The sequence below is a fragment of the Macaca fascicularis genome, chromosome 11 (assembly GCF_037993035.2).
Source record: "Macaca fascicularis isolate 582-1 chromosome 11, T2T-MFA8v1.1".
Lineage (NCBI taxonomy): Eukaryota > Metazoa > Chordata > Mammalia > Primates > Cercopithecidae > Macaca > Macaca fascicularis.
The window spans coordinates 133,590,534-133,662,622 of record NC_088385.1 but is presented as its reverse complement, the minus strand read 5'-3'; the positions used below and the strand labels follow the sequence as shown (position 1 = coordinate 133,662,622).

At 41.1% G+C, this 72,089-nt stretch overlaps 1 protein-coding gene and 1 long non-coding RNA gene across 2 annotated transcripts in view; both read right to left on the bottom strand.

Moving 5' to 3' along the window:
* LOC102125856 (uncharacterized) overlaps nucleotides 1-16,646 on the bottom strand; it is a 24,140-nt gene extending 7,494 nt beyond the window's left edge. The window contains 4 exon segments of the mRNA XM_065525225.1: nucleotides 7,875-7,957; nucleotides 11,242-11,304; nucleotides 13,296-13,419; nucleotides 16,527-16,646. Of these exon segments, the coding sequence (XP_065381297.1) occupies nucleotides 7,875-7,957; nucleotides 11,242-11,304; nucleotides 13,296-13,419; nucleotides 16,527-16,646 (390 nt within the window).
* Nucleotides 16,647-22,508: 5,862 nt separating this feature from the next.
* LOC123567626 (uncharacterized) lies at nucleotides 22,509-43,499 on the bottom strand. Its single transcript, XR_006690727.3, has 2 exons — nucleotides 43,399-43,499; nucleotides 22,509-37,264 (listed from the first exon to the last, which is right to left on the bottom strand). It is a non-coding gene; the product is annotated as an uncharacterized lncRNA (long non-coding RNA).
* Nucleotides 43,500-72,089: the final 28,590 nt, after the last annotated feature.

The window sequence follows — 72,089 nt, the reverse complement described above, 5'->3', positions numbered from 1 at the left end:
TCGCCATCTGAGTGCCCGACAGGGTACCTTCCAGGAGCCCGGAGAATGAATCAGACTGAAACTTCCAGCAGACCAGAGACCTCAAGCCAGCTGAGACAGTATGTCACAGTCCCTCGTATCTCGTTTGTGTCCTTTCTTCCCTTTCCTTCCCCTTCCCCTCCCCTGGAAAGATTAGAAACCCTGGAAAGAAGAGAGGGGAGAGAGAAGAGCAACTTTTCCCACCATTTCCCACCTAAGTCTTCCAGCTTGAGCTGGGAAAGGAAATAATTTAATGTAGAATTGTATTTGAAATTTTCCGTGATATTTTGAATCGATTATTCTAATTTAGACTATTTGCAACTTTTAGGGGAACACGGGACTACTACTGACCCTAAGAGAGGGGGTGGAAAGTCCTGGGCTAGCTGAAATTTTCATCCATTTACAGGAAGGATTAACTCATTGGAGAAAATTTAAGGGCTCAGGGAGACAGAATAATTGCATTTTAATGATATCCCATAAAGTGCATCTTCAGTGTACCTATTACTAGTGATTTTCTTGTGTTTCCATTCCTCCTATTAACCAATACTTACAAAATACTGTGTGAATCACTTTCTTTAAGAAATACAACTATGATACGACTTCAGCTTACTGAACACATGTTGTTTAAAGTTCAAAGCATTCGTGTAAATGCTTTCATTCATCTAATTCTTCTTTACAATAAAAACATAATCCCTTGGGCTTATTACACAGAAAATCCCCCTTAAAACATTTTGAAGATATTAAGAAGTCTGATGTATATTAATGTCTCCCTCAGCTTCCTACAAGTCAGTTTCAAATACTTTTTACATTTTACTTTCAGGCTTCAGATTGTGACAAGGGGGTCAACTTGGTGAACAGAAAATTACCCTGCATTGAAAAGACTGCTGCTGGATCCACATCACAGGTTCAGCTTTTATGTGCAGTGGGGCTCAGGGGAGGAGAGATTTAGTAAATACATGATCTGGAGGAAGTATAAAGAAAATAGTAATAAAGAACAATGCCTTGAAGATTGTTAACACTGAAAGTTGTTGGCTGAGTTTTATCCTATCATTTAGGATTTTTCTTTTTCATCTTAAGGACAGAATTGCAGCAGGAACCAACCAAGAGCAGAAGTTGTCTGGGGCTGTTTCTGGGAGGCTGGGTGTTGGGGGTGGAGGTGGGGAAGGCAGGGACCTGAGTCCCAAGGACTAGAACGAAGCCAGTGCCTTCCTCTTCCTTCCTGCTGATCTCAGCTTGTCTGGTCTTGGTTTAGACTCCTCTGTTCCCACAGCAAAGTCTTCTCCACAAGGTTAAACAGCACCCATCTCTCTCTCCAGCCTTTGTCTCTGGTGGCAAGGCTTTCACTCCAATTTTAAACTTTAAAAATCTAGAGAGAGTCTCAGGCCTGGACCGGTTTCCATGCCTATCCCGAATCTATCCTGGGGGAATAGGCAGCTAAGACTGTCCAGGTTGGGCCAGGTTCCTCCATGGGGTCAGAGGAAGGATGGGGTGCACGCTGCTGTAAAAACTAAAGTAGAGGTTCCTCTTCAAAGAGACTTTCCTCCCCATCTAACTAGGAATAAATAGTAACTTCTCTTAGAAGCAAACTTTATTCAAAGATCTGTGCTAACATTCTTAAATATCTGCCAGCCGTAATAAAGAAATCAGTGTACTTTACGTTCTTAGCTCCCACAATTTAGCCTAAATATTTCCCCTGGCATACTTACACTGGACCAAGCAAGCATTAGGTCGTAGCCTGTTCCTCTGCCTTATTTGGAGGTGTTTTTACCTTTCTCAGCATTCCACAAGTTACTTCCGCCCTCCTTTGTTCTCCTCTGCCTTTGCCTCTTTTAAAAAGTTCTAAGTTACTAGCCAATCGGGACAAACACAGAATGTGAGGTCCCGTTCCAGCCAATGGAAAATGGACACAGCAGCAGGGTGGACACGTCAGGTTATAAATGACCCTGTCTCCTGGTTCAGTGTCCTCTCGTGGCAAAATTGCTGGCGAGTGTACTCTTTCTGCAGAAAGTGAAAAAACAGTCTTGCTAAGAAAATTCTATTTATGTTCAAATGCTACTTCTTTGCAACATCAGGAAACAAGCATTTCTAACACTGCCAAGAAAAAAGAGGAAAAAGCCTTGGAGTAGGATCAAACAGAAAGTTGGAGAATATTAGATGTCAATGTAAGTCCACTCAATAAGCCTCTGAGTTTCTACCAGAGGCAGGCAGATACTGCTGATTGCTAAGGATCCAAGGACAAGAAGGGAATGTGCATACCCCTTGCAGATGGCACCCATTCACTATGAGGAACAGAGCTGTCACCCAACCATCAGAGCACACTGTGAGGAGCTAGCGTAGACATGTTAGAAAGCAGCATTGTGGCAGCTCTCAGAAGGGGTTAGTGGTCTCTGCCCTGGGCAGGTAGGCACCAACGACATCCTAAGATTCTTGATTGAGGCCTTGTAAGATGAGTAACAGTATCCCAAAGACAACAGTAGGAGTGGCTTCCAGACAAGGCATGGAATGGCATGGCCACAGGCAGTACCTGAATGGTACCAAATTTTGGGATTCAAAGGAGTAACTAGGAAAATAGAAGAGTCACACCTACTCATGGATAAACGGGCAGGTGTTAGCACGGAGGGTACTGCCGCCACGCTAAAGAGCTGGCAACTTGTTTCTGAGCATGGTTAAAAGATAAGCTGGTGAGACGACTATCATGAAGAATAGTAACAGGGCCTCATAACTGTGGGCTCTGGATAGGCACCGTGCTTTGTGTGTTTCACCCTGCGAATAGGTGCTGTTCTAGTTCTTTATTTTATTTATTTATTTTTGAGACGGAGTCTCACTCTGTCACCCAGGCTGGAGTGCAATGGTGCAATCTCAGCTCATGGCAACCTACACCTCCCTGGTTCAAGCAATTCTCCTGCCTCAGCCTCCGGAGTAGCTGGGACTACAGGCACAAGCCACCACGCCCGGCTAATTTTTGTATTTTTAGTAGAGACAGGGTTTCATCATGTTAGGCAGGATGGTCTCAATCTATCAACCTTGTGATCCGCCCATCTCAGCCTCTCAAAGTGCTGGGATTACAGGCGTGAGCCACCGAGCCTGGCCGGTGCTGCTCTAGTTCTTAAAACCAGGCTTAGAAGATCTGGATGCTTTATCCAGGATCCCTCAGACAGTAAATGGCAGATCTGGAAAGTCACTGCACTACACTACACAGCCTCTTGAGAAAGGCAGTGCATGTGGCAAACGGAATATAGAGAAATACTGAAAATGAGGCATTATTACTTTCAAGCCAATGTCAGAAACAAATAACTAACATACTGGACATTTTAGAATATGTGAGCTCACAATTTGCCCTGTGAAACTCATCAGCATTATTCTCAACTCCTCAAATGTCCATTTGAGTGGGGTGAATTGCAGTTGTATTTGTTTTACTATGATTTCTGTGAACCATGTTTTGAATTTCAACATTTCTTCATCAGAGAATAACCAACAATGATTTCAGGGAAAGAACAAGTTCCACTTTCTTACTAAAACTGGCTATTTCTTTTTTACTTATTTATTCATTTATTTTTATTTATTTATTTATTTTTCTGTTACCCAGTCTGTGATCTCAGCTCACTGCAACCTCCACCTCCCGGGTTCAAGTGATTCTCCTGCTCCAGCCTCCTAAGTAGCTGGGACTACAGGCATGCACCACCACACCTGGCTATTTTTTTCTTTTTCTTTTTCTTTTTTTTTTGTATTTTTAGTAGAGACTGGATTTCAACATGTTGGCTAGGCTGGTCTCAAACTCCCAACCTCAGGCGATCCCCACAGCCTGAGGCCTCCCAAAGTGCTGGGATTACAGGCGTGAGGCACCATGCAGGTCAAGAGCTGGCTATTTCTTAAAGCATGCATATGTATGTAATAACAGTTCATATTCATGGAGCACCTGTTCCATGCTGAGCTCGTTAGAGGTGGTCTGCATCTGAATTGCTAATTAGCTGCCAAGGACTTAAGTGCGGTTGCACAGAAAAGGATTAACGCACACACAGAGAAAACAGTTCCCGATTATGACTGAGCATTGTGGCCGGCCTTGAAGAGAGCAGGAAAAGAAAAAAGAAGAAAAAAAAATGGGAGAAAGGGTACACCAGGATGAAATAAGCCAGCTAAATAATCAGAAGCTGACTTCTGGAATCCATTTTTAATGTTAATTACTGATATTTTGAGTGCTGGGATTACAGGCGTGAGCCATCGCACTCCGCCGGTGTAGCTATTTTGAGATTTTTTTTTTTTTTTCACGATGGTAACCAAAGAGGAAAAATGTCTAAGTGCTAGCTTGACAGCATGGAGATTTTTTAAGGGTCGTCTTAGTTGTCTGACTTCTGAATTTTAAATATTTATGGAAGCATTAATAAGAAATCCGTCTTTGCTGCTGACGTTAATGGCAATGCCTGATCCTAAGGCATGGAGTTCACCTCGGCCTTAGAACCCCAAAGAAAAATTCCATTTGTCTCTGGAATAAGAGGCACAATTATAGGGAGGAAAAAAAAATGCCTGCCTGACTCCAGAAATTCTTTCCATGGAGAACTTTCCTGATTAACTTTCTAAACAAGCTTCACTGCAGATGTTCTGGGTATCTCTGTATCCATTTCTTACACGTGTTTTCTGAGATGTGCTAATTTTTGAGAAAACACTCTCCTCCCTACCTTCTCTTTTCTCTTAACTATATGGTATATATAACCCATGCCTTTGGAAGAATCGATTTTATGCTTTGTGAAGCCTTCAAGACAGGATATTGGTGAAAAATCAGCCAGCAGAGGAGGTGGAGAGGATGTATTAGTCTCTTCTCATGCTGCTAATAAAGACATACCCAAGACTGGGTAATTTTTAAAGAAAAAGAGGATAATGGACTCACAGTTCCACGTGGCTGGGGAGGCCTCACAATCATGGCAGAAGGCGAAAGGCATGTCTTACATGGCAGCAGGCAAGAGAAAGCATGTGCAGGGGAACCCCCCTTTATAAAACTCTCTCTATAGATCTCATGAGACTTATTCACTGTCACAAGAACGAGAGTTTCTGGGCCAGAGTGAATGCTTTCATCTACCTCAACCTTTTGCTTTAGTAATACACACAGGAGGCTGGAGAAATGGAGTACTGTCACTCAACTTACTGTTTTCAGCTTCTTAAATTTTTTCCCAGGTTCTTCTCCTTAATTCCTACAGTTCCAAAATAGATGTGGGCCAAAGATGATATTTACAGCTAAGCTGCTCAGGTGCCTCAGTGAAAAGAATGAAAACTCTCTTACCTCTCCCCACAGGGCCAGCCTATTTGTAGGTATAGAGTCTGGGCTGTCTAAGCAATGCTAAAGGAAAATATCTTGGGCCTTTTCAAGCTGGGAACTGCTTAAGGCAAACCTGCCTCCCATTCTATTCAAAGTCACCCCTCTGCTCACAGAAATAGATGCATATCTGATTGCCTCCTTTGGAAAAACTTCTCAGAAACCCAAAAGAATGCAACCATTTGTCTCTCACCTACCTGTGACCTGAAAGCTCTCAGTGGGGGAGGGGGAAGCTTGCTTTGAGTTGTCTCTGTCTTTCTGGATGGATCTAATGTACTTCTTACATATGTTGATTGACAGCTCATGTCTCCCTAAAATGTGTAAAACCAAGCTGTGCCCGGACCACCTTGGGTACAGGTCATCAGGGCCTCCTGAGGCTGTCACCAGCGTGTCTTCAACCTTGGCAAAATAAACTGTGTAAATTAACTGAGACCTGTCTCAGATTTTCTGGGTTCACAGAAATTTTACACAAAAGGAAAAAAGAAGTTTCCTTTAGTAAAAATCCTTGTTAAATCATCTCCCATTGCATCTTAAGGCTGCATATTTTCCTTCCTATCATGTTGGTGAAAGTTTCTGACGGTCCACATCCATCTGAGAGACAACTAGCTGGATTTCCTAGGCCGACTAAGAATCCCTAAGCCTAGCTGGGAAGGTGACCTTTCCACCTTTAAACACGGGGCTTACAACTTAGCTCACACCCGACCAATCAGATAGTAAAGAGACTTCCCTAAAATGCGAATTAGGCAAAAACAGGAGGTAAAGAAATAGCCAATTGTCTACTGCCTGAGAGCACAGCAGGAGGGACAATGATCCGGACATAAACCCAGGCATTCCAGCTGGCAACCGCGACCCCCTTGGGGTCCCCTCCCTTTGTATGGGAGCTCTGTTTTCACTCTATTAAATCTTGCAACTGCACTTTTCTGGTCTGTGTTTGTTATGGCTCGAACGGAGCTTTTGCTCGCTGTCCACCACTGCTGCTGGCCGCCATTGCATAGCCGCGGCTGACTTCCATCCCTCTGGATCCAGCAGGGTGTCCGCTGTGTTCCTGATCCAGCGAGGTGCCCATTGCCGCTCCCAGTCGGGGTAAAGGCTCGCCATTGTTCCTGCACGGCCAAGTGCCCGGGTTCGTCCTAATCAAACTAAACACTAGTTAGTGGGTTTCATGGTTCTCTTCCATGACCCACGGCTTCTCATAGAGCTGTAACACTCACTGCACGGCCCAAGATTCCATTCCTTGGAATCTGTGAGGCCAAGAACCCCAGGTCAGAGAACACAAGGCTTGCCGCCATCTTGGAAGTGGCCGCCACCATGTTGGGAGCTCTGGGAACAAGGACCCCCCAGTAACACGTTCATCCTTGAATGAGAAAATGTCTGGTCCAGCTTGGTATTGTAATGTAAACATGGTGGGTGCATTTCTTTTCCTTGAATTCCTTCACCATTTACCCAAATTTTCATTCTAACTTTCTCAAATGGAGCATAGTCAAAGCCAATGTCCAGTAACCAAGCAACCTGAGGGATGGAGAAGGATGGGGCTGCCGGTGGTCTGGGTAAGGAAGTTGCTCTGTTGCTTTGTCTTCTCTGTGTTTGGGGTTTCCACTGCTATAGGGAGCAGCCGTCGGAATCTGGATTTTGGTCTGGTCTGGCGTCCATGCTGACAGCTCACACGGCCAAGTTCAGCCCCTTTCGTTATTTCTTTCTGACCCAGTAGAGAGACGGCTGGCCATTCTTGGCTGGCCCCTGCTGTAGGTCCTGGGGGACCTGCCTGGGACCTCCCATCACTGGTGTTTTATAAGCTGATCATCTTTGAATGAAAAGGGCTCCTCAGTGATGTGAGACACACCTGCCTGGTGGGCTGCCCTCTCCGTGTGCCTCCTCTCATTCACAGTCAAACACAGCGGTGGGTTGGGCCAGGTTCTCTGTACCAGCTGATGCTCCTTAGGGTGCAGGTTTCTGGAAGCCCTGCTCAATCTGCTTTCAACAAAGCAGAAGAATTCACTGATGAACAGAACTACGAAGCCCAAGAGTAGAACTGACAGACTAGACTCAGGGGCCGGAATAATGAATCCAGTCTCTTTCTCCTTCTCTGTGTCTTTGGTAAATGTTAGATTTCATTTTCAGATTCCACTCACCATCTCAGGCTTCTATGATCCATATATTACTGATACCTGAGGAAAAAATGTAGTATCTTTATCTGATAATTTCTTAGGAGACCCAGAACTCACACATAATCAGCTCCACCTCTTGAAAATTCATAATAATCAGCTCAACCTATTCAAAATCCCAACACTTAACTGTGGCCACCATGTTCAGAGGGATGGAGTGAAGAGGACTGGAGAAGCCCCAGTCATGTGCCTCCTGGTTCCTAATGACAGCAGCAGGGAAGACGGTGGGTTTTTGATGCTCTAATTGGTCAGAAGGAAAAACCTCATTAAAATTCCCAGGTAATAAAAATAACTAAATATAAAGAAAATTTGGTTCTGTGAGCCCAACAAATGAGTTGGGACATGAACAACATCAATAACAATTGTCTGCCCTGATAGCCACTAATTACCTCTGGGTGAGGCAGGACCGTTTTGCCAGAAGAGGTTCTGCGTCTTGTGGCTGTGGATGGCTCTCTATTCTTGTTACCAGCCCGTGAAAATGATACAGCTCCGATTCGTGGAGGAACACCAGGTTCTTCATCTCAAGTCAAATTAGAAAAAAACGACACAGACTCACGTGGAGTAGTTTTAAGGAGCAGAGAGATTCATAGGCAAGAAGGAAGGGAGAAGACAAAAGAAGGAAGCTCCTCTGTACAGAGACAGACAGGGGGGTCTCCAAAGCCAAGAGGAAACCCCAAGTGGGATGGATACCCGCCAGGTATATGTAGAGGCTGGAGGAGGTGGTATCTGATTTGCTTAGGAGATTGATTTGACCACGTATGTCATTTACGTGGCGCTGGAAAACACTGATGCTCCCACCCTAGTCTTTTAATATGCAAATGCAGGCCGCCATGATGTTCCACACACTCGGGGATGGGTGGGGTGGCCACGTTGCCAGGAACACGTGGGGCAAGGGCTAGAAGGCAGAGGGATTCCCCATGTTTGGGTGGACCTAGTTTCTAATGGATGGTATTTGCATATCAAAGGTTGCCTGTTTGGCTGTAAGAGCTGCGGCTTTCCAGCTAGACAAGAAACGTCTTTAAAAATGAAAATTTCCCAAGGACCCCTTTTTCTCTCTTTAAAAATGAAAATTTCCCAAGGACCCCTTTTTCTCTCTATTTGCCTAAAGTAATTTCTTTCTTTCTTTTTTTTTTTTTTTTTGAGACGGAGTCTTGCTCTGTCACCCAGGCTGGAGTGCAGTGGCCGGATCTCAGCTCACAGCAAGCCCCGCCTCCCGGGTTTAGGCCATTCTCCTGCCTCAGCCTCCGGAGTAGCTGGGACTACAGGCGCCCGCCACCTCGCCCGGCTAGTTTTTTGTATTTTTTTAGTAGAGACGGGGTTTCACCGTGTTAGCCAGGATGGTCTCGGTCTCCTGACCTCGTGATCCGCCCGTCTCGGCCTCCCAAAGTGCTGGGATTACAGGCGTGAGCCACCGCGCCTGGCCTGCCTAAAGTAATTTCTTGAAAACTCCTACCACAAAAGCATCCTCCTTCTTTAAATATTCCTTTGTTTATTTTACTAAGGGGAAAGAGCTAGTGTTGACACTATCGTTCAATTTAAAGACCTAACTGAAATTACTCGATTTTACATAAATTCTCAGAATAGGTATCAAATTCCCTGGGTCCATAATCCACATAAAAAGAGAGATTAGGGTGTTCAGTGCCTTTCTTAATATGCAAAACTAAAATTCTGGATGCTACTAATAAGATAGTCCCTTCTTTTTCAGACTGTCAGAAACATTACAGCCAAACAAAGATTCTGGTTTACTTTTCTCAAGGAAGGTGGAACTGATGTTAGAATTGCGAGGAGATTTAGACATCATCAGAAAACAATTCACGTCATGATGTTGGAAATCTCCTTTCTTCTTTAGTTCTGTCGATGTGATATAAAAGAGTATATATTTTATTTAAATTTCCATCTTTATCCAGTTACAACTGATAAATAAAATTGTAGACAATTAAGGTGTACAATATGATGTTTGGATATACATATACATTGTGGAGTAATTACAACAATCGAACTGTTTAACATATCCCATCTCACATAATTACCATTGTGTGTGTGTGTGTGTGTGTGTGTATGTGTTTAGTGAGAGCATTTAATATTTCAATCCTTAGCAAATTTCTAGTCTATAATACAGCATTATTACCTATGGTCACAATGCAGTACATAGATCTCCAGAACTTACTTATCCTGCATAAGTGAGATTTTGCACCCTTTGACTAATATCTCCCTATTTTCCTCTCCCTGCAGCCCCTGGCAACCATCCTTATACTCTCTGCTTTTATGAAGGTAATTAGTTTTAATTCACCTCCTAGGGGTAGCAGTTTCAGTAATCAAACACTCACATTCCTGCATTGATTAGCAAATGCCTAATCAGAAAGTGCACACTCCAGAAGTTCTCACTAAAGCCTGTCAGCTGTCATTTTCTATGTCTGCTCAACACTGGAGGTCTCACTAGCTAGTGTAATTTGTCTAGAAGTGCTTTTTCCTTGGAAAGTTTAGTGGTGTGTTCTCTAGCAACATGGATGTAGAAAATGGGCTTTCATTGACGAGAAAGGCAGATGGAATAAACTGAATCAGTCACTCCCCACACCTGCAAAACAAGGTCTCACGGTCTCATAAGCCACATACTCTGTACTTGTAGGGAGTACACATGAAGTCAAATGCCTAAACCACACTCCATCCAGTCACTGAGATGGCAAATTCTGGTTGCCAGATGCCAACTGTGACAGATTTCTTCTTTTAGAACGTTGTCATAGCTGTCTCATGGGGCTCTTTTAGGGCATGTGTTAGGGACTGAATTGTGTTCCCCAGGACTCATGTGTTGAAGTCTTTGTTTTGTTGTTGTTGTTTGAGATGGAGTTTTGCTCTGTTGCCCAGGCTGGAGTGCAGCAAGGCGGTCTCCCTTCATTGGAACCTCCACCTCCCAGGTTCAAGCGAGTCTCTGGCCTTAGCCTCCCAAGTAGCTAGGATTGCAGGCATGTGTCGCCACACCCAGCTAATTTTTGTATTTTTAGTAGAAACGGGGTTTCACTATGTTGGCCAGGCTGGTCTCGAACTCCTGACCTCAGGTGATCCACCTGCCTTGGCCTCCCAAAATGCTGGGATTAGAGACGTGAGCCACCAGGCCAAGCCTCATGTTTTGAAGTCTGAACCTCCAATGTGGCTGTACTTGGATATAGGGCCTTTAAAGGACTAATGAAGATTAACTGAGGTCGTAAAAATTGAGCCTAATCCAGTTTGATTTGTGTTCCTAGGAGAAGAGGAAGAGACATGAGAGATGTGCACACTGAAAAAAGACCAAGCAGGGACACTGCGAAGGCAGCATCTGCACGCCAAGGAGAGGGACCTCAGAAGAAACTGAGCCAGCCAGCACCACACCTTCGTCTTTGACCTCCAGCCTCCACAACTGTGAGAAATACCTTTCTGTTGTTTAATCCATCCAGGCTGTGTCATTTTGTTATTGCAACCTGAGAGACCATCACAGAATGTGTGGTTGGATCACTTACAAGGATACAGGATCTGGGTATCGTACAGTTTACAGAATGTATGGACCGCTATGTTCCTGATCGATAATACGTGTTAATTATCAAATACGTGTATGGCAGAATTTGTCCTAACGCTTTGTTTCCTCTTAATCTGATTGTGAAGTTGGAGAGAAGGCTGATCCCTTGCCCAGCTCAAACTCTGACAACTATGTAATATTATTTCAAAAATGGTTGCTCATGACCCGAAGGGCTGAGGCTACTTCATGGCATTTGCTCTTTGACTCACCTGGACAATCTCTAGAAATACACCTGAAGTCGCCTGATGAAGTGCCCAATATTTCCCGTTGCTCTAGGTATTTTTAGAATGGAAATGAGATGATAATGAAGCCTGAGGTCTTCTGGAAGTCATTTGGTTGGCTTTCTTGGCTCTAACCAGTTTCAGCTGGTCTGGTTATCAAGGGAACATTTTATTGCAGGCATCCTTAAAGAGTAACAGAGTTAGGATTGGGTAGAAATTCAGTTTTGTCATGTAGGCATTACACTAGGTAACACTAACACCAGGGAAGAGATAGTACCCTTCTCACGAGTGGGTCTCTGTCACCAAGGAGGTGGTGGGGTGGAGCTCTGCCTGCCAACCAAACCTTACATCAAGACTTTATTCTCTTCTTATGCTCTAGAATTTCACAGTAGTATTGGAGATAGGACATTTCCTGAAAGAAAGATGGAAAACTGTAACAGGTTGCTATTGATCCACTGCATACAAACAGCTCGCGTGTCTGCAAATTATTCTGGTTGACTTGTGTCCAGTCCTGGTCATATAAGGCCTTCAAAGTCTCACCGGTTCATTGTGGAAACACAGACATTTAAAAACAGCCCATGCCGGCTGGGCACAGTGGCTCTGTAATCCCAGCACTTTGGGAGGCCAAGGCAGGTGGATCACTTGAGGTCAGGGGTTTGAGACCAGCCTAGCTAACATGGTGAAACCCCATTTTTATAAAAAATAAAAATTAGCCGGGCGTGGTGGTGGGCGCCTGTAATCCCAGCTACTCAGGAGGCTGAGGCGTGAGAATCACTGAAACCTAGGAGGTAGAGATTGCAATGAGCCGAGATCATGCCATTGCACTCCAGCCTGGGTGTCAGAGCGAGACCCTGTCTCAGAACAGAAACAAAAATGACAACGAAAAAACCTCCCATGTTCTTAGGCTCTGGCTCTGTCCAGGACATCGGCTGTCCATAGAACAACCTGAGGGCTAGTTCCCAGCCACTAATTCCAGAGGTTTCCAGAGGGTTTTATTCCCTCCCTCTCTGAACACTGCAGTCCTTCAGGGTTTCAAGTAGTCATGGTTTCCCAAAGTCTCGGTTGAAACATGAAACACAACATTTGACCAAAAATAAAAAAAAAGGAAAAAAGCCCCTATCCTAATGCAACAGTGACCCCAAAACAATTCAGCAAGTGCATCAGGCCTCATAGAACCATTTGTTAAATCAACTCTTTCAGCTTCTGCCAACAGCCAGTCTCTCCATAAGTCTCAGGCACAATTCCCAGTGGGAGGCAAATGAAGCCGTGTCTGTATGTCTGCTGTCCTCCCTCCCACACACCCTCTCCACTCCCTTCCTCGGTAGGTCACAATCAAAGCACCCATGTAAACTTAGTGATTCTTTATAATTTCTTATCCACTGAGTCTCTCATGCTCTGCTTTATCAGTTTTCCATGACCATGAGACACTCGCAGAATAAGCTGGCGCTTGGGACAACTGCAGATGAAAAACAGATCATTGGAGGTTGTGATCTAGCAAGGAAGATTAGGTTTATACATAGAAATGTTAGAAAAGCAGGAGCCTAGGAGAGCCAGGTGTCACCATTTTAAAATTAACTCCATCTTTAAACTTGCAACACACATTCCTTGCCGATCATGACTTGCCATGAATCCCTTTCTGTGTGAGGCCAAGGAACCCGCTCTTGAGGTCTGGATCATAGGGACCCCTTTTTCCAGCAACAAAAACATTGACAATATAAAAATAAAGAACATGTTTATCTGTGATATTGATATCTATATCCATAAGTATATCTACCTCAAATCTCTCTTTATCTAGTTATCTAACTATATGTCTATCTGTATCTAATTTCTAACATGTTGTTGTAGGAGGTCATAACAGAACCTATTATAAAGTGACAGTCTCTTGCTTCTATTTTCTATTATTTCCCATTCCGTTGAGGTAAAAGTCTTTTTGGAGGACCCTCCCCAACACGCGCCGGAACAGTTACTCCAGCACAGCCGCTCCAGCCTGGATCTCATTTTTGCTTCTCCTGGACTTCTCGCTGTGCAGATGTTACACTCACGCTCTCCGCTGGCCTCCTGCTCCTGCTCTGAAAGTGAGCAGTTGTCTCTCTGGGTGGCATGTGAAGTCAAAGTTGGGTATCTTGACAGTGCCCTGGTATTCCCACTGCAGGACGGTGGCCTCTTCTGTTAGCGGTGACAGTTCTTACAGAACAATGCCTGGAGAGATGACAACTTAGAGCAATTTCATTGGCTTTCCCCTTGACAACTCAGCTCCCACACTAGAGTGGGTGAGGCAGTGTTTAGGAATAACAAAGCAAAATCGTGAAGCCAGGACTTCCTTGAGTTTCCTTTCTCACTAGATTTTAATTATTATTATTATTATTATTTTGAGATGGTGTTTCACTGTAGTCACCCAGGCTGGAGTGCAATGGCGGGATCTCAGCTCACCGCGACCTCTGCCTCCCGGGTCCATACTATTCTCCTGCCTCAGCCTCCCGAGTAGCTGGGATTACAGGCACGCACCACTATGCCCAGCTCATTTTTGTATTTTTAGTAGAGACAGGGTTTCACCATGTTGGCCAGGCTGGTCTCGAACTCCTGACCTCAGGTGCCTTGACCTCCTGAAGTGCTGAGATTACAGTTGTGACCCACGGTGCCCAGCCTTTCACTAGATTTTGGAAAATGTCATAGAATGATTCAGGGTTCCAGATTCAATTTACTGTAAGGTGAAATAAGTGGGCTGGTTAGCAAGTGGCTGGCTTTTCTTTGGTATGAGGATAAAAAGAAGGTGGCTACTTTCTATGGCTTTCCAAACAGTCTCCGTTTCACTTAGTTCAAAAACACATAATGTTCATATAACAAAGAAATGATACATATTTGAGGTGATGATATGCTAAGTTGCCAATTGGATCCTTCTGCCATGTATACAGGTATCAAAACATCACATTGTATGCCATAAATATATACAATGACTATTTGTGAATTTAAAATCAAACTATAAAAATTACATTACACTAATGTTCTAAGATGACTTCTGAGACATTTAGCATGTGTTGAGTACTTATACTAAGTCTCTCACTGCTTCTAGTCATTGAAGAGGTTTACACTATAAGCAAACATAATTATTATCATATTCATTTTACAGATCAGGAAACTAAAGTGCAGAAATAAATATTTGTCCAAATCTGCACAAGAGTGAGTTTCGACATAGGGCTAGCACCCAGGGATATCTAGTTTTCAAGGCCCACCCTCTTACGTAGTACACTGCCCTGCCCTCCACTCACTGCAGTTAGGATTCAGGAGCAATAACTGGACACATTCAAGCCAGTTTACATCTTTACAGAAAATTCCGCCCATTTTGATTAGTGAAGATTCACACCTTTAGCTATGATGTGGCTCCCAGAATTCCTCCAAGTTAGAGTATAAACAGAGCTAGACATAGTTCAGATAGTTGTGTCGCACCAAAAACAATTTTTAAAGAATACAGAATCGATCAATCCAGTAGAAAATGACACGGTTTTCATTAGGCTAAAAGTAATTAAGTCAATGCAACTCTTAAGCCCCATGGGTGGGAACTTTTGGTTCATAAAAAGTGTTTAGTTCGGATCTGAGCTGAAACAACTTTCAATCTCATCTGCAAGTAGAAAGATGGCAACGGCTCCTTTACACACCCATAAAATTAGAACAAATACGTATAGGCAACTAGGACAATCCTGGAATATTCTGGGCACCAAAGAAATATCATGGATGCATCTTATGCAGCCAGACAGGATGGCCCAATAATCAGACATCCGAAGGCTCCTAGATGTGGATCCTCGGAATTCACTCTGCAATGTGAAATCCTGTTATTCTTGGCAACAGATTGTGCTTTCTGAAAAAGTGTGTCCTAACTGAGATAACAATGAAATTTTCTGTTTAAAGACACCTCAGATGACCGTGTTCTGGAGTCGGTGTTCCCATCAATGGATCTGAAGGTATTCTGAAGCTCCTAGAAATAATAAACGGCGTCTGAAATTGTTTCAAGATGAATCATCCTGGGAAGACTTTGAAGGTTCGTCTGAAATTGTGCATAGCAACCCGGAAAAGCTGTGCTTTGCCCAGCTAAAGTGTGGTCCCTGCAAGTCATCACCTGGGCCAGGTAAGCTGCTAGGCCACCCAGAGAAGAAAAATACAGAGCAGCCTATGGGCAGATTTTCTTACCCAAGGCCAGTTTAGACGGAGGAGTCACTTGAATAATTGTCTGCTTCGTTCTTTCTTCAAGCCCAGAGGATACTTACTTTTGTAATATTCACTTACTCCTCACATAGCCATATTTTTCTCACTTAACTCCATCTCTTCTTCTCTTTAAGGCCTGGTAGAAAATGGGCAAATTTTATAAAATGAGGCAGAAGTGCCTCTAACATTGCCCATATGTGGGAAGATGAAATCTAGGAAAGAGAGCTTAGAAGGAGAGAGTCATGGTACCCATTGGGGTTCCTCAATGAGAACATTGCAGAAGGTGTAAACTGGTGGGCTCAAGGCTGAATACAGCCTATAGGTATGTTTTCTTGGCCTACGCATCATTGCTTTTAAAATTGGTTTTCAACAGTCAAAGTTCAGGGGGTTTTATAGCAGGGTCCTGGATTTCAGGCTACTCTTAAAAGTTTAGAAGATGGGCAATGCTGGGCCTGTGTTTCTGCATAGCAGCAAAGGCCAGGAGCAGAGTAGCAGCTGCTTGCATTAGAGGCAGCATTAGATCTTCAGGACACCACAGTCCCCACCACTCCCAGTTGCCTTAGCCTGGTTTCTGACACTCATTTATGTCACTTGTGAGGCTGCTATGGGCACTGGAGTTTGTGCCCCCCGTTTTAATACCTTTGGAAAACATTAATAAAAAACACATTTCCACAAATAGACTGGGCACTATGGCAGATATGCAAAAATTAATCAGACCTATATCCTGCCCCCATATAAAAGTAAAGTGTGGAAGAGCATGTACAGTATGTTTCTATTTGGGCAAAAAAAAAAAACCCCAAAAAACCCACATCTTCTCTCTCTATAAGCAATCAAATGCACAGTGCATAAATCCCAAAGATCTCTTAGCATTGGATGCAGTAGATATATCTACAGGATTTGAATTTTTTAATCAAATGCTTATATTAATTTTTAAATAAGAGATCTAGTTGTTATGATAGTTTCCAGAGACGGTTATCATAAATATTGTTCCTCTTTCTACGCACATTACACTCAAACCATCAAGAAAGGGAGTCAATTTCTCTTCCCCTTGTATCTGGGCTAGCGCTGTAACTTACCTTGAACAAGAGACGGTGGTAACGGGTCACTATGAGATTCCAGTCACAGTCTATAAGAGGTCCAACAGCTTTTGCTTTCTCTCTGGGGAAAGCCAGGCACCGTGTAGAAACTCGAGCCATTCTGTGGCTGCCATGCCATGAGGAAGCTCACACAAGTCATGTGGATAGGGATGACCCAAGTAACCCGGCTGCCAGTGACCACGGAGGCCTGAGGTGTGTGATCCCAGTCGAGCCACCACGATTTGTGACATCCCAGCCAAGGATCCAAACACCGTGGAGCAGAGAAAGCCCCTCTTGTCCTAGCTTGTCTGCACTCCTGCTGCAAAAGTGGTGAGCAAATAAATGATTGCTTTAAGCTCCTAATTTGGAGTTGTTTATTATGTTGTGATAGATCCTTGAAACAATAATGAAGCAAACATTTTGCATTCGAGAACTCAAACAGTAGAAAAGGGGTGTGCACAAGACAAGCTGGACACGTAGAATCGTATCGTCTTTCTGACTGAGAAATATTGCAGATGCAATATAATGCATCTGTCATCAAAGGGCAGCTCAGGTAGGTCCAAGTTGAGCTTATCAGCCTGTATTCAGTTGTGAGCCATTGAAGGTTATAGCAGGAGTGTCTCTCATGCTTCATTGTGAACTCTCTAAGACAAAACAACCCCTCTGCACTTTAGTTTCCACACAAATGGGTAATATTGCTATCTCACCCTTCAAAAGGCTTATTGAGAAAATGAAATAGTGTAACTGTGGCTGAAAATGTTTTGTAACTTGGGAAGGGCATACAGATCTGGTGAGTTACTAGAGCAGAGTTAAAGAAAAACAACATTCAGGTACTGACTTCAAGGGAAGCCAGTTCATGAAAGGCAATGTAAAGTAGGAGGTAAGACTGTGGACACAGTGGCCTGGTTAAGACCTTGGTTCTGTGACTTATGCACTGTTTGCCTTGCAGCAGGGTGCTTGGAAACTCTGTGTCTTTTATTGCTCATGGTGAATGAGAATTGTAAGACGCACATTACGGGGGCATTTTGTAGTATTAATGAGTTAACATGTAAATATGCTTAAAACAGTGCTTAGCTTAGCACACACTGAGAGCTCAATAAATATGAGCCATTTATTTTATTATCATTGCTACTATAATTAGGACTTAGAACATCTTCATAGTTCTAATATAGTTCTGTTTCTACACTATACAGTTAATTCATAACATTTCGGGTGTGATGCTGCATTTCATCCTACCATTATCTTTATGAGAAAGTGTCACCGAAATTCTCACTAGTCAGCCACCTATTTCTGCTTGAACTTTTTCTGAGATAGAAATTTCTATCTCAGCGAAGCCTCCAATTTTTTAGTTTATTTGCTCGAGATAAATACATAGGAGAGAAAGTATTGAGGTAACTGGTATGTTCACTTCTAAGGCAATTGTCAAATCACCCTCCATAAAGCCTACAGTAATTTTTTGACCTCCTAGTAATCCTGCTAGGTGCATACTTCAACATTTTCTGCCAACAATGAAAACACAACCTTTAAAAATATTTTTCAGTTTGATCAGTGAAAAAAAGTAATTTGTAATTTTATTTTGATTCTTTTTGTTACTAATGCTGTTGATTTATTTCTCAAATGTTTAATTTTCACATTTTCTTTTATTACTGCTGACTTGCTTTTTCAGGCTTTTCATGTATGATCTGTCTATCGAGTTGCTTTATTATAACTAGATGCTTTTGCTGTTATTCTGTCTTACGATTGCATGCGTATATGTGTGTTTGTGTGTGACTGTTGTGCAAGGCAGTGTTTCAACTTTGTTTTTCATTATTGACCTCTCTTACGCTGAGGAGACTTTTAAGACTATTTCCTAATCATTTCCCTCCCTCCATGAAATGTTTATGCTACAGACATATTGCATATCTGTTTATATACTGCATCCAGGCTTGTATTATTTTGTGCTCCCTACCAACCCCACCAGCAAATTTTGCCCCTGTAAGGATGCTGCCTCTGCTATTGAGACTGCATGGCGTTGAAGACAGAAAGGGCATTTTGAGCAGAGAACTTCATTTCTGCCTGATCCCTGCGTGTCTGGGGGAGACAGTGCATCAGAGCCCCACTGTCCACGGGTTGTTTATTGTCTGTCTGTCTTCCTTTGTGGTTTTTTTTCTGTTTGTTTGTTGTCAGTGAATCCTCTCCTGATCACATTGAATCCTGTTGGTTCCTCAATAAGCTAAACATAGAGTTACCACATGGCCCAGCAATTCCACTCCTAGGTATGTACCCCCAAAAATGAAAAACAGGGTTTCAAACAAAACTCTTATGGCCCATCAGTCTTGCAGCTTTCTTCCTCTCTTTTGAGTAAGGGATTGTTTCTGGGACCCTGGGCTCTGTAGACTCCTTGAAAAAATACTGGTAGTCCCAACTGCATTTGCATAGTTTTTTTCCCTAGTTTTCTATGTTAATGATGCTCTCACAAATATCACAAATATTATTGTGCCTGTATGTTTTATTACTTTTGATTTTGTTTGTTTTTGGTGTTTTCTGTTTGTTGTTTTTTTGTTTGTTTGTTTTTGCCAGGCTCTCAGTGATGGGGCTGGGGAAGCCCAGGAGAAGGGGGCTGAGCTGTGTGCGTGACAGAACGAGATATCCTGCAATGAGAAGCTGCAGGATCTGGATACACAGGTGAGCAGGGCTAGAGTGTGACCATCTATCACGATCCAGGGACTGGCAGAGAAAACGCATTCAGTGCTTTAGAGGATGGGTAGTTGCTGTAGCCTTTTCTGCTGGGTGGGCAGGAAAATATAAACTCAAGAAACAATGGTCAGAGAAAAGCCCCAGAGGGTGAATGAATGTATTCTTCTTCACTGAGTACAGTAAATCCGGATTTAAGATGCAAGCCAGGCCATTGTGGGAACCCAAGATCAAATGCATTGTTTCATTAGACAAGATATGAGTATCAAAAGACTTTCCTGTACATTTGAGAGATTTCATTCAACACCCATTAAATAAAGACAAAGTTGGCTGAGAGGGTAGATGACAATAATGACCACCTCTATCAATGGAAATTAAATGGTCTTTGATTTACTAATCTTTTTCTCATGTATCTAAAATCTAATTTCATTGGGAAAACTAAGTTAAAACTACTTTAATTCTACCTAAATAAACTAAACTAAGATACAAATGAATTTATAGATAAAATATAAGTCCTGGGGGGACAAAGAATAACACAGTTACTTATTTTAGAAAGTTCCCTGCTTATTTCTGAGTGTTGAGTGGGAAAACATACCAAAGCTTAGGCACACAAAACCTGCTTTAGGATTAAAAGTTTCCTTGAAAATGTTCAGAATTTTATTCTTAACCATTAATTATATAACAAAAGCAAATCAATTTAACCTCTTTAAGAAGCACAGAATAAGATCATTGCCAATGCCATGAGGAACCTTCCAGAGCAGTTCTGCCCCGTTGGAGGAAGCCAAGAAGGACTCCATTAATCATCACAGAGACACTTGGACCGAGGGAGCATAAAAGAGATTGGGCAAGGTTAGAACTTGCAAGGCCTTGTGGTCTATGGTGGGGGACTCGAAGTTGACCCTGTATTGTGTGAGATGTCATTGGAGAGTTCCCAGCATGGAGGCAATATGACTGGTTACTCCTGGCCTCAGTTTCCCCATCTGTAAAATAAAAGACTATGGTGAACTGTATTCATCACTTTCCATCTCTAATATCTGTAATTTCAGGGAGGAGGATGAACTGAATAAGAGCAACATAAAGAGAAAGTAACAGGCTTTATGAATCCAGAACTAAGTTTGCAGAATTGCAAAGAAGGGTGTGTGTGTGTGTGTGCATGTGTGTGTGAGTACACACACATATGCACATATACATATATACACATATGCACATACATGCATACATACATATTTGTCTCAATAAGAACCTGCTTATTAAAATGTTTGTGTCTTTCAGAGGGTGAAGGGTTGGGAGAGGGAGTGGATCAGGAAAAATAACTAATGGCTACTAGGCTTAATACCTGGGCAATAAAATAATCTGTGCAACAAACCCCCATGACACAAGTTTATCTATGTAACAAACTTGCACTTGTACTGCTGAGCTTAAAATAAAAATAAAAAATAAAATGCTTGTGTAATAAATAAGAAATTCTTAGCACATGTGCAAATTGCAAACAGCTTGGAATGTTCAGATAATCTTAAGTTCAGAGAAAGGCATTGAAAGAAAGTAGTTACCATTCTCATATGGCCGTAAATCAGTAATTGTCAATTATTTGAGCCCCAGGACCCCTTTATACTGTTAAATATTATTAATACCTCTAAAGGACTTTTATTTATTGATGGTCCTATCCATCAATATTTATTATATTAGAAATTAAAACAGAAATGCCTTTGATGCCTGTTTTTAAAAATACTAAATCCATTACATGGTAATATAAAGAGCATATTTTTATAGAAATAACTATATTATTCCAAAAAATGAGGGAGGAGAATGGAAGTATTTTGCATGTTTGCTAATCTTGTCTTTGTCCAGCTTAATAGGAAGCAGCTGTGTGTGTGTTCATTCTGTTGCAGTGTCTTGTAGCCTCTGAGAAACTCCACTGCACACTCATGGGAGAAAGAGTAAAAGAGCCAATAGCATCGTGGTATGATTACTAAGAAGGTAGTTTCTGGTAATCATCAGGGATAGAGTATTGGCTTGGTGTCTTTAGTTCCAGAGTTATTGTGCTCTGCAAATTTCTTAACTTTCTATTCTAATTAAATTAACAAAACATGTTCAAAGATTTATCAAAAATGTAGACATTCAAATGTCTACAGAGTCCAGGGAGGAGGACTGCTCGAGTCCAGGAGCTCAATATCAGCCTGAGTAACATAGGGAGACCCTGTCTCTACTAAAATCATTAAAATATTATCCAGGAGGGGTGGCATGAACCTGTGGTCCCAGCTACTCAGGAGGCTGAGGGGGATCAGCTTGAGCCTGGGAGGTCGAGGCTGCAGTGAGTTGTGATCGCACCACTGCACTCCAGCTTGAGTGACAGCGGGAGGTTGAGGCTGCAGTGAGCTGTGATCGCACCATTGCGCTCCAGCTTGAGTGACAGCGGGATATCCTTTCTAAAAAAAAAAAAAAAAATCAACACAACAACTGTCTACAATTGCTCAGTAGATAACACAAGTGCAAGTACACGGTGCAGCAACATGGACCTCTAAGCGGGGGATGCTGGTGAACTTGAACATTCATGCCGCCGAAAGGATGCTTGTTACTCAGCTCCCGCAGATGTGCCCACGGGAAATGTGAACTTAGTATTGCCATATTCCAGTATTTCAAAAGAAGCCATGTATTTGTGAGTGTCTGTCTGTGTGTGTGGGCTTAGTATCTCTTATTTTCCATAAGTGAGAACAATGAGATAAAAATCATCAAACGACGATTTTTTGCCTCCTAGGCTAAAGAGCTTACATGTATTAATCTTTTGCCTCTTTTGTCTTTTTCTAATTGCAAAAGTAACCCATCTTCATTGAGCCCGGGAATGGAGTCCCAAGGGCTGGGTGCAACATGTGCTGTCTACAGAGCTCTTCTCTCGGCTGACGTTTCAAAAGCCCACGGTAAGATGCTACTATCTTCTCTTTGTGAAGTCCTGGAGTTATTTCTGAAATGTCTTTGTTGACAGCTGACGAAGTACAAAACCAACCCAGGCCTATTTGGAAGTAAGCAGGAATTAGCATATCAGCAGCTGTGACATCTCTTCAGACACATAGCAACAGGGATGTCTGCTGAAAAAGCCAAGGTAGAGAAAAGACCTTTGCAGAATCGTGAGTTCACTTCCAGCAGGCTAGAGTGGAAAAGAGGCCATTGCTTCTTGTAGAAGTACTTTTGAGGGAGGCGAAATGGTAGTGGTTTTAATTAAAATAGAATATTTGCTTATGGTTAAAAAAACATGACACTGAGGTATTTTTAAAAGTTTTCCCTGCAAAGGAGGAAAATTTCTTCATTTTAATCTTTTCTTTTTTTTCCCTCACTGCTCTAAGATAACTGTGCATTTTCACAGTCATATGTAAATTAGGATTAGTAAAAGCATCCTCTATTTTTTAAGGTCATCAGAATATAAGCCCAAACCAGAAGGGGAAATGTGAGAATTAATTTTTTTTTCAGGGCTTTCATCCCAGCATTGGGAGCCCACTGAGGTGGTGTTTTGGAAACCCAGGGAGGACTGACCTCAGTGCCCATAATTAGAAATGAAATGCCACATTACTGACTCTCTAGAGAAGCAAAGGATGCAATTATTTACACACCTAGGACACATGTGCTTTATCCTCTCAGCAGGCCAGGGGGAAATTCCCTGCAGAAAGATTTTTATCAATCAAAATTGTATGCCAGTCATGGATACAATGAAGATGGTAAGAGCAATATATTTTTTTCTCTCTCTGAGTCTCACTTTCTGTCTCCTCCATATCCTATTACAATTATTTCCCAACAGATAATCTTGTTACACATTTCAGATCTCTGAGTCTTGCAGCCTATTATTAAGGTTTCACAATACTCAAGCTAAAATTAAGTAATGGAGACTCAGAGAGTTGAGCTCCAAGGTGGAGGAGCAGAACTGGACACTGCCAACAAGCCTTTGCTCTTAACTATCGGCTTCCATGGGGTCAGACGTAGGATGTCACTGGAGCCAAGACAGGTGAAGACAGAGACCTGTAGCAGAGCACTCCAGAGAGCAGCCAAGGACCTGGGGTGAGTGCATAGAGGCAGGAGATGAGGAGCAAAAGGAGATGAAGGCAAAGGTGCACGTTGTGGAACATTTGGAAATCACAGATAAGGAGAAGGAAGAAAAGACAAACTGCCAGCTGTTCTAACAGTTGGAGACAGCCTCTGTTATGATTTGGATGCAAATCTTCTAGTCTTTTGGAGTCGAGAAAATAATTCTGTTGTAAACAATAGTTGATAACACATTTGTTCTTTAATATCATGCATATCTTTTTCTATTAGTTTTTTTCAGCAGTACCTTCTTTTTGTGCCTGGGTAACATTACATTATATAAATGAGCTATATTTTATATACATCAGGAACCATGAACTTAAATACTTCCATATTCAGACATGTGATGGAAATGATTGAAGTAATGATTAAGTATAGATCAATAGAGTGATGGGTACTGGGATAAACAGGAAAATGCTTACACAGTCTAAGGAAAGCAGTTCCTATTTTACCGTGGCCAGTTTCTATCGTGTTAAGATGCAGTGTTTATGGATGTTCTGGTGTTTCGAGGGAAACCAACATTCCAGGTTTTATTTTAAAAGCATATTTGTAAATATTGGCAAGTGAATGAACTTTAAAAAGAAATAATTGAGTTGGCCACAGAAAAAATGCCTCTAGGCTGCATTGTCCTCTTAACTTCCGGTTTGCAACCCTCGTATGAATTTAACTCAAATTTAATTATTTCATGAATTTTAGACATTTTGTTTGTTCCCAATTTTTATTATTTTAAGCAATGTATAAATGAAAATATTTGAGCTGAAATATATGAATAAAATCTTAGGGTTAATATCAAAAATATAAGACAGCTAGATTAAAGGTTATATATTGTTCAAGTTTTTGAAATATATTGCAAAAGTACCTTAGGAAAAGTTTGACTATTATACGATCTCCCCATGTTATGATTTGGCTATGTCCCCACCCAAATCTCATCTTGAATTGTAGCTCCTGTAATCCCCAGGTGTCATGGGAGGGACCTAGTGTGAGGTAATTGATTCACAAGGGCAGGTTTTTCCCATGCCGTTCCTGTGACAGTGAATAAGTGTCACAAGATCTGATGGTTTCATAAATGGCAGTTTCCCTGCACAGACTCTCTTGCCTGCTGCCATGTAAGGCATGCCTTTGCTCCTCCTTTGCCTTCCACCATGATTGTGAAGCCTCCCCAGCTATGTGGAACTGTGGTTCAATTAAACCTCTTTCCTTTATAAATTACCCAGTCTTGTGTATGTCTTTGTTAGTGACATGAGAAAAGACTAATGCACCCCAGCAGTTTGTACTACTAATCAATGTATTTTTCAAGCTTGCATTATTATTATTCTGTACATAAAATTATATATCTAATTTTAAAATATTATGAGTATAAGTGTATCTTTAATGTGTTTTGTTATTGGAAAGGTTGAGGTTTATTTTTCAGTTCCATTTCTTCTTTGATAAAGAAGAAATACCTACTCACATTTTAAACTTTGTTTTGTTTGTTTCTTTTTCATTTCTAAGAGTTCTTTATATATTTAGGATATTATTGAAGGATTGCTATTCTATACCATATTTGAAAATACCTAAAATCCCACCTTAACACAGATTTAATATTTAACCATATGCACAAACTATTTCTCAAAATGATTTTCTTTTTATTGAAAATGTTACAAGATTTGAAATGCATGACATTTTATTCAAAAATTAAAGCCTGCAATTCGAGAATCAGGCCATCTGTAGATGATCAGAGATGCTCTTACATACAACATTGCTACTTGTGCAAAGTGAATATATCTCATTTCAGTGATAAGAAAAAACAAGGTCAGAGGGATAAAACAGAAGCATGAGGAAAATACAAAATCAGATTAAAATCTTACTTTCCCCAGGGCACAACTGAGCCTTCCTCACCTTGAAATTACTTTGTGGAGCCCAATGATATCACACACATACCTAGTCTGGGATGACCGTCACTGAAGAGCTGTTGCTAAGTCATCTAAGAGTTTTGGGTAAGTTTTTCCATCAGGACTCTGTCTGTGAGAGTTCACGGTTCAGCCTCGTAGACTTCCCTGTACTTGTTTGACACCTCTGGATCCCCCTGTGATTTCCAAAGGCCAGGTCCAAACGCTCCCAGGCTCACAGGCTTGGTGCATCTCATGCTTTGACTACCCAGGCTCTTTCGCGTAGAAATTCACTCTCTATCTTTTGCAAAAACCCTTCCCAAACTTTAGCTCAGATCCTCTTCCAAAGTGGAACCTGCAACACCAGGTATCATGGCACCACTCACTTTTATTTATTTCCTGTGCATTGGTGTTGATGTATAATATCATTATCACGAAGAGGGGATCTTTTAAGTAAAGCTGATGTAGACGTAACTACTCATCCTGAGGTATCTTCACCCACAGGTTAGACTCAACTAACATACTTGTATCCAGTAAATTTTGTCCTTAGAAGGATGTAGTCTCCCCAATATTGCTTCTTTATTTTCTTGCCTGTATTTTCATATCATTTCTTACTAAGATGTCTTCCCCTAAACCTACTAATTTAATACACCCTATTTAAAATTATACTAGGTTTCTTATATTACCACATACTAATGCTTCTAAAGCCCTTTAAACAAATAAAACATTCACTAATAGCCTACCTTCACTAAGTAGATTTCCCTTCTGGTCTATATTATTCAACTTTGTACACCACTATTTCTCCATTTTACACTTGAGCAATATCCAACTAAATATGATGCAGAAAGAATTGAGATCAACCTGTGAAACACAGAAAGGGCCATGCATGCATTTGATGTTTCTATGCCATGCTGTTTCATAGCTTTATTCCTTCACTCACAGATTTCTTCTTTTTGGAAAATCTCTATATTTTCTGCCTGACATTCTTCATAATCTAACTTGGTTCTCATTCTTTCTGGAAGTTTTATCTGAACTCCAAGCTGAGCTAGGTACCCCTCTTCTAAATCTGCATAGTACCCTTTATATAAACCTAATGTATGCGTCTGCCAATGTTTCTGAATTTGCTTTATGTAAACTATAAGCTTGCAGAAAGTTGTTGGGTGTCATGTATCCTTTATCTCCGTGTCCATCAAAGCACATGGAACATAATAAATCTTTGGACTAAACCAAGGGGATTCATTAGGATCATTTTTGAAAGCTCCTTCAGCTCTGATATTTTATTCTACCTATCGGGTAAATGACCAGAAAAGGAACTATTATTCTTAGTTTAAGTTGTGTAGAATGTCAGGCTTCTGGCTCAAGCTCTATTCACAGTATAGTCAATAGAATCTTCTTGTGATTTATTGAATCTGCTTAGCTCGTGTGAACATAATTCATCACTACCAGCCCAGAGAGCTCCGACCTTCCATCAGATTTGGGAATTGTGCCACCATGGATGTATCGTTACTCTTTTAGAATCTGGTAACAAACATTTCTGCCACCTATACAGTACCCCCTGGCCGAAACAGAGAAACTGTATTTCTGGATTGTGTTACCTGGAAAAACAGCCATTTCTATATTACTGGTTTGGGCTTTTGAGAAGGATCTGGAAAGATATATTTTGGATTAGTCAGGGTGTTTATCACCAACTACCAACACACACTAAATTCATAGTAGTACCTGTAGCTTGGTGCTGGCAACTGTGTTCTGCCTTGTAACTGCAGACATGGAGCAAGTGGCTTCTGGGTCTTTGTAGCAAGGGAGAAGAAAGAGAGACAAAAAAGTACACCAGCTTTTAAGTACCTCATTCCAGAAGTGGTAGGTGTCACTTGCTCTCCCAGAGTGAGTCACATGACCCCCAGTTTAGCTGTAGGTGAGTCTGAGAAATACAGATTTCATTGATATATGTATGTTTCTATCTCTGCCACACATTTCCAGATATTGAGACGCTATCAAACGCATTCTAATGTTTTCTTGTTTGTTTGTTTGTTTTGAGACAGGATCTTGCCCTGTTGCCCAGGCTGAGTGCAATAGTGTGATTTCGGCTCACTGCAACCATTACCTCTTGGGCTCAAATGATCCTCCCGTCTCAACCTCCTAAGTAGATGGAACCACAGGCATGCACCACTCTGCCAGGCTACTTTTTAATATGTTTTTTTAGAGACAGGGTCTTGCTATGTTGCTCAGGCTGGTCTTGAACTCCTAGGCTCAAGCAATCCTCCTGCCTCGGCCTCCCAAAGTGCTGGGATTACAGGTGCGAGCCTCCACACTCAGCAATCATATGAATTCTAACATCTCACCTGGAATAAATCTTGTGCCTGGAGAAGAAATCCCTTTCAGTCTTCTAGGTTCTAGAATCTAGAGTTTGAGAACTTGATTTTCCCTCATTTATACAGTAGCCTCTGGCTTCAGACACAGGAATTTTTGCACTTCAAGTTATTAATTATTTCCAGCACAGTAAAACAGAAAAGATGTTTGTATGAGGAAGTAGATTGAGACAGAGCTTATGGTGGAACAATTTTATCCTCTCTCTTTGCTTATTTTGGGTCTTTTGACTGGATCTGTTCCTCTAATAGGCTTTAAATGACTGCTCCACCTGATATCTGGGTGTGAGTCCCTGTGCTCACTGCCTTAATTTCCTGGAAGACAAATCAATTAAGCCCCAGGCCTTGCTGACCTTGCCTTGTTGCCTGTCTTATCCTGACAACTAGTATTTCATTAACGCACTTGGAGAGGGCTCACCCCAATTTGTTTCTCCAGATGTTTTGGTCATCCTACGTCAGAATAAGATAAATTCTGCCTTCAAGCAGCCCCGTAGTTTAATGCCAGATGATGTGAAGCCTTGTTACAGACATCGAGGACTCCTCCCAGTGCGGGGGACCTCTGTTACTGAGCTTCCCAGGTTTGTTTAGAATTGTGATCCTTAATGACTACAGGAAGCCTCGTTTGCTGTTTAATACTCCGGGTTCATGATGAAGGTGCATAAATTAACAGGTACCGAGGGTGATTGTGACCCAGGTAGAGGCTTTGCAATGTCCTGCAATGTCAGGGCATGGAATTGGCCCATGCTGAACGAGTGCTGTGGTGAACTGTGCTCCTGCTGGAAAATAGAAACCTCCTCTCAGTGCACGTGGTCTGAGGGGATAAACCATGCCTGCTTTATTAACATGTTTACTGAGCGCCTGGCAAAGTGCATGACACATAAGTGGGATTCAATAATGAATGTGTCCATGCATAAATGAAAGCCCCTGTGATGAGAAGAAAAAATATATGTTGTTGGTTTTGCTTTTTTCTACCTTCTTAGATATTAACAATTCAAAATACTCAATAAATTTTAACGGGGATGTCAATGCGTTGCCCCCAAACCAATAGGGAAACGCTTTTAGTCTAAGCTCCACAATTTTCTAAGCACCCGCCCCCCCACAACCACCATTTCACAGACCGTAGTCAAAGTGAAACATTCCACAGGGGTTCGGGCTATAACAGCTGCCCAACTGCCTGACTTTGTCACATTCTGGGGGGAAAAAGTCCAAGGAACATCACATTCTGTCAGAACAGGGGCCAAACCGCCTCATGATGGGCACTCGTTATCAACGTTTTTCCAGGCAGCAGACCATCCCCTTCCTCTCCGAGAGCCCTCTCATCCAGGCCTATAATTGCCCCAGCCTGTACGCAGCAGTGGGCATTAAGCTGGTCCCCCACCCCTGCCAGTCTGATGCTGGACATAGCACCTGCACTTTCTGTAGAGCCGCCAACTCTCTCTGTGTGCCTTTCTTTAACCCCCACCTTCCCTTCAAAACCTAACAGACATCTTCCTGTGGCTGCCATGGGTCATTTAAAGGGGTCTTGTGTGTGTGTCTCCACTCACCATTTCTTGTTTTCCCAGAGACTGCACAATTCTGTCAAGGGAGTTATTAAGAGGGTTTTTTTCAGAGCCTGATTGCCTGGGTTTCTATGTTCATTCTGTAACTTCCTGGCTCAGTGTGAGACCTTAGATAATTTATTCAATATCTCTGCATCTTGATTACTCACACATAGAATGGGATTCATAATAACGTTTATATTTCATTGGGGGATTAGTCACCCAAGCTGACTATACCTCCTGACTGAATCCTGGCCAGCTCCCACCAGGTGGCCCTGTCTACACAGCACTGTCTTTATGGTCCTCTTCTCCTGGTTCCAGAAACTTCCCTGAGCCCTTGTCCCTTTAGAACTAGGGATGACAACAATGTTCCTTACTGCTCCTGTCCTCAGGAGACTGCATTTTTGCTTTCCCTATAATTGGCCTACCCACTGATCCTCATTATTTATGGATTCTGCATTTGCAAATTTGCCTACATGCTAAAATTTATTTGTAACCCCGAGATCACTGTCTTTGAATGAGGCGAAACTCAGTCTTCTTGTTTAAGCTTTCACGGTGTACGTAAATGTCTTTTTGTGATCTATCTAATGTGACTTTTTTGTTTTCATTTTTATGCTTTCTGTTGATGGTTTTACTGTTATAAATGACCCCCAAGCACACTGCTCAAGTGCTATTTAGTGTGAGGGTGTTGCCAAAGGAGATTAACATTTGAGTCAGTGGACTAGGAGAGGCAGACCCACCCTCATGGACACCATTCAATCAGCTGCCAGTGCAGCTAGAATACAGCAGGCGGAAGAAGCTGGAAGGACTTGACTTGCTGAGTCTTCCGGCCTTCATCTTTCTCCTGGATGCTCCCTGCCCTCGAACATCAGACTCCAAGTTCTTTGGCTTTTGGGCTTTTGAACTTATATTAGTGGTTTGCCAGGGCTCTGGGGTCTTCAGCCACAGACTGAAGGCTATACTGTCAGCTTCCTTACTTTTGAGGTTTTGGGACTCAGACAGATCCACTACTGGCTTCCTGGCTCCTCAACTTACAGAGGGCCTATGGTGGGATTTCACCTTGTGATTGCGTGAGTCAATTTTCCTTAATAAACATTTTTTCATATGTACATCTATCTTCTTAGTTCTTTCCCTCTAGAGAACCCTGACTGATACAACTTTGGTTATGAGATAGCTTTAATCTTTCTGGGTGATTTTAGCTTGCAGGAAGTCTTGGGAACTGCTGTGAATAGATTCGTCAGTTGCAGGTGTGACTCATTAGGCCACCTTACTTTAAGCTCCCTATTCTACCCACTTCCATTCCCCTCTCCTGCCTCCCACTCTGTAGTCTATCCTGGAGGGCCCTACATTCAACTGGCTGCTAACCTAACATCACTGCAGTTTTATCTGTGGCAAGCCCAGGCCCCTGATCAAGCAGGATGAAAGCGTATTTCTAGTGAAGGAGACAAGATGAGAAATGGGCACAGTCCTGGCCCTGTTCAGAAGCACCTGATTTCGTGGACCTGTGTCTAAAGCCGTTTACTTCATCCTTCTTTTAAATGCATCAGTACTCCTCTCAGAAGAATTCTTGTTGCCATTTTGACAGAGGTAATAAGATGATATCTCATTTTTTGTTTTCATTTGCATTTCCCTGATGGTTATTATTAAAAAGACAAAAAACAACAGATATTGATGAAGACGCAGACAAAAGGAAATCCTTGTACACTGTTGGTCAGAATGTAAATTAGTACAAACTCCACAAAAAACAGTATGAAGATTTTTCAAAGAACTAAAAATAGAGCTACCATTCCATCCAGCAATCCTACTACTAGATATCTATCCAAAGGAAAATAAATTATGATATCAAATTATACATCATTACATCAAAAAGATACCTGCACACATATGTTTGCTGCAAAACTATTCACAATAACAAAGATACGGAATCAAGAATCAACCTAAGTGTCCATCCAGGGGAAAATGGATAAAGAAAATGCAGTATATGCACACAATGGAATGCTATTAAATTATGTCTTTTACAGCAAGATGGATGGAACTGGAGGTCATTATCTTAACTGAAACAAGCCAGAAACAGAATGTCAAATATTGCAGGTTCTCACTCATAAATGGGTGCTAAAAAATGTGCACAGTTGGACGTAAAGAATGATGGACTAGATGAAACTAGGAAGGATGAGGGGGTGGGAGGAGGGCAGATAATGAGAAATTGCTCAGTGGGTACAATGTGTGTTATTTGAGTGATAGATGCCTTAATACCCTTACTTGAGCACTATGAAATCTATGCATGTAACAACATTGCACGTGTACCCCATAAATTTACAAAAATAAAAAATTGCATAGACCCTAATTGTGCCTTGAAATTGTTATAGTACCTATCTTTATACCCATACAATTGGGAGTAGATATCTCATGTTTATTGCCCTTACAGAAGTATACAACTAGGATGTATTTAAAAATTAAATGCAAAACCAAACTGCACAGCAATTTCAGTTCAATTTAAATGTGATAATGGTATCGCTTTTTCTGAAACTTGTCTACTGCTTGCAATATGATTGTGGTCGTGGCCATTATGCTGCTTGTTTGGTATTTTTAGTTCTGCTAGTCTAGAGCCCTGTGCATGTTTTAGTGACTCAACTCTCTTACACCCTTCTCTAATTGAACACAATGAAATATTAGCCATATTATGTGCCAAGAGGCCACTGGAATATTACCCAGCACAAATATGTCATTTAATGTCTCATATCAAACTTTATCATCTTTTAATTAGTGTGAAGCATATAAAAATACTTCTTGATAACAGTTATAAAAACACACTCAATGCCCCATGCTAAAATGGGCTGGACTCAGTCAGGTGGTGTTGAACCAGATGGTAGGGGATACACTGAGATTTTTGCTGTGTCATCAAAATGGAAACTCCCAAATAAAGCAATTTTTGCTTGCAGTCTTTAAAATGCAATTTGAGCTGGGGGTGGTGGCTCGCGCCTATAATCCCAGCACGTTGGGAGGCCGATTCGGGCAGATCACCTGAGGTTGGGAGTTTGAGACCAGCCTGGCCAACATGGAGAAACCCCATGTCTACTAGAAATACAAAATTATCTGGGTGTGGTGGCTCATGCCTGTAATCCCAGCTACCTGGGAGGCTGAGGCAAAAGAATCGCTTGAACCCGGGAGGTGGAGACTGTGGTGAGCCGAGATCGCACCACTGCACTCTAGCCTGGGCAACAAAAGCAAAACTCTGTCTCAAAAAAACAACAAAAAAAATGCAATTTGAAATATACTGCCTTATAAACATTTTCCAAAAATAACAGCATCTTCCTATTTGTGCCCCAAGAAAAGCCCAAGACCCCTGTGAATTCTTGCCTCACTTTGCCTGTATGCCCCACATAATGCTTGTCATGTTTGGCCTCCTGGACTTCAAATTCCAATAAAGACAAAGACGGGTCCATATTGCCCAGAGATTGAGAACGTGTGCCCCGGACCAGGCACTCTTGAATCCACATTCCTGCTCAGCTTCCTGCTAGTTATATGACGTTCCTCATGTGACCCAACCTATCTGTGCCTCACTTACCTCACATGGTATTAGTAAGAGAACCCACCCTACGCCATTGTGGAGAGATTAAAGAAAACAATTCAAGCAAAACACTTATCACAGTGTCTGGTAGATGTACGTGTTCAATATGTGTTCACAGTGATAAACTGTCATTTCAATCCCTCCTAAAGTAGCGTGTAGCATCATTACTATATGATTTTTCTAAATGATACCTAGCAAATTCCCACAAATTCAGCAGTTTAAACAATACTTATTTATGATGACGCAGTGCTGTAGGTTACAAGTCTGAAGGGGGCGCCACTGAGTCCGTCTCAGGGAATCATAAGGTCAAAATCAAAATGCTGGTCAGTTACTTGGGCTCCGTTCTGGAGGCACTGGGGTTGAATATGCTTGCAGTGACATTCAGGTTCTTGGTTAAAATCTTGTCCTTGAAAATGTAGGACCGAGGTCCCTATCTCTTACTTGGCCATCAGCCAGGGACCACTCTTGATTTCTAAAGGCTGCTCACATTCCTTGGCCCCTCTTGGCCTTCAGAACAACAATGGCACGTCAAATCCCCCATGGGCTTGGAGTCACTGACTTCCTCTTCTGCTCTCAGCTAGAGAAAACTCTCTGCTTTTAAAGGGCTCCTGCAATTAGATTAGACCACCCGGATAATCTCCCTTTTGTTAAATATGGCAACAAATTTCATCCACATAGACAAGGGAGGGGAGTATACAATCATCATCATCATCATCATCATGACAATAATAGTTAATAATTGTGTTAATGTTCTGTTGCTGCATGACAACCCACCATGCATGAAGTTCCAGTGCCAGGAACTGTTATAAGCAGTTAACTTGTATTAAGGTGGGTATTACTGTTATCATTTCATATGTAAGAAAAATGAGGTACAGAGAGATTCAGAGCTTATCCAAAAACACCAAGTTTACAGCCTTGTATTTAGTAACCATTCCACAAAGGCTTGTTGAATTAATATGGGAATTCACTGGTACTTTAATTTGCATGCCTACAGTGACAATTCTCACAGTACCACAGGGCAATTAGAAAATCCTACCTTGAAATGTCTGCATATGGAAAGTTTGTTGCCCTTGACAACTTTCTTCTCCTAGGAAATACTTCCATTAAGGAGCTGACTGAGAGCCTGATATATGAATGTGGCTTGTGATGTGCAATTTGGAAAAGCACTTGTTCATGGAATGATAAAGAACTGGTTTCTGTTCTAATTCTGAAATTCATTCCAGGCCACATTTCCTCCTCAAATTGGGCTCCAGGGGAAATAAGCTTCCCTTGGTTACACCAGTGCAGCTCCCCTGACCCAGAAAAGCACCAATAGCAGTGGAAATTCCTCATTAATAAAAGCAAAACAACTTCCCCATGATTCTCTGTGTTAATGAAACAACAGAGAAAAATGTTGATGCAGTTTTCTTAATAGTAGACATTTGAATTAAGTGAAAAATAACTAAAATAAGAAAATTACAAGAAAGCTACATCAACCATCTGATTTAACCGGTTGGAATTTTTTTGGATAAAGATTCAGTCTGCAGTAAATGATAATATTTATATGACAATATTCTTACCAAAAGCTAATACTCCAGTAGTCAATGATTTAAACATTCATCACTAAACTCCGTGTAAAACCTCTCCCTGCCACATGTCCTGAAAATTAGCCAAAATGTGTTTGCTTTCTTTCTAGTAGAGAGTTAAGAGATTTTGAAAAGTGGGTGTTCAAAGGTATTTCCTTTATTAGTAATAAAAGTTTTGCACTATTTATTATACATATCAATTCCTATCAATAAATCTCCTTTATAGAGTGTTCACACTTACTGTTCAATTATTTATAGGTTTTGGACTTGGTAATATACTTCTATTTGCTTTTAATTTCCTCATTTTATCTTGCAAATGGTGCCACACTTTGTTATGCATGATTTGGTGTTAAATTATGTAGAGGTGCCATATTGCCATGGAACGCCTGCATTTGATGAGGTTATTAAAATAGTAACAATATAAATCACCATAGCAACAAAAACATAAATTCATACCCCATTTCATATTCTGTGTTAAAAAATCGTATAGCTCTTGCAAATTCAGGTAAAATGTAACTCAAACCCAGCCACTGAATTATTCGAGACCCAGAGATACACCAACTTTAAGGAGCATTGAATCTTTGGAAGAGCTCATACCAAATAGCATAAATCACTTTTTAAATAAGTTCAGACTCCCAGAAAAGCTTAAAAATTAGTACAGAGAGTTCCAAAATATTCTTCATCCAATTTCTCCTGATGTTACTTACATAATCATATTTGATGCTTAGAATCAGGAAATTTACATTGATGCAATACTATTAACTAATCAGTAAACTTTATCAAAATTTCACAAATTTACTTTCCCTCCCACACCAGCTTTTTTTTTTTCCGGTTCAGGATCTATTTTGGACTAAGTTTATGATATTTCCCTAGTCTCATCCAATCTGTGGTAGTTCCACACACTGCTTTATCTTTCATGACCTTCCACTATTGAAGAGTACTGGTCAATTGTTTTGAAGAATGGCCCTCAATTTGCATTTTTCCCATGTCTTGTTTATCTTGATATAAATTCATGTAACAGAGGCTGTGCCATTCTCAGTGCATCATATCCGGTGGTGCAGGGCATTGTTTTTTTTTTTTTTTAGACGCGACCTCCACCTCCCAGGTTCAGGCAATGCTGCTGCCTCAGCCTCCCAAGTAGCTGGGATTACAGGCACCCACCACCATGCCCAGCTCATTTTTGTATTTTTAGTAGAGATGAGGTTTCGCCATATTGGCCAGGCTGGTCTTGAACTTCTGACCTCAAGTGATCCACTCCCCCTTGGCCTTCCAAAGTACTGGGATTACAGGCATTAGCCATCATGCCCAGCCAATATTTTGTTTTATTAGTGATGCTAAGTTGTATTGCTTAAAGTGGTATCTGCAAGTGTCTTCATTTGAAATTACTGGCCTCTCTTTGTAACGAATAAGTGTCTTGTAGACAGATACTTTGAGCCTTGGCAAATACTACGTTTCTCTTCAAACTTTCGACTTTAAAAGTCAAAAGTATACTGACATTAGCCAATAATTTTGTTACTGTAGAATTGGTCTCAAGATGATTTCCCATTTCACATATTTTTTCTGCATTTTCATGGTGAATTCTACTCCTTAAAAAGCTATATTTTCTCCACTATTGATTTATTGATTAACATTAGTATCATATTTTCTTCTTGAGTTATTCAATACTACCACATTTTGTTGTTCAAATTGTTCCAGCTTCGAATATCTTGACCTCCTCCAATTTGGTTTCTATGACCTTTCAATAGGCCTTCATCACAGTTGAGTTTTTTCTTATTTTTGGGCACCATAAGATGCTCCAGGCTCATCCAGTAATTTCTCTATCTCAGCCCAATAATCACCTTTTGTTTTTTTCCAGGAAACTCTAATTTCTGTTATTGGAATATGGAATTAGAGACCAAGATTTGGGAAATAGGAGGTCTCATTGTTACTGGGGTGCCATTTCTTAGGTCCTCTTAAAAGACAGGGCTAGGGAACATATGCGTGTATATTAAGTCATGTGTACATGCATCTTTATTTATGTATCTATTCATCTGCACATGGGTGTGTGTTTGTGTGTATGTGTGTGAGTTAATACAGTTGCCTTTAGATATAGGCGAGGAATTGGATCCAGGACTCCTGCATATACTACATTTTCACATACTCAAGTCCTGCGATTGGCACCATGAAACCTACATATAGGAAAAGTCAGCCCTCCACATACCTGAATTTCACATCCCATGGATATTGTTTTTACCTTTGGTTGAAAAAATTCTGCATATGAGTGAACCCACACAGGTCAAACCCATGTTGTTTAAGGGCAATTGCTCTAATACCTCACATTCTGATCTAACATGCCTGGGTTCACTCTAGCCTTCTCCATTTCCATATGTGTAGTTTTCCTCCATTGTTGAGACACCTGGCTCTACCGTATATTTACATGTGTGTGCAATCCTAGTATACATATCAAGTTGCTTCAGAATTCATAGATAGTTTTCAGAATTGCTAACTTACACCTTTGTGAGAAACAAATGTACTACTATATGAAAACGTCTGTGTACAGTTCTTTTAGTCTTCAGCCTTTTAGTGCACTGTGAAAATGCTGTTTTCCAGGTTGCTTAGCTTAGCTCTTTGCATTCTCACTCTCAGTAGGTTGATGTTTTTCATTTGTAATGTGGATGTCTCTATGCACTGCTTGCATTCCTTTCTTTCTGCCCTTCCCCACCAACCACACACATTTTGGTTGATTTTATTTGTTTATTTAGGAAGTACGTAAAACATTACCATTGTTCCACAGGGCAGCAATTAAAAAACAGTGTACTCAGAGGAACGCCACTTCTCCTGATACCTGCAATCTCATCCTCATCCTCCATTCATCACGTTCTGCTTCTACCCTCACCCTGCAGGCAACCTTATTTATTTCGAGTTGTTCCTTCCTGTAGTTCTTTTGTACAAATGACATATTCATGCATATTTTCTTATGTCCACTTCTTACATGATGGTAGTATACTACAGATGACCTTTTATGTTTTGCTCTTTTATTTAATCTGTAGCTCCGAATCATGCTCATTTCCAAAAGTAGGCGACATTTATTTCACTGTATGAGTTTTTGTTGCAAGCTACAAATAGAACAAAAATATTTCAGGTGGATCAATTCATTTTTTCTAGACTCCCCCATGGCTTTCTTTTTTTTTTTTTAATTTATTTATTATTATTATACTTTAAGTTGTAGGGTACATGTGCATAACGTGCAGGTTTGTTACATATGTATACTTGTGCCATGTTGCTGTGCTGCACCCATCAACTCGTCATTTACATCAGGTATAACTCCCAATGAAATCCCTCCACCCTCCCCCCTACCCATGATAGGCCCCGGTGTGTGATGTTCCCCTTCCTGAGTCCAAGTGATCTCATTGTTCAGTTCCCACCTATGAGTGAGAACATGCGGTGTTTGGTTTTCTGTTCTTGTGATAGTTTGCTAAGAATGATGGTTTCCAGCTGCATCCATGTCCCTACAAAGGACACAAACTCATCCTTTTTGATGGCTGCATAGTATTCCATGGTGTATATGTGCCACATTTTCTTAATCCAATCTGTCACTGATAGACATTTGGGTTGATTCCAAGTCTTTGCTATTGTGAATAGTGCTGCAATAAACATACGTGTGCATGTGTCTTTATAGCAGCATGATTTATAATCCTTTGGGTATATACCCAGTAATGGGATGGCTGGGTCATATGGTGCATCTAGTTCTAGATCCTTGAGGAATCGCCATACTGTTTTCCATAATGGTTGAACTAGTTTACAATCCCACCAACAGTGTAAAAGTGTTCCTATTTCTCCACATCCTCTCCAACACCTGTTGTTTCCTGACTTTTTAATGATCGCCATTCTAACTGGTGTGAGATGGTATCTCATTGTGGTTTTGATTTGCATTTCTCTGATGGCCAGTGATGATGAGCATTTTTTCATGTGTCTGTTGGCTGTATGAATGTCTTCTTTTGAGAAATGTCTGTTCATATCCTTTGCCCACTTTTTGATGGGGTTGTTTGTTTTTTTCTTGTAAATTTGTTTGAGTTCTTTGTAGGTTCTGGATATTAGCCCTTTGTCAGATGAGTAGATTGCAAAAATTTTCTCCCATTCTGTAGGTTGCCTGTTCACTCTGATGGTAGTTTCTTTTGCTGTGCAGAAGCTCTTTAGTTTAATTAGATCCCATTTGTCAATTTTGGCTTTTGCTGCTGTTGCTTTTGGTGTTTTAGACATGAAGTCTTTGCCCATGCCTATGTCCTGAATGGTACTACCTAGGTTTTCCTCTAGGATTTTTATGGTATTAGGTCTAACATTTAAGTCTCTAATCCATCTTGAATTAATTTTCGTATAAGGAGTAAGGAAAGGATCCAGTTTCAGGTTTCTACTTATGGCTAGCCAATTTTCCCAGCACCATTTATTAAATAGGGAATCCTTTCCCCATTTCTTGTTTCTCTCAGGTTTGTCAAAGATCAGATGGCTGTAGATGTGTGGTATTATTTCTGAGGACTCTGTTCTGTTCCATTGGTCTATATCTCTGTTTTGGTACCAGTACCATGCTGTTTTGGTTACTGTAGCCTTGTAGTATAGTTTGAAGTCAGGTAGCGTGATGCCTCCAGCTTTGTTCTTTTGACTTAGGATTGTCTTGGAGATGCGGGCTCTTTTTTGGTTCCATATGAACTTTAAGGCAGTTTTTTCCAATTCTGTGAAGAAACACATTGGTAGCTTGATGGGGATGGCATTGAATCTATAAATTACCTTGGGCAGTATGGCCATTTTCACAATATTGATTCTTCTTATCCATGAGCATGGTATGTTCTTCCATTTGTTTGTGTCCTCTTTTATTTCACTGAGCAGTGGTTTGTAGTTCTCCTTGAAGAGGTCCTTTACATCCCTTGTAAGTTGGATTCCTAGGTATTTGATTCTCTTTGAAGCAATTGTGAATGGAAGTTCATTCCTGATTTGGCTCTCTGTTTGTCTGTTACTGGTGTATAAGAATGCTTGTGATTTTTGCACATTAATTTTGTATCCTGAGACTTTGCTGAAGTTGCTTATCAGCTTAAGGAGATTTTGGGCTGAGACAATGGGGTTTTCTAAATATACAATCATGTCATCTGCAAACAGGGACAATTTGACTTCTTCTTTTCCTAACTGAATACCCTTGATTTCTTTCTCTTGCCTGATTGCCCTAGCCAGAACTTCCAACACTATGTTGAATAGGAGTGGTGAGAGAGGGCATCCCTGTCTTGTGCCAGTTTTCAAAGGGAATTTTTCCAGTTTTTGCCCATTCAGTATGATATTGGCTGTGGGTTTGTCATAAATAGCTCTTATTATTTTGAGGTACATTCCATCAATACCGAATTTATTGAGCGTTTTTAGCATGAAGGGCTGTTGAATTTTGTCAAAAGCCTTTTCTGCATCTATTGAGATAATCATGTGGTTCTTGTCTTTGGTTCTGTTTATATGCTGGATTATGTTTATTGATTTGCGAATGTTGAACCAGCCTTGCATCCCAGGGATGAAGCCCACTTGATCATGGTGGATAAGCTTTTTGATGTGTTGCTGAATCCGGTTTGCCAGTATTTTATTGAGGATTTTTGCATCGATGTTCATCAGGGATATTGGTCTAAAATTCTCTTTTTTTTGTTGTGTCTCTGCCAGGCTTTGGTATCAGGATGATGTTGGCCTCATAAAATGAGTTAGGGAGGATTCCCTCTTTTTCTATTGATTGGAATAGTTTCAGAAGGAATGGTACCAACTCCTCCTTGTACCTCTGGTAGAATTCAGCTGTGAATCCATCTGGTCCTGGACTTTTTTTGGTTGGTAGGCTATTAATTATTGCCTCAATTTCAGAGCCTGCTATTGGTCTATTCAGGGATTCAACTTCTTCCTGGTTTAGTCTTGGAAGAGTGTAAGTGTCCAGGAAATTATCCATTTTTTCTAGATTTTCCAGTTTATTTGCGTAGAGGTGTTTATAGTATTCTCTGATGGTAGTTTGTATTTCTGTGGGGTCGGTGGTGATATCACCTTTATCATTTTTAATTGCGTCAATTTGATTCTTCTCTCTTTTCTTCTTTATTAGTCTTGCTAGTGGTCTGTCAATTTTGTTGATCTTTTCAAAAAACCAACTCCTGGATTCATTGATTTTTTGGAGGGTTTTTTGTGTCTCTATCTCCTTCAGTTCTGCTCTGATCTTAGTTATTTCTTGCCTTCTGCTAGCTTTCGAATGTGTTTGCTCTAGCTTCTCTAGTTCTTTTAATTGCGATGTTAGAGTGTCAATTTTAGATCTTTCCTGCTTTCTCTTGTGGGCATTTAGTGCTATAAATTTCCCTCTACACACTGCTTTAAATGTGTCCCAGAGATTCTGGTATGTTGTATCTTTGTTCTCATTGGTTTCAAAGAACATCTTTATTTCTGCCTTCATTTCGTTATGTACCCAGTAGTCATTCAGGAGCAGGTTGTTCAGTTTCCATGTAGTTGAGCGGTTTTGATTGAGTTTCATAGTCCTGAGTTCTAGTTTGATTGCACTGTGGTCTGAGAGACAGTTTGTTATAATTTCTGTTCTTGTACATTTGCTGAGGAGTGCTTTACTTCCAATTACGTGGTCAATTTTGGAGTAAGTACGATGTGCTGAGAAGAATGTATATTCTGTTGATTTGGGGTGGAGAGTTCTATAGATGTCTATTAGGTCTGCTTGCTGCAGAGATGAGTTCAATTCCTGGATATCCTTGTTAACTTTCTGTCTCGTTGATCTGTCTAATGTTGACAGTGGAGTGTTGAAGTCTCCCATTATTATTGTATGGGAGTCTAAGTCTCTTTGTAAGTCTCTAAGGACTTGCTTTATGAATCTGGGTGCTCCTGTATTGGGTGCATATATATTTAGGATAGTTAGCTCTTCCTGTTGAATTGATCCTTTTACCATTATGTAATGGCCTTCTTTGTCTCTTTTGATCTTTGATGGTTTAAAGTCTGTTTTATCAGAGACTAGTATTGCAACCCCCGCTTTTTTTTGTTTTCCATTTGCTTGGTAAATCTTCCTCCATCCCTTTATTTTGAGCCTATGTATGTCTCTGCGTGTGAGATGGGTCTCCTGAATACAGCAGACTGATGGGTCTTGACTCTTTATCCAGTTTGCCAGTCTGTGTCTTTTAATTGGAGCATTTAGTCCATTTACATTTAAGGTTAAGATTGTTATGTGTGAACTTGATCCTGCCATTATGATATTAACTGGTTATTTTGCTCGTTAGTTGATGCAGTTTCTTCCTAGCCTCGATGGTCTTTACATGTTGGCATGTTTTTGCAATGGCTGGTACCGGTTGTTCCTTTCCATGTTTAGGGCTTCCTTCAGGGTCTCTTGTAAGGCAGGCCTAGTGGTGACAAAATCTCTAAGCATTTGCTTATCTGTAAAGGATTTTATTTCTCCTTCACTTATGAAACTTAGTTTGGCTGGATATGAAATTCTGGGTTTAAAATTCTTTTCTTTAAGAATGTTGAATATTGGCCCCCACTCTCTTCTGGCTTGTAGAGTTTCTGCCGAGAGATCTGCTGTTAGTCTGATGGGCTTCCCTTTGTGGGTAACTCGACCTTTCTCTCTGGCTGCCCTTAAGATTTTTTCCTTCATTTCAACTTTGGTGAATCTGGCAATTATGTGTCTTGGAGTTGCTCTTCTCGAGGAGTATCTTTGTGGCGTTCTCTGTATTTCCTGGATTTGAATGTTGGCCTGCCCTACTAGGTTGGGGAAGTTCTCCTGGATGATATCCTGAAGAGTGTTTTCCAACTTGGTTCCATTTTCCCCCTCACTTTCAGGCACCCCAATCAGATGTAGATTTGGTCTTTTTACATAATCCCATACTTCTTGCAGGCTTTGTTCATTTCTTTTTCTTCTTTTTTCTTTTGGTTTCTCTTCTCACTTCATTTCATTCATTTGATCCTCAATCGCTGATACTCTTTCTTCCAGTTGATCGAGTCGGTTACTGAAGCTTGTGCATTTGTCACGTATTTCTCGTGTCATGGTTTTCATCTCTTTCATTTCGTTTATGACCTTCTCTGCATTAATTACTCTAGCCATCAATTCTTCCACTTTGTTTTCAAGATTTTTAGTTTCTTTGCGCTGGGTACGTGATTCCTCCTTTAGCTCTGAGAAATTTGATGGACTGAAGCCTTCTTCTCTCATCTCGTCAAAGTCATTCTCCGTCCAGCTTTGATCCATTGCTGGTGATGAGCTGCGCTCCTTTGCCGGGGGAGATGCGCTCTTATTTTTTGAATTTCCAGCTTTTCTGCCCTGCTTTTTCCCCATCTTTGTGGTTTTATCTGCCTCTGGTCTTTGATGATGGTGATGTACTGATGGGGTTTTGGTGTAGGTGTCCTTCCTGTTTGATAGTTTTCCTTCTAACAGTCAGGACCCTCAGCTGTAGGTCTGTTGGAGATTGCTTGAGGTCCACTCCAGACCCTGTTTGCGTGGGTATCAGCAGCAGAGGCTGCAGAAGATAGAATATTTCTGAACAGCGAATGTACCTGTCTGATTCTTGCTTTGGAAGCTTCCTCTCAGGGGTGTACTCCACCCTGTGAGGTGTAGGGTGTCAGACTGCCCCTGGTGGGGGATGTCTCCCAGTTAGGCTACCCAGGGGTCAGGGACCCACTTGAGCAGGGAGTCTGTCCCTTCTCAGATCTCAACCTCCGTGTTGGGAGATCCACTGCTCTCTTCAAAGCTGTCAGACAGAGTCGTTTGCATCTGCAGAGGTTTCGGCTGAGTTTGTTATTGTTTACTGTGCCCTGTCCCCAGAGGTGGAGTCTACAGAGACAGGCAGGTTTCCTTGAGCTGCTGTGAGCTCCACCCAGTTCGAGCTTCCCAGCGGCTTTGTTTACCTACTTAAGCCTCAGCAATGGTGGGCGCCCCTCCCCCAGCCTCACTGCTGCCTTGCCGGTAGATCACAGACTGCTGTGCTAGCAATGAGGGAGGCTCCATGGGTGTGGGACCCTCCCGGCCAGGTGTGGGATATGATCTCCTGGTGTGCCTGTTTGCTTAAAGTGCAGTATTGGGGTGGGAGTTACCCGATTTTCCAGGTGTTGTGTGTCTCAGTTCCCCTGGCTAGGAAAAGGGATTCCCTTCCCCCTTGCGCTTCCCAGGTGAGGCAATGCCTCGCCCTGCTTCAGCTCTCGCTGGTCGGGCTGCAGCAGCTGACCAGCACCGATCGTCCGGCACTCCCCAGTGAGATGAACCCAGTACCTCAGTTGAAAATGCAGAAATCACCGGTCTTCTGTGTCGCTCGCGCTGGGAGTTGGAGACTGGAGCTGTTCCTATTCGGCCATCTTGCTCCGCCCATCTCCCCCCATGGCTTTCTTAAATCGCATCAAACAGCTTTAGAGAAACAATATATAGATTGTTTAAATATGATAGTCCTCTCTGTTCTCATCCCTATGTATTTCCACATTAGAGGAAAACATACTTTTTCTCCTACATTTTGAAAATATTATTTCATGGCAAGCCAAAATTTTCACATCTTTTCTAGAAAAAACCTAATAGCCATCTTGTAGGTAAATCTCTAAGAAGGCTATGTCCTTCCATTTCTATAAAGTAAAATAAGCTCCTTAAGTGCTTCAGCACATTTTAAAGAAACAGAAAAATAGACTGACACTTTCATTTTGGAAACCTCATATTGTAGGTAGGCAAAGCACCTCCCTGTGTATCAGTGTGCATGGAATATACTGGATATTTACCATAAGATCTTTATAGATAGAATGGGATTCGCCAAGATTTACATTTGCACTCTTGTGCAAATATGTAGTTAGGAAATTCTAGTTTGCATCTGAACATGATGTATGTGTGTACGTATGGATGTAATACATATATTTAATATCTTCCACAGTTTTTAAAAAATCTTTGTGGAATCAAAAAGACATCTGAGCTTCCGTTTTTCAAAGCAATGGACCTAAGAGCTAAGGGGAACACTTTTTCGTCTTTGCGATTGGCCACATCTCTTGACGTAGCTTAGAAAGCAGGACCTTTGATGAGAGCTGACAGAATCGACTGTATAGGCAAGGGCCTATACGTTGGTCATCAGACTCCCCTGTTCGTTTGCCTGTAAGCCATTTTAGTCTCAACCATTGGATTGAGATATGGAACATTAGCCAGTTTCTTAGACAGGACAAGGGAACCATAAAACCAGGTATGTTCATTTGTGGCATCTGCCAGGCTCATTCAGTAGCCACTATTTTCAATTGACATTAGTGTCTTTTGAGGAGATGAGAAAATGTGATTGATTTACAAGTGCTTACCTGTCCCATCCAAGACTTGTGAGATTCAGTCTCCATACATGGGATCACATCCTCTTTTCTACAATGCCCATGTCCAATCCTTTTCTGCATAATGTACAGGGTACTTTGTTTTGGTGACTTACCTCCCTATCTATTTTTATGTGTCTGCCATTGAAATAGCACCTTTTAAAAACATTATGCCTGCGCCATGATGGTGTTAGTATCATACTCATTCTCATTTTTATGATCTGTACTTTTACAAAACATGGTCACGATAGTCACAATGTTAAATAAAAAATGAGCACTATTTCTATAAAAAGCACAGTAGTTAATCCACAGGCAAAGTTAAAGAGACCCATTAGTGCTGACGACTTCGATGCACTTAAGTTGCATCACAGGGAGAGAGGGAAATGGAATAATGAATGATCCCTTAGTGTGAATCTCAGATGATGGTTGCCAGCATCCAAGGTGGTCTGGTGAAAGAAAGGAGACAGCCACAGCATAGGTAGATAAGCCATGCTGAGACCCTTTGATACTCAAATCAGTACTAATTCAGGATACTCAAATCCTGAATTAGTAAAATTCAGGATTGTTCACAGCCTGAGGAGGATTTCCAAGGATGCAGAACTTTCAATGCCACACCTGGATGGCTGGCCATCCTAGAACGGGATTTTTAAAGCACCTTGGAAGAGATTTGGAAACACGGGGGCAGAGTTGACACGCTCCTTCCACTTTCCTTTTCGTCTTTTTTCCTCTATATAATATCCTTCTTAGTATTCCCTCTGCTTCAGTCTCTTTGCTTCTCAGACTCTGCTGTGAAGTGCTGGTTCAAGTGTTGACATTGCTACTTCATCTGCTGTGGATGAGTCTTGGACAAATTCTTTACTAGCCTTCATGAGCCATGTCTCCTCATTATACAATAGGGATTAAAATTCAGTACATTATAAGTTTATTGTTTGGAGAAAATGAGCAAATAAATATAAAATGCCTGACATCATAAAGGTTCAATTAATTCCTAGCTATGGTCTATTTTTATTGTTGCTTATTTTTCTAATTCAAAAGAAAATTCACTATTTAACAAAGTTATTAATGTATAAAAGTATAATATATGTATGGTGGAATCTCAAGTGTATTTCTAAATATATGTGTATATATTATGTATATATTTATATATACTTATGTATAAACATAGACATGTACATATACATAATACATGTATGCATATATACACATATACATACACACATATGCACACAAATACAAAACACATGCACATATAAGCACATATATGCACACATACATACACATATATACATATACACATATATACATGCATATATACACACATGCATACACATATGCACAAGCATATATGCACACACATACATATGTACACATGCACATATATATATACACATATACACATGCATATATACAAATATATACATATACATACATATACACACACACATACATATATATATACACACCCACACACACAGACACCCCAGAAGGCTCCTTATTGCCCTTTTAAATACTCAGCACTCTTATCTTCTCAGCACTCACTTCTATCGCCATGTTTTCTATTGTTACCTGTTCTTAAATCTCTTATTAATGAAACAATACAAATCCTGGCCCTTGGGTGACATCTTTTGCACAGTATTTCTTTGTGATCCATCCAGGTTGCTATGTGTATATCAATAACACATTTTTTACTTTTTACTTTTAATTCCAGCACAATATTCCACCATAGTATTACACCACAACATTTTTTATCCATTCAACTTTAAGTGGTGATTTGGATTATTTCTAGGTTTAGGTGTTATGAATATGGCTGCTATAAACATGTTTTGTGCATGCGTTTTGATGGGCATATGCACCCATTTTCCTTGGCCGATAATCACGAGTAGTACTGATGAATAGATTCTAACTGCAGGTGTTAGATAATATTGCTTTGCTGTTAGTTAATAGTGTCACATAGTTTTCCAAAATGGTGGTACCTCATCTACTTGTTCTAATCCTCATAAGAGTGTCAGTGAAATCGTGTTCCTAACCTTCAGTTGCAGAGATCGTTGTACCTAGCCCAATCGTGTGTCTCTCAGCTTTTCACCTTTCCTTACGGATTGTTCCTCTGGATGCTGTCTGTGTAATAGAGGTCAAAGGGAGAGACCTTCCCATCTACCTTCACTGCCTTCTCTCAGTGATAATCCTGGCCATTGTGCTGCAGAAGGTGACCCTTTCCCCATCACTTTATTTTGAACTTCTCTCTTATTTTTCTTCTCCATGACAGCCATTTTCTGTTCTTCTGCTTTGCTTTAAAAATCTAAATTTTTCCACAAAAAAGAGCAAAGGAAAATTCAATGAAACCAATATGTATCTAGTTTCAAACATTCAGTTTTCCAAGTTTCTCCACTTTATACATTTTCTTAATTAGAACTCTAACAACCCTGTGTCAGATCACTCTGAGTTGATTGCACTTGAAGAATTGACCACCCCGGGTAGGTTTATGTTCCAGAAAGGGCAACTGCACACATCCAGCCTCTACAGTCATACACAAACATAGCCCATGGGAATGAGAGCCAAACTCACTCTTACCTCCTCATCCACTCACAACGTTGCTCTCAAGTTGCTCTGCGAAAATGAAATGAAGGACCTGCTGTGCCTTCCTCTCAGAGATCAATCTAAGCATCTTAACAGGAGCATGGGGATGCAACTTGGGAAGAGATCGGTGTTAACAGGAAGTCAAAATCTCACACTCCAGTAGCTCAAAATTGCCTTTGTTTCTACTGCTCCAAACAAGTAAATGACTCTCTGGTTTTAGCAAGGCAGGAGACTGGCCCACGTCATTCATCTAAACTCACAAAGAAGGTTGTTGCATATTTGCCTGGCTTCGTTCCCCAAGGGGAGCCTTGATGGATGTGGGGCTGCATCCCAGGTAGAGAGAAGACTCTATGTCTCTGTTTTACATAGCTGCCCTTGTGTCACTCTCCTACATGGAGCCAACAGGGGTGATTCCATAAAACTTCAAAACAGGCTTCAGGTAATTACTGACATAGATTCCTGGGGATCCTCTGAGAATGAAAATATTAAAGAAAAAACAAACTTTGTAAAATGTTTTAAAGAGGTTTATTCTGAGCCAGTATGAGTGACCATGGCCCTGGGAACCACAGTCTCAACGGAGGCAATCACTTTACAGTTTTTTTGTTTTTGTTTTTGTTTTTTTTTACAGAGTCTTGCTCTGTTACCCAGGCTGGAGTGCAGTGGCACATTTTCGGCTCACTGCAAATCTGCTTCCTGGGTTCAAGCTATTCTCATCCTCAGCCTTCCGAGTAGCTGAGATTACAGGTGCGTGCCACCACCCCTGGCTAATTTTTGTATTTTTAGTAGAGAAGTAGTTTCACTATGTTGGCCAGGCTGGTATCAAACTCCATACCTCAGGTGATCTGCCCACCTCAGCCTCCCAAAGTATTGGGGTTACGGGCATAAGCCACAATGCCCTGCCTGGATTACAGTATATTTTTTACATTTCAAGGAGGCAGGAGTTACAGGCAAAGACATAAATCAATACCTGGAAGGTATACATTTGTTCTGCCCAAAAAGATAGGATAGCTTAAAGTGGGGGGTGGTTACAGGTTATAAGGTGGATTCAGAGAATCTTCAATTTGCAATGGGTTAAAGGAGTAAAGCTCTTTTTAGAAAGAGAGGTCTGAAAGAAAGATTTTTATTTTTGTTGTTTGTTCATTTTGTCTTTAAGACAAGGTCTTGCTATGTCGCTCAGGCTGGAGTGCAGTGGTGCAATCACAGTTCATGGCAGCCTCGACCTCCTGGGCTCAAGCAATCCTCCCACCTACGCTTCCCAAGTAGCTAGGACTACAGGCATGTGCCACCACCCCAAGCCAATTTTTTTTTTTTATTTTTTATAAGACAGGGTTGTACTATGTTGCTCAGACTGGTCTCAAACTCCTGGGCTCAACCCATCCACCGCCTTGGCCTCCCAAAGAGGAAATGATGTAAGATAAAGATGATATATAGCAAGACTGATGGTCTGCAGGCACAAATTAACTCTTACTTTGCAGGGCCTTATGTCTTGTTTATGATTTGGTATCTTATTGCCACAAACAGTCTGTTTTGTCAGTCATATAATCTCTATTTTAACATTAATGCTGGTCAGTTTTGTCTAAACTCCGAAAGGGGATATAGAGAGGTATGTCTGACCTTCCATCACACATACAGAACTATGTTTTTCAGATTTCTCTGGGGTCCTCTTGGCCAAGACTTCTTGGTCAGTTTGAGGGCTTAGGATTTTACTTTTAGTTTACAGAAACAATATGAACATAAGAAGGTGGAGGACTGAGCCTGTCTATTTAGCACCCACTAACTTTCTAAAGGTTCTACTTCTAAGAGCTAAAAACAAACCAAACACAAACAGCATTGCTTCGCCTCTCCCTTTCAAACTTGGTCAATCAAGGAAGACATTTTAAATCATGAGACAATGATGAAAATGAGCTAAATTGCATACATATTACATGTATTTAGGGTGAACAAATGTCAACACTGAGAAACACTGAAAGAGGAAAGACAAAAATAGACTTTCTTTTGCCAAAAGTAAACTCTCTGTAATTGGCAGGCTCCTGTCTTCTAAGCCCATGCAGAGTGACCAAGGCATGGCTGTCTTGGAAGCACCTAAATAGCATTACTTGTAAGAAGCATGAGTGACTCTCCAACCAGGCGTTGTCCAATAACGTAGATGTTGAACACACCAGAAGCAATGCGTTGGAAATGATACCAGTGCAACCGAGAAACTGAATGAGTGACCCATGGCCCGTGACCGAGAATGTGTTCCTTGAGTACCAAGTGCCATAATGCATCTGGGTCCACAGAGCAAGGCAGGCATGGGCTGCTCAGGAAAGAAGCACGGGGTTTCTCTAAAGTTAGCTCAGGACTTAACTGTTCACAAGGAGGATGTGGGTAAGGCTCAAATGTCCAGGGAGAAGAGGATGATAGAGCAAGCCTTGCACATAGCAACTGGCAGGGTAGTCTTGTAGGAAGTCATCCCTCTGTGAAGCTGGACATCTGGATTCCATGAGAAACCTGTGCTCACCTCCACCACACAGCATTTGCCTTTGCCAACAGAATACCCCTATTCACAGGTCTCACAACTGTCACTGCTCTGCAGCCACTCCACTGTGATGGTGACAAGGAACCGAGGGATTTTACAAGCCAAATAAGCATTATGGGGTAGGACCCCAAATCAGAGAGAGCCAGCTTGAACCCTGGGCTGCAGAAATTTTCAAAATAACTGGAGTTTTGTGAAGTGAGTTTGAAGAAGAGGAATTGCCTTATGGAAAAACCTTCATCAACAACGCTAGTCGAAAGCTGTGTGTGGCCATCACACTAGAAACTCCAAGGAGCCTCTCTACTGGAACTCCAAGGTATTACTTGTGATCCTCCTAGACACAAAACTACTTTTGTGGGTTCCTGCTCTTCCAGGAAGATGTTGGTACATCTGCCTCAATAAGGTAGATACTGAACATCTATATTTATAAGGTAGATTGAATACCAGAAATGGTGCACTGGAAATGATGCTAGTGCAATTGAGACACTTAATTTGTAACTTTAACTAAATAAAATTTAAATTTGAAAACTGACAGTATAAGTTTTATGGGAGGGGAACGAAACTCCCTTTCTTGATCAGAGGAGTGGGGTGAGCATACATGGCAGGAGGAGAGGTTGGAGCTGCCTTTGAGGATGACCCACACAGTGGGATTCCCCTAAACACATGTTGATTGACTTTTCTCAAAACGTCCAGAGATTGCATAATGCTCTTCCAGAAACTCACAAAAGCATATAACAAGAGAAAAGGTGAGTTCACTTTAGCTAGGAGGTGCTGACACCAGGTCATTACTGTGCAGGTGAGGTAAGAAATGTTCTGCTCACTTACCTCCTTTTCTCTCCTCTTATCCAATTTTATAGGAAGTGGACATGGAGAAGGAATGAGAAAGAGAAAAACTTACCATGCTTTCGATTTTAGCAGCAGTGTTCTAATTCAACAAGGGCCTGAAATGGAAAAAAAAAGAAACGTTAAATTGAATGAAAAGGCAGAATTTTGGTATTATACTGCACAAGACTCCAATTACTACAATGAGATTTTTTTATGTAATAAAAAGAAACAGCAAGACTCTGAACTGTGCCTGTGATTTTATCCAAGAACAGAACAGAACAAGTCAAGAGATCTGATTTTTGAATTAATTTTCAATTAGAATATAATTTACATATGGTGAAATTTATCGTTTTCATGTTTGGTTCTACAAAATTTGACAAATTTGATATATTTTGCAGAACCATACATTAAAACAGTGAATTTCACCATATATAAATTAAGCACCTCTACAAAGACATGGGGTTAGTTTCATCCCTCCAAAACCTCCCTCATCCCCCTTAGTAATCTACCGCATGCCCTACTCTACCTCCTGACAACCCCGAATCTATTTCCTGTTCCCATAGTTTTGCCTTTTGCAGTGAAGTCACACAGTATTTGACCTTTTGAATTTGGTTTATTACACTTAGGAGTGTGTATTTAATTGTCTATGTAGAAAATCCCAAGAAGTGTACAAAAAAAGATGAAAACTACTAAGTGAGTTCAGCAAGGTGGCAGAATACAAGCTCACCATACACACAAGATCACCATTCACAAATCAGTGTGGAATAAATTATCTCGGTCAGAGTTGGGCAAACTAAGGCCTAGGGGAGCTGCTTATTTTTACAAATATAGTTTTTATTAGAACACAGCCACATCCATTCATTTACATATTTTTTAGGCTGCCTTAAAATACAAGAGCAGAGTTGAGTAGTCGTAATAGAGACCATAAAATATCTACTCTCTGGCTCTTTACGGAAAAAGTTTTCTGAACTTTTCTAGATAATAAGCATTTAGGCATTAGAATTCACTGGGAAATATAATACTTAACACAGGTTTTTGTAAAGATTCAATGATATAATATATGGGAAATGTAATTATAATGTAAACAACATATACATGCCTATTACTATAATTCAGCATATAGACTACAGAAACTGTATTTATCTATTGTTTTAAAAGTATGGAATGAAGAAATACCATACTCTACCATAAAAACATACTTACAGAGTTACCAGACCTGCACATTTAGAATTCTGTTCTGATTTTTTTAAATGGCACCAAGATAGTATCAATTTGATTTTAAAACTGTGTATTTTCCCATGCAAATTAGTTTTTCAAAACCACTATTAAGTGACCGCTCTGTGATTTTAGTATACTTGCTCTGTCTTTTACATAAACAAACGGTTTTCATCTTTCTTCCATGGATCCTTCAATTCCACAGAGGTTCAATTATATGGAGGGACTGACCTAGCAGCCCTGGGAATTAGATCACAGGCATCTTTGACAGACCATTGTTTAGCCTACCATGGTAGGCACTCCCAGGGTTGACTTGGAAATTCCTGGAGGTCTTTTTTCATCCTCTCCTGCCTTCTTTAGCTTATTTAAGGCTTAGTCGTTCATGGTCCCTAGGTGGTTGCCTCAGATTCAGGCACCATCATGTGGTCCCCACAAAGCAGGACGGAATGTGAGCGCAGTTGAAGGTCTTTACTACGTGTGACTACTTTCTATGTGTCAGGGAAAAATATATTTCCAGTGCTTTAAGACTTCCCGTCCTGTCTCATTGTCTATAAATGGTTCATGTGCTTGTGCCTAGACCAATGACACAGGAGACAAATTTGTCATGAGTGGCTTAGGTTTGACTTCATTTATGCCCTGGTGCTGGGAACACGGGCAGCCTTGTCAAATCAGGGTCCTTGTCATAGAAAGAAGGGGGAGAGTACCTGTTGAAGAGACAATAAACAGTGACAAACACAGGAGGCCAATAGATTTGAAGACTTTTCAGCTCTAATTTGCTGGCACTTAAGGTGAGAAAGAAAAAAGTAGAAAAATATCCTTTTTAAATAAACATAAAGTAAGTCCAAATCTTACTTTGCCTTCAAAAAGAAAGTACATTGCAGTTAAGAATAATTGCTAGGCCACTGTGGCTCACGTCTGTAGTCCCAGCACTTTGAGAGGCTAAAGTGGGTGAATCACTTGAGCCTAGGAGTTCGAGACCAGCCTGGGCAACATAGCAAGACCCCATCTCCACAAAAATATAAAAATTAGCTGGGCATGGTGGTACACACCTATAGTTCCAGCTACTGAGGAGGCTGTGGTGGGAGGATCACTTGAGCACAGGAGGTCAAGACTGCAGGGAGCAGAGATCACACCACTGCACTCCAACCTGGGCAACACAGTAACACCCTATCTCAAAAAAAAAAAGAAAAGAAAAGAAAAGAATTGTTTTTTATGCATTTTAAAACTGTGCCCTTATTTTTCCTAGAGGTTAATTATCCTCATTTTATCTTGCCAGAAGAATAGAGTTCCTCATCTATGTTAGAAATAACCATCAAAAAGATACATCAATTCATTAGAATCAAAAGGTAGGTTTTTTTAAGTGTTAAATGATAGGAACATCGTTGTTAAGGTTTGCTTCTAAAGCACAGATCCTTTCAAGGTGACCTAGGAAATCTGAGCAAGGTGGGTGAGGAGGAAATTATTTTATGTTAAAAATCGTTACTTCATTGTTACCTCTTTTGAGTTTTCTAGGTCTTTTAAAATCTGACCATTTAATGACAAGTCATATTTCGCAGTCATTAAAAAAAGTTTCAGGTGGTCGTTTCAAATTGGAAAAACAGCTGGGCACCATGGCTCACGCCTGTCATCCCAACATTTTGGGAGGTCCAGGTGGTTGGATCACTTGAGGTCAGGAGTTCGAGACCAGCCTGGTCAACATGGTGAAACCCTGTCTCTACTAAAAATACAAAAATTAGCTGGGCATAATGGGGTGTACCTGTAATCCCAGCTATGCGGGAGGCTGAGGCAGGAGAATCACTTGAACCCAGGAGGCAGAAGTTGCAGTGAGCCGAGATCATACCACTGCACTCCAGCCTGGGTGATAGAGGGAAATTCTGTCTCAAAACCAAAACCAAAACCAAAACAAATTGGAAAAATATCTAAAAGTATAAATTTGGCAATTTAACAACTATATCCTTTAAAATAGAACCATGCAAAATGCATGTATCATGGCAGTCATAATCGTGTGAAGACAACATCTGCATATTAGGCGGGTGCATCACAAATGGACATGCCCTGTAATTTGTTCCTTCTGAACCAAGTCCATCTGAATTCATCCTGGGAAGACTGACGCCTGAATCTCTGATTAGACTCATAAGTAAATAATCGTCATATTCATTCATGCATTTCTGCCACAAATATGCCCTAAATCAGGAAGGTACGTAGCTATGATTCACACCTTCAGTGATTTTAAGGGGAAAAAAAGGCATGTCTCTGTGAGTTATGTGTCTGAGCCAGGGTGAGGATAAAACGACATGAGCTAATGACCGTAGTGAAGCGTGTCATTTTCCCATCAGACTGAGTCATGATAACAAGCACAGTAACAAGGTATGAGTGAGAACATTCCCCTGCCAGAGGACAACCCTGCAGCCCCATTTTCAAGCTAATGACATTTTCCATTTTAAAAGCATTCCATTTTTGTTATAGATGTATTTGATTATGTGAACTACAATCATACAATCACTTTAGAATAATCAGAACTGGTACAATCACTTTAGAATAATCAGAACATGCAGATTATTTTTAAAAACATAAATAAAAATTAAACTCAGTTACGGTTCGGATGTTTGTCCTTTCCAGATCTCATGTTGAACCTGCAACCCTGGGAATGGCATTTCAGCATGAGATCTGGAGGTGATTGAATCATGGAGGCCCAAATCATGGACTTGAAGGTGATGGAATCATGAAGCCCCGATCCCTCATGAATAGTTTAGCACCATCCCCCTGGTGATAAGTGAGTTCGCACTCCATTAATTCACGTGAGATCTGGTTGTTTAAAAGTCTGGGATATGGCCGGGCCCGGTGGCTCACACCTGTAATCCCGGCACTTTGGGAGGCCGAGGCGGGCGGATCACGAGGTCAGGAGATGAAGACCATCCTGGTGAACACAGTGAAACCCTGTCTCTATTAAAAATACAAAAAACATTAGCCGAGGGAGGTGGCGGGCGCCTGTAGTCCCAGCTACTGGGGAGGCTGAGGCAGGAGAATGGCGTGAACCCAATGTGCCTGCTCCTGCTTTACCTTCCACCATGATCATAAGTTTCCTGATGCCTCCCTAGAAGCTGAACAAATGTTGGTGCCATGCTTGTACAACCTGAAGAAACATGCTCCAAGTAAACCTCTTTGCTTCATAAATTACCCAGCCTTAGGTATTCCCTTAGAGCAACAAGAGCGGCCAAATACAGTCACCCATATCCCCTACCATCAAGAGACAAAACCAGTTTACATTTAAGTAACATTTCTCAAACAAACACAAACCTAACAATGCAGAGTTCTGTAGCATTTTCTCCAACAACAATGCCTTTAGTTTCTAAGAAATGTGAAATTTCAAAGAATATTTGCCAGATACAAATATGTAAAATTTCAAAAACGTAAAATTAATTTCAAAGAGTATTTGCCAGATACAGAAATGTAAAATTTCAGCCTAACTATAGCATGCAAAAGCAATGAGTCAGACAAGGTTTCTCTGATTCCCTCCTGATAGAGTTTAAGGCATTGTCCTGTATTTTACAAAAATGTAAAATTAATTTCAAAGAACATTTGCCAGGTACAGAAATGTAGAATTTCAGCCCAGCTATAACATGCAAAAGTAATGAGTCAGACAAGGTTTCTCTGATCCACTCCTGATGGAGTTGAAGGTATTGTTCTGTATTACAGAGTTGCCTCTGGGGCCACCTGTTAATACCTTTTGTACCTGCACTCTGCCGTATCCCAGTAAAAGCAATATTCAGCATATGGCTCTTTCTGGTGCTCTCTCTCTCTAATATAGCCTTAGAAGCCACTTTAAAAATTTCCACGGGCCAAACCTTTATCTTCTGAATCTGACTCTTCCGTTAAGACCAGTAATCCATTAGCCCATGCAGTCTGCAGTTGCTTTCAATCTGGACATTACATTGTTATTTAGGACTCAATGCCTCCTGACTCCTACAGATGGCTAATTTTTTTTTCTTTTTCTTTTTTTCTTTTTTTTTTTTTTTCAGATGGAGTCTTGCTCTGCCTGCCAGGCTGGAGTGCAATGGCGCGATCTCAGCTCGCTGCAATCTCCGCCTCCCCGGTTCAAGCGATTCTCCTGCCTTAGCTTCCCGAGTAGTTGTGATTACATGTGCCTGCCACCACACCCAGCTAATTTTTTTGTATTTGTAGTAGAGATGGGGTTTCACCGTGTAAGCCAGGATGGTCTCAATCTCCTGACCTTGTGATTCGCCCACCTCAGTCTCCCAAAGTGCTGGGATTGCAGGCATGAGCCACTGCACCTGGCCCAGATGGGTAATTTAAGATGACCTTCTGCTGACTAAACAAAAGGTGGACCAGGCAGGCGGAAGTGAGAGTAAAATGTTTAATAACTAAGGATATAAAGCAACTTTCCCCCCCACAAAGGAAGTGTCTTATGGAAATTTTTTACATCAACAAAATAATGGCATTTGTAGCAACCTGAATGGAGTTGGAGACCATTATTCTAAGTGAAGTAACTCAGGAATGGAAAACCAAATATCGTGTGTTTTCACTCTTAAGTGGGATCTAAGCTATGAGGATGCAAAGGCATAAGAATGATACAATGGACTTTGGGAACTTGGGGGAAAGAGTGTGGGGAGGTGAGAGATAAAGGACTACACATTCTAGCCAGTGTACACTGCTTGGGTGATGGGTGCACCAAAATCTCAGAAATCACCACTAAAGAACTTATCCATGTAACCAAACACCACCTGTTCCCAAGAAACTATTGAAATAAAAATTAAGATAATGCTTTTGAAAAGGAAAGTTTAAATCTCTCACTCACCCTTTCTCTCCTACTCCCTCCTCTCTCTCTATTTCTGGAAGGGAGGGATTCGAATAAGCAGCTGGCTGCAATTTATATTAATTAAATTTTTAGTTTATTGTAAAAGTTTTTTATCTTTATTTTTAAATCGTGACAACTTATAAACAAACCTGTTGATGTTTGAGTAGTTATAGTTTGACTTTTTCATGTCCATATTCTGTTATGCCTTTTATATAAAAAATTAAAATTAGAAATGCAAAAATCTATCAAGAGGGTAAAGAGCAGAAAAAATTTTGTATTAACAGAATAAAAAGTAGTAGAGAACTTGTGGAAATTATGCACATGGACAAATTCCAATTTCACACTGTACGCTTCTGTAATTTTATTTTTCAGGACATGAGTTATCAGAATTCTTTCTCCTGAAAGAAAGTGGAGATCAAATGTAAAACTTCTAGAGAATGAGATGAAGGCAGATGAAAGAAGTTAACAAAACATTACATGACTTGATAATATCGCATGTATACAAAAACCTCATGAAATCAACTGTGTTCTAGTGATCATTTGTTTTTCTTTTTATCATAATACTTTTTTTTCTCCTGCAATGATATTGATTCATCTGCACCTGACATCAACTCTGCATTTGTAGAAGGTGATAAGAATACAGGTAAATGGAATAAGTGGCTTCACCTGCAATCCAGTGGCAGCAGAGATGTCCATTTCCTCTCTCCTGAATAATACCACATGCTGCACTGGGTTCCACAAGTTTCGAGGTAAGAGCATGAACATACACAAAGTCACCATCACTACCCTCACCAAGACCACCACAATTATTTCCACCCTATTCACCCTTTTAGTATGCAAACTTCCTCCAAGGCTTCCTGAAGTAACCCAGAAATGCATTTCTGCAAGAGTGAGTTGTGCTAACTTTGTATCCTATGGACCTCTGCAAAGCTACCCAGTTCCTCAACTCTCGGAGTCTTGCTGACTGCATGTTCCAGGCTCCGCATTTAAGCTCCAGTGATTGCTGGTGACTGCATGACCTAAGGCATGTCTTCAATCCTTTCTTGGCCTCAGTTTCTTCACCACTAAATTCTGGATGCTGGAGTTGGCAATATTTCAGGTTCTTTCCAACTGGAAATGCCTATGCTAATAATTTTAGTAAGGAAACAGCCATAGAAACCTACTGACAAAATGAGGCCGGGCGCGGTGGCTCACGCCTGTAATCCCAGCACTTTGGGAGGCCGAGACGGGTGGATCACGAGGTCAGGAGATCGAGACCATCCTGGCGAACACGGTGAAACCCCGTCTCTACTAAAAAATACAAAAAACTAGCCGGGCGAGGTGGCGGGCGCCTGTAGTCCCAGCTACTCGGGAGGCTGAGGCAGGAGAATGGCGTCAACCCGGGAGGCGGAGCTTGCAGTGAGCTGAGATCCGGCCACTGCACTCCAGCCTGGGCGACAGAGCGAGACTCCGTCTCAAAAAAAAAAGAAACCTACTGACAAAATGGGTGTTTTAACAGAGAGAGTGGTACTTTCTTAATTTTTACCAGAAGGGAATGCATATGTCTAATATCTATGTTGCCTTTTATGTGTAAAAATAAATACCCAGACACAGATGTCTTATTTTTTGTAAGTTCAGAGACCATTATTCATTCATTCTTTCTTTCCACAAATATTTCTTGTGTATGTCAGTTAGGTTTTCCTGTGTACAAACAAAGTAGCTTTAAATAGAATTATTTGATCGCTCACAATTTTGTAGGTTGGGAATTTGGTCTAGCTTCAGCTGAGATGGGTTCACTCATGTGTTTACAGTCACTGGGGGTTCAGAAGTGTAGTTATGTGTCAGGCAGTAGGTATCGGCTCTAGGCAGAGGTGATAGGGGATCACAGGGAATGTGTCCATCACCCAACAGGTTAGCTGAAGCCTGTTCAAGGGTGGCCATCACAGGTTTCCCAAGAGCAGCAAGAGAGGGCAGGCTTCAAAAAGGAAGCACTTTTTTAACCCCATTTAAGTGACATTTACTAAATTACTATTGACTAAAGCAATTCCCAGTTCCAACTTGAGACTGGAGATGTGAATGAATAGATTTCCCCTTTGGTTAGAAGGAAGGGGAAAATCATTTGCAAAGGAGTGTGACTAAGTGAGGGTAAAAGTTTGTGGCCACTTTTGAAGCCTAACTCCATGGGTTTCTACTCTATGCCCAGCACTGCGTGATTTGATGACAAAGCATCCTGCTCCAACAAAACAGCAGACTGGACCAGTTTTTGTTGGTGGTGGTGGTGGATTTTTTGTCTATTTGTTTGTTTGTTTGTTTCATTCAAATAGAATTTTTTTTACAGCAGTTTTAGGCTCAGTGCAAAATTTAGATGAAGGTACACAGATTTCTTTAATACTCCCTGCCCCCACACATGCACAGCCTCCCCCGCTATCAACATCCACACCAGGGTGGTACACTTGTTACAGTGAATGAACCTATAGTAAGACATCACTGTCACCCAAATTCCACTGTTGATATATTAGGGTTCACTCTTAATGTTGTACATTGTGGGTTGGGACAAATGTAGAGTGCCATGTATATAGCATGATAGTGCCACACATTGTGGTTTCACTGACCTAAACACCCTTTGTACTCTCCCAACCAACTCGATCACTTTTTAGGGTAGGAATGGTCAAGGAGGGCATCTCTAAGGAAGAAACACTTAAGTTGAGACCAGAAAGATGAATAGGGGTTAGCCAGGTGAAAGAAGTTAGACAGGACAGAGGATTAAACAGTTCTCCAAGCAAAGAGAAGGGCATATCAGTGGGGGTATGGATTAGGTAAAAGCCTGATGTGTTTAAGGAAGAGGAGAAAGGCCAGCATGGCAGGTGAGGGATGAGGGACAGAGGGTGGGCATGTGGCTGGAGAGTTGGGCAGGGCTGGTACACAGAGTAAAGGTGATGGAGAACACTGAAGGGTTTTAAACTGGGAGCCTCAGGGTCTGTGTGGTTCTTTCTAAGAGGCCTCTGGAATGAATAGGATGGTACAAAAGTCAGAGCAGATAGACTGGCCCAGTTTCGGATGCTGTTCTTTCCCTTCTTGCGCATGTTCCTCCAGGGTTGACCCTCTAGAACATCAGCTATGTTGAGTCCTCCATGTCTCATGAGCAGCAGGCATGGAACACAGACTCCGTGACCCTCAAGAGGCCTAGAGGGAAGTGGTGATGATGTGACCTGCCCAGATGGGTGGTGCTTAAGGCAGGGCATTCCACTCTCAGAGGCAACAGAGGCAGATCTGTTTCTTTTGGGGCTTCTGCAGGGTTAGGGACTGACAGAGTGGGAGCATTGCCATCTTGGACAAGCACCTCATTCTAAAGTTCACCTTAATAAAAAACCACCTAAATCTGAAGGGCATCAGCCTAATGGCTAAGGTCAGCATCACCATAAACCACAAATAACATCTCTGACCAGAAACATTCCAAACTGCCCCCACAAACAAAGACATGCTAGCCCCAAGATAACCCCTCTCTGACCAGGAAGATGCTAGCCCCAAAATAACCCCCCTCCTGCCTGAAAGATGTCTGCCCTAGACAAACTCCCCTCCCAGAGACATTAAAACCCCACCATAAAACTTCTCCCTCACGCAGGAACATTCCAAGCTTGTAGTAAGCCCCTCACCCTAAAACCAACATATACTCTAGTCTGCAAGAGAAAGCACTCCTGACTGAAATCATCTAGAAGCCCCTCTCAGGTTTTATCTAAAGTAAACCTGTATTTAACTGCCAGGCCATGTTTCATGTTTATTTCCTTTTTCTTTTTTTTTTTTTTTTTTTTTTGAGACGGAGTCTCGCTCTGTCGCCCAGGCTGGAGTGCAGTGGCGCGATCTCGGCTCACTGCAAGCTCCGCCTCCCGGGTTCATGCCATTCTCCTGCCTCAGCCTCCTGAGTAGCTGGGACTACAGGCGCCCGCCACCGCGCCCGGCTAATTTTTTGTATTTTTAGTAGAGACGGGGTTTCACCGTGGTCTCGATCTCCTGACCTTGTGATCCGCCCGCCTCGGCCTCCCGAAGTGCTGGGATTACAGGCGTGAGCCACCGCGCCTGGCCGTTTATTTCCTTTTTCTTTAACTCTTACAGGGGATTCCTCTGCCTTAAGGACTGGTGGAGATGGGGGATCCTGGGCTTTCAGGAAGCAGTTTAACTGCTCTAAACAGGCTTCCATTGTAATGCCCAGGAGATTTCCTTCTTCCTGTGGTTAAGGAGGTAGCAGAATCTCAACACTAAATCCTTGAAGGTATATGTTATTTTGCAGTGGTAGCAAATAGCTTGCCCAGGTTTTAAAGAACAAAAATATTCATCTTTGTTGTTACTGTTTGTTTTCTTTAAGAAAAATGGAAAACTATACCTGAACATTGACATGGATAAAACCATATGGTGTGTGTTTCCAGGACTCTAAGCACAGTGACCTGGCCAGCTTGAAGTCACCCCAGCACTTAGCCCCATATGTGAACTGCAGACCTAAAGGGTGCTGCCTCCGCTGCACCACCATCCCAGCCTCGCCCCATCTCCCTTCTACACCCAAGCACAAATCCATGGGAACATGGGCACATGGCCAGGAGACGCAGTCCTTATCCTCTTCAGCCAATAGGACTCTGAAAAGCATCTTAAATTAAGTGATTTATTAATACACCAAGAAAGTAAAGGACCTGAAAGAAGTTTCTAATTAGAATGGTAAAATAATGTATTATCCACATTAGGGCATTTCTAAGAGTGACAGGAGAGTGGTATAAATAATTAGCTGGCACAACAGGCATAAACAGAGCCTGCGTCACATGTGGGTGATAGATGAACAATTCAGTTACCTAGTGACAGATATTTTTGTTTACAAGAATGATTTCATGCTCATTTAAATGGTGCTATATTGCACCGGATATTATCTCTAATTTTCAAACTCATTTTTCTTAGAGACATCACTATTAATAATATGAAAAAAACAGATGTTGCATCGATAATGAAAATAAAAAGTAATATGAATCACATAGAAGCATGAAATTATTTGCAGAAAATACATTTTTCCCCATGAAGTAGCTTTTCTGGCCATTTAAGAAAGCAGAGTTGACAGGAAAGTCACATGGGAGCCGGGGCTTAGAACATTTGCAGCTGCTTTTTTTGTTCTGTGATGCATCATCTTTCATATTTGACTTCCTCCTTGCTTGCAATTTTGCAGTTTGAAGAAAGCTTTTTCAATAACTTGAATGAGTTGTACTTAGTTGGTTTCCGAAATTGCATCATTTTTGAATAGGGGAATATAGCCTAGTGGTAGCCACATTGAGAGTGTGTGAAAATGACTGGGTAAGGAGGGGGAGTTCTTACTCAATGAAACCCTATGAACTCATTTCCAACTCTCCTCATTCTATTGGACCATGTCTTGGAGAGCCATCTCTTAACTCTGCCCAAGCAATCATGACGCAGCTATCCAGAAACAAGGATCATTCTCTACCCATATTTGTAAATCAAACCTTTAAGCACGACGACTCACTTTATTCCAATAATCATTGGTCTTGATTTGCATTTCTCTAACGACTAAAGATGTTGAACATTCCTTACCATGCTCATCGGTCATTTTGTTTGGAGAAATATCTGTTCAAGTCTTTTGTCTGCTTTTTAATTGTGTTATTTGTCTTATTGAGTAGTAACAATTTTTTATTTTCTTTTAAATATATTTTTATGCTAAGATACAGAACCCAGACACCAAATGTCACATATTTATGATTCATTTATATGAAACATCCAGAATAGGTATATCTGCAGAGAAGAAAGGCAGATTCCTAATTATCAGGGGCTGTGGGGAGAGGTTATTTGCGAGTAGCTGCTTGTTGGGGAGTGGCTGTTAACAGGGTTTCCTTTTGGATGATGCACTTTTTTCTTTTCCTTTTCTTTTTTTTTTTTTTGAGACAGAGTCTCACTCTTGCATCCAGCCTGAAATGCAGTGGCATGATCCCAGCTCACTGCAACCTTTGCCTCCCAGGTTCAAGCAATTCTCCTGCCTCAGCCTGCCACGTAGCTGGGATTACAGGTGCACATCACCATGCCTGGCTAATTTTTGCATTTTTAGTAGAGATGGGGTTTCACCATGTTGGCCAGGCTGGTCTCAAACTCTTGACCTCAGGTAATTCACTCACCTTGGCCTCCCAAAGTACTGGGATTACAGGCATGAGCCACCATGCCCAGCTGGGTGATGAAAATATTTTGGAACTAGACAGAAGTGGTAATTTTACAACACTGTGAATTTACCAATTAAAAAAATCATTGACCCTGGATAATGCTGAATTAATGAGATAGAGATATTTCAAATAAGAGAATATCTGCAAGTATCACATATTAATGTTAGAAAAAACACAATAATAATAATGTGTCCACCATGTATCTCTTGACCTGTGTCACTGTGTTTGTCATTGCTGTATGGTTGTGATAGGGATGGTCAATTGTTCCCAAATATACTTTCACCTTCTTTATTTTGTAATAGAACATGTGTTTTAAACCAGATGACCAGGATAAAGACTATTTTTCTGGATACTTTGCAATTAATTAAGTGTGGTCATGTGACTGAGTTGTGGCCACTTGGGTGTACACTAAATGAAGTGTATATTATCTGGGATGTGCATTGAAAAGGAAGGGGCAGGGCCTACTCTTCCCCATGTCCCCGCTCTGCTGCAATAATTGAACATCTTGAACCAGTGGCATCACAGCATCCCCCTAGGTATCCCCCTCTGGGCCTCTGATGTCTGAGAAAGACAGTCATTAAACTGTCTTTGGTAAAGTGCATATTTAACTTGTTTAAATCTGTAACTTCATTAAGACATCAGTAGTAAGACCCAAACAAACCAGAAAAAAACAAATGCTATTCCAGACCTCAAGAAGTTTAAAATATAAAAATAACAGCTATCCTTTGTGGAACGATTTTTATGTGCCTGTCCCTCCCTCTGATGACGTGCATCTCATGTATCATCTCATTTTACCTTCACTACAACTCTAGGATGCAGGTATTATTACTCCAATTTACAGAAGAGAGAATTGTGGTTTGAAAGATGTTATATTTCTTTTTCCAGGTAATAAGCAGGTCCCAGGATTCAAACTAGAGGAGGGGCAGTGGAAGGGTGTTATGAATGATTAGACTAGTCTTCCATGAGTAAGGAGAAGTGGAATGGCAACATTTAGGATGGATATTTATAAGAGGAGCCACTACAGAGGACGATCCCTGAGAACATATGACAACTTCCCATGTGTAATATATGCAGTGCTTTTCTGAAGTGCCCCTACCTGTCCATTTCCTAACGGATACCACATGTTTCCAGGAGCTCAGTCACCTAAGTAAGAATCATGCCAGGGAAGACAGGTGTCAGTTCACTGCTGATAAAGTTGCAAAGTCTGGAAGCCAAAAACCTGAATTGCAGAGCGTGTTGGTAGTGACATCAGGATCAGAACACAGATTGTCCAGTGGTGGCTGATTATTTGGGGCGGATAGAAACATGGTGGAGTTTTGGAAGCCTTTAGACATAAATTATCTGTGAAAAGCAGGATCTCAGTCTCATGGGCAGAAAAAGGTCAAACACTGAGTTGCTAGCAGACAGCTCAAGACCAAACAATATTCCTGGAAAATACCCGTGCATCTTTCCCTCTTCTCCACCTGGCCTCAGGTGCAGGCAGGCAGCATTGTTGCTCTCTTCTTGTACCTGGGGAAATTCAGGCCTAGAGAGTTGGAGGCATCTAACCCAAGGTCCATGTGACAGTTTGTCAGGCCAGGTCTCACTAACGCAGGCCTCCATTACAATTGTTTCAGCATGGACTGAGTGGTTAAGTTAAATATTAAAAGCTGAAAGAACCAATGTCCTTATACAAAGGCTGGAATGTAACAAAAGCCCCCCAAGAGTTCTGCCTAGGTCTTTTCTGGGCCTTGAAGCATGACAAGATAATGAAAGAATTCTTAACAGGACCTGCTTAGGATTAAACAAGTTTTATTGGGGGTCTGAAGAAACTCCCCAGGTCTCCACAAACAAGCTTTAAGGAACTCCCCAAACCTCTATGACTTAGCAGGAGACAAGATAAGGGTAATCACTCCAGCACCTGGACCCATTTAGAATAAGTAAATTTACTGAGGCTCCAGAGGAAGGTCTTCAAGACTCAGATCTTAGTTACAGATTAAAAGAAGTTAATCACCTATGTCTTTAGATGAATGCACACTTACACATAGTCATATAGCTTAGAAGGTATATAAGCTCTGGGAAACTTTGCAATTTTGAGTTTGTCTGGTAATATTTTCCAGGACTTCTCCCTGGAACCAGTTACAGAAATAAAACCTCTCTTCCTCTTCAGTTCATCTGCATCTTGTTATTGAGCAGTGAGAAATAGCAGTCTGACCCTCAGTTTGGTCCAGGAACAACAGAGGTTGCACAAAAATACAAGGATCCTTACTCCTATTTCAGTAAAGTGGCTTTATCCCTCTCCACCATGAGGACTGGATTTGCTCCTCTATGGGGATTATTCTTTGGACACACACTCTCTTCCAATCCAGTTGGCAGAGCCCATTCTTTCTTTACTGTGACAGGAGGCAGGAAAGGACATTTTCAACTAAGGTAAGCAACTGTGCTTCAAGTAGTCAATTGTCCCATTGCCTTAACAACATGGGGCTCTTGAGTGGGATTTATATGACTGTGGGTTGCTCAACTTTTCAAAAATAAAGTGAACAAAGGGATTTCCAGAATGGCTAAGGCTGGCAGCTTCCTTGGCTGTAAGCTCTATATTCAGCAGGATGAACAATGAGAGCAAAAAATCCCCATGTATTGGCTGGAAAGCAAGCCTCTGAAATTATTTGGAGCACTGTTGGAATTGTGAGATACTTTAAAAGTATAACTTTAAACCTATTAAGGGGTAGTGAGTTTAAATTGAGATTTCAGGCCACATTTCCAGCTTTTACTTTCACTGTTTTGTTAATTAAACAATAAGTTCATTTTGAGAGATGCCATTTTTATACAGTGTCTGTGTTTAGAGGCAGGCAGTTTAACGTGGCAGTTGGATCTCAGACTTTGTTTACCCAAATAGACCTAGGTTCAAGTCTCAGGTTTGCCACCTCCTAAATATGGAACCTAACCAGATAGATGAAGCTCCTGAGCCTCTGCCCTGTCGTTTGTAAAACTGAATAATAACATCTACTTCATACGAATAGTTAAAATGATTGAAATAAATAAGAAAACAAAGGAGCCTTGTGGAGTGGGGGGTGGCGAGCAGGAATTTTTTTTTTTTTTGGATCTGCTTAAACTACCCTTAGGTGATCTTCATGAGGCTGTGAAACATGTTAGCTCTATTAACAAATATACCATTTAGTACGACCTAGTACGCTATGTGCTAGACCCTCTCCTCAGTCTTTAATAAATAATACACTCACTTATTTTCACGGCAACCTTATAAATTAGATATTATTTCTAATGATCTCTTTTACAGGTTAAAAACATGAAGACATGATGTGGTTGAGACATTTTGCATAAGCGGAACTTCAAATTGAGATATTGAGGAGCTCAGCAAAATCTCTTAATAAAAAACAACTATGACATTGGACGATGTGGTAAAAAGCAAGCATTTCAGTGATCTGGCAATTGACCAAAGACATAGTAAGTTGGTGAACGTTTATTCATGGAAAAACTATAAAACCTCAGGTAACAATGGTGGGACAAAGCTGTGAGCATTCATGCTTTAGTAGTTGTTGATCCCAAAAAAGAAGAAAAGGAGAGAGAGAGAGAGAGAGAGAGAGAGCTCTTACTCCTCTGGTCTCTGTGGAATATATGATATTGCTCTCAAAGCCCTGATGTATCGGGTGACTTTGCAGCGTTATGCAATAAGTAAAGTGGTAGATCTGGGATTTAAACAGCTTGCAGTACACTGCATTATCGTCCTGAACACTTCACTTCCTACCGTTTATGAAAATATAGCTTTGCATCCTTGGCCATGCAGTAATGCACACCCTTCCTCTCTGATGAAATATACTAGCCCTCCTGTAGACTTTGGGCTTGGGTATATCACCTGCTCGGCCCATGTTAGCAGATGGGACAAGAGCAGAGGGCTTCAATATGCTTGCCAGGCTTTGCCTGCACAGCTATCATTCACCACCAGAGGAACATACCCCAGGTAGGTGCTGCCCCCAGAGCACCAACTGGCCTTTAAAATGGAGAAGGTCAAATAGCATATGTTCATAGCATTTTCCATCTAAAATGCCACCTTCTCTGTGCCAGGTAACAAGGACCTTTACCTCCTTTCTGTTTCTGCTCAGTCTCTCCTATGTCCAAGCCTCACTTCTTCAAGACTCACCTGCTCTTTTGTTTTCATAGGTGACTAGTCTTTCATATCAGAGATCAAGACCAGATTAAAATATGGCCAGTCTCATTGTTGAGACGCCGAACATTCATGAAGACTATAAATGATGTAAGAAGGTAGGGATAGGGATCTGTGTCAAATCTCCTTTCATGAAATTACTGATTATAATTTATATATATGTGTGTTTAGATATTCAAATATATTAAAATAATATACACTATAATCGTGCACTATATATTACATTATACTGATTTTGCATTATATACAAAGCTTGTTTTGTACAGAACTGTATTGTATATCAATACACACATACATATATGGATATGGATATAATACATATGTCTCCAGTCAGACCTACCGAGAATAAGGTTTCTAATTAACCTCTGGGTTGGCTATTGTTGTTTTTGAGCGAGAACTCAAACTCAAGGACAGAGCTGACTTGTTCAGAGCAAATAAAGTTACTCTGAACAAGTATTTCCTTGTCGTCTTTCCCCATCTGAAATACTCTACTTCTTCTCTAAATAAAGGTGAGTAATATTTAAAAAGAAATAAATGCCATAAGAATTACCAAATGTCAGCCAATCCTATACACCCACATATCTTGGTTCAGCCGCATCATATTATAGAAGTTTCTTGTTTTCTGTTCAAAGAAAATTTCAATCAGAGGTAATGTAATGCTATAAAGAGTTGATCCAAAGATAAAGAAATGGTGTGGGAGGATTTAGAAGGAAATTCTGGAGACTGTTTTAGCTCAAACCAATGCTTTTATAATAAAAACGAAAATAACATTCTTTTACTACTAGTTCTCTGCTGGAGCTCTGCGGAGGCAATGTTTTATTTTCCTTTAAAGTTTGCATAATTCTTAGATGGCAGTGACACAAACCTCATATTTGAAGATCATCTTAAAAGTCATACCAATCAACTTATTTAAAATTAAAAACAATAATCAGTAACATGAGAGCTTTAATCATGTATAGTTTTTAGAAAACATATTTTCCTGTGACAATAAAGTTTGGTCTTAGGCAAAAACAATTTAATCTTCTCCCACATAAGAAAGGGTCTAAGTTTTGGAGGATCCTGATCTAGGTAAGGCTGTGACATCCTTCCTCCTGGAGAATGGTGCCCTGGGGCCATCTCCCAAACTGCAGTCATTGGGGGCACCTGTCTGCTTTCTTTCCCCACAAGCTCTCTCGTACATATGGTTTCCAGGGCATAGAGGATGCTCACCTGCAGATCAGATGTTCTCCAACCCTTCCCACCTCTGCCCAGAATCCCAGGAAACTGCAGTGTCCGTGACTCCTTGCCAGCTGCCTTCAGGCTCACTTTAGCCAGTGAGAGGCACTGGGAGATTGGGAGGTGGGAGGAAGGAGGAGACCAGGGTGTTTCTTCCCTTTGCTCCATTCCCCAGGCTAGATTTTCAGCACTGGCTGAATCTCCTCAGGCTCCAGCTCCCACTGGGAATCTGAGTTTTATTTTATTTGTTATTATTATTTATTTGAGACGGAGTCTTGCTCTGTCACCCAGGCTGGAGTGCACTGGCTTAATCTCGGCTCACTGCAACCTCTGCCACCCGGGGTTGAAGCAATTCTCCTGCCTCTGCCTCCTGAGTAGCTGGGATTACAGGCACGCACCACCATGCCCAACTAATTTTTGTATTCTTAGTAGAGACAGGATTTTACCATGTTGGCCAGGCTGGTTTTGAACTCCTGACTTCAAGTGATCTGCCCACCTCAGCCTCCCAAAGTGCTGGGATTACAGGCATGAGCTGCCGAGTCCGGCCAAATCTGGGTTTTAGCAACATCATTTTCTTGCTTTGTCCCTCCAGCCAGGCAATGTGCAAGAAACTAGGAAGAAAACAGTGAGAAGTATAGATCCCACCCTATCCACGTGGAGTCTACAGTCTAGTAGATAAATTTCATTATGTTTAACACAAAATGACAGTAGACATTCAACTCGAATGGTACCTATGATCATATAGTCATTTGGCATTAAAAGAAAGGAATGTTGTGTTTTTCCTGCTCTCTCCACCCCCAGTGAAGGGACTGGGAAGTCCAGTGCCCTCCCTAAGTTAGTTGCAAAATCATGATGGATTTATGTTTCCCTGGTTTCTCTGGTATCCGCATTTCAGATGTCATGTCTCTCCCATATCACATATCTGAAGACCCAGGTTGTCCTTTTACCTTTGTTCTGCCCAAGATGAGAACCCAGGACCGTGCATATCCTAATGGGATCCTACTCCAGTTGACATCAGTGGGGTAACACATCCTTTGTTGGTTCTCTTTCCTGTATCACTTTCCCACTTCTCTACTAGTGCTTTCTGGATTATCTCCCACATAAACCCTGAGAACTTGAAACCTTGTCTCAGGATCTATTTCTGAGTGACGTCAAACTGAAACAAAATTCATCTCACACCTAGTGAAGTGGAGGGGAGCATCTTCCCACTACAATCTCATACTGGAGGGGAAATTACAGTACAGAGAAAACGCTCTTGAAATTAATGCCTTTTTAATGTCCAATTTTCAGGGCTCTTCCATTTCAATCCTTTGATATCCTCAAGATTTACTGCATTACCAGTGGTCAGCACCCCACTTTGGAAAGGTGGAGTACTTGCCTTCCATTGTTTTCTGAGTCCTGAAAGAATCTGCACATAACATCTTGTTACAGATATCAAGAATAATATAACAAATGGTGGTGCACATAAGGTAGCATTTGGAAATAAAACATTATGAATACTGCTCATGCCTCCTGGGTGCACTTCTCCAATTTTCTCCTCCCTTGCTTTCCCCTGATGTATCCACTGCCCTAAATTTTGTTTTAATCATCCTTAGGGCCTCCTTTAATAAGGAGTTTATTTGGCAAGAGAGTTTGAAGACATCATCTACAATACCATCTGCAATAATTCATAAACCAGAGGTTTCACATTTAGACTCACAGTTATCAGATCTAATGAGTACTAGTGTTTCCAGTAGATACAATCTATTTCATTATATTTTACATTACTAGGTCTAATACATCGTTTGCCAATAGGAGCACTGAAAACTTAAGACTTTAAAAGAAAGTTCCATATCAAATCTGTGAGATATTTACTCTAACATAGAAGTTCAGCATCCACTTTTGTGTTACCTCGTTGCAAATAATTTGTTTTTCATAATTAATGTTTACTTAAAATGTGACAAGGTGCTTGTTTCTGTCCACGGAAAGGTTCGCTTGAATACAAAGCAAATATTATTTTCTATAATTATAGGTTTTGATCATGTTAATTTATGTACATTATTTTCTAGTAAAACATTATTGTTGGCAGCACATTTCATAGGGGAAAAGAACTAAAGATATTTTATGGGGACAGTCAGTGCTTAGAGAAGTAATTGAAATGTGTGATGAAGTTGAAGAATGCTACAAGGATAATTCACAATCCTTAATTCAGCAAAAATATCAGCTTATGTTCAGTGGTGGTTATTGGCATGTAACTTGCCAAAAAAATAACGTTTGGGGAGAAATCATACACTTATTTTGTAAATACAGGCAGGTACATTGGAAACTCTGTGAAATATCTAAGTTCATACGTTTTGGGTGTACCTTGAAATAAATGGGATGCGTTGACTTCTGTTCTTTCTTCCCAACTCGCCCAGGAGTCTGGGTGGTAAGGGATCACGTGGGGATGTGTCTCATGCTGGAGAAGGTGGCATCTCTCATTCTGTGCAGGGACATTGAACATCTTTGAAGGGAAGTGGAAACATCGTCAAAGTACCTGCGTATCAAAGAAAAAACATTTACTTAAATCTCAGAGAATGTAACAAACCCTTCATTTAGAAAATACCTGACACTAAAACTAATATTCCACCTTAGAAAATAGAACATTGCCTTTTAACATTTTGTTTAGAGAGACGCTGAACAGGAGCTGAGATCTTTAGAGTTTCAGGAGAAATTGTTTTAACTCTTCAATCGTTACATCAAACAGTGTTTCATGTTCAGAAGTTAAGATATATACTCTGACCAATTAATTGTTTAGACCCGAAAAACACTATCCTTTTAAAAACACATAAAAACATTATCACCATTCAACAGTCAATTTTTGAACCATCTGTCAAACCTGCTGTGGCCAACATTTATTTTGAAATAGCATCCAAATAGGAGGTACAGTCCCCTCTCTAATTAAAATGGAGCGCACTAAATGTTTTGATTCTTGAAGTGAATGATATTACAGGGCTCAGTGCAATAACCGTGTGGCTGAGACCAGCACTATCCATCAGGTCTGAGGGTTATCTTGAGCTGTGCTCCTGGCGGGTGTCTGCCGGGCATCTCTGAGCCACAGGGCTGGGCGGCTCCACCTCCACCTGCCGCTTGGATTGTGGGATCTTTAGGTCAGGGCTGCTGAATTGGGGATAGAGTGTGGCCACTCTGCCTGCCCAGTGACCTCTCCCTGTCGGCTACTGTTCACTGACCTGTGCAGGCAGAGGGCCGCCTTTCTTCCCAGCATCCTCTCTACCTGATGGAGGGGTCGGGGCTCCTTCTTCATCTCATGATGGAGAAGAAAGGTTTTGTTCCAGGGAAGATGAGGCTACTGGGGGTCTGGGCTTCTGTGCATGGACTCACCTATGCTTGTAGGTGGTTACGCACCTGGAATTCTATTTGGACGAACACATGCTGAACATGTCCAGTTTCACTCCACTTCCCCAGCACCAACGTCCCCATCATTTACATGCAATTTCCATCCCAGCGTCAGCAGCTTACTCATGGATCAGGCCATCAGAGGTGAGTGAAGGCCCAGATGATTCTATTTCTTGACCCGACAAGCTGCTTTTTTTTTTTTAATGGTGAAATACTAATATAGGATTATAGAAACTGTTGTGTATTTCAAATGCTTATATTCTCTAAATTAATACTTTAAATAGATGAAGGTATGTGTACATACTTGTGCTAGCAACATATAATTATACCACTTAACACACAGTGACTCACAGGGCACTGTGGATTTTGTCCCAGGTTCTATGTGTGTGTTTTAAGGTTGGTTTATGGCTGCCGGCTGTCTTTTTTCCATCCTTCTGGGGACACAGTCTCCCTGGCAGATAATGCTGTGAGTTGTCTTCAAGATCCTTCTGGAATGACAGACGCCACTTCAAGTGGCCCTGCGGGCACCTACCCGCAGTTTCTGCTCTGGGGAATGGACCGTTCTAATTCTCTCTACCTCGGTGAGGAGCACAGCTTCTGAGTCAGAGGGAACTGGATTTCATTCTGGCAGCTGCTGCATACTGGTTATGCGACCTCAGACAAATCAATTTTTCTCTTTTTCTCATTTGTAAAATAGGTATAATAATAATCTAGGCTTCTGTGCATGAACTCTTCTGTGCTTGTAGACGTTTATACATCCAGGTAT